Below are 72,089 nucleotides of genomic sequence, written 5' to 3'. Positions count from 1 at the left end.
CATGCGCGCACAGCAATCTGCCGTGACAATCTCGAAATATTTACTTAGTTCTTCACTGATGCAAACTTGAGATGAATTGGCATTATATCGTGCCAGAAGTAAGACGATAAATTCGCCAAGCGGGAGCAACAATAGTCAAGTGATGAACGCTAGACAATTTTTCTGCAGCTACCTCCTTTTGTTATTGCATCGGTTCCATGCTTCAGAGTAAGAAGGCTGATCTCATAAACGCTAAATTTCGAACACGACCCATTCCTTAGCGTGCATACTAAGGTTTCCGGCGCACATATATAACTTTTCGGATAGTTCACCGCCCTTAGTGTAATATTTGCTAAGTCAGGAACGACCTTGTATATAGTTCTTTCAAAGTTAATTTGATTTTCAATTTCTTATTGTTGTCTTGGTATCTGTCACGCGGTGGTATGGACTTGTCCATGTCGTAGTCCACCGCGGCGACTAGGTTTAAAGATCATCGCTCGTTGACCCGCATTATTCATCTGCTCTGCTAATGTGGATTGGTAAATCTATGCTCGGTCCGCTGCTTGTTTTTAATGCGTAGGGCAGAAGGTGGCCGGCCTCTTATACGTGCTACAAGTAGAACTAATACTAAGTTTAAACATGTCTCTGAATCTGCGTAGGAAAACATGGAGCGCACTCGTCACCTCCCTGCCGTGAACAAGCCCAAAACGCTTATTAGAATGACACTTTATTTGAACGAATTTCCAGAGATTTCAGGGAAAAGTTGGTTAAAATGAAAGTTCATTGAATGTGAATAAGCAAATGGCAGCTTACTTCCATTAGACAAAGAAAAGATTCGGTGCTTCCATTATGTATCAACCGTCTTAGTTTCACTGCAAATATTTGCAATTGAAGACTGCAGTAGTCCTGATGCAAGATCTTTTGAATTTTTTGGCGATCTCATCGTTGATGCTCACAGCCTAATACGTAAACATTTCATGGGAGAGCCACGCCTGTCAATTATGGACGTAATCACATGGGAGCGAGGCAAGTTCTCAAAATAACCATTGAGTGGAGAAGTGATCGATGAATTAACGCTTCGACGTATGTATATTCGCAGCAAACCAGCGCTGTCATGAGTTCTTTTTAGTGCTTTCTACCTTTGCACATGTTGTATTTGCCGTGGGCGGAGTTGGTAAAATACACCGGTCTTGTCCGCATTTTATAATAGTCCGGATTGTAGTCGCTGATGACCTCGCGCAATTTCTTTGCCCACATGCGCTTTAAGCAGTGTAGTACGTGCTACTTTCTTCAACGCCGACCTATTTCCACGTGATTCCGTATCGTGCCCTAAAATTTCAACCACCTACAGTGTGCTTGAAAACCGGTAACACAGAAAAGGCGGCGAATTCCACGGCCCTATTTTGAATCGTGGGTCCTCCAACCAAAATGTACTGAAGTAGTCAAAACTTTTCACGAAGCTCCAAACAGCCGAGGAGCGGCTGCTCTCCCTTATCGTGGCGCTGCTATCAGATGGGTGCCCCGCCGCATGCCGGCGGCGACTGCATGCGCTGTGAACGGGTCCGGCCTCTTTGTTATCGCTCTTCTTGATGACAAAGCAGTGAAAAAAATATTGGAGGAGCAGGTTCATCCTTGGAATTCCCTAATCTCTACTCAAAATGTTTTTACACACACACCGCTACGCTGCAGCCAAATGGCGCGGTAGAGGGCAGTTCGATGGAATGAAGCGTGATGCTGGCGCCAATGTTTAGTTGAACGTGCGGTTTATGCAATTTTCAGTCTCTTGGCGTGCAATAGCTTGCATTTACCTTGACATCGCTTCTTTCAGAGCTGGCGGGGCCATCATTATGCTTCTCTAGTTGTTTCGTTTGGTAGAAATTTACTGTACACGAATCAGGGTAAAAAATGCAATATTTGCTGGTGCTTCTGAACGGTTTTCGTAGCTGCGTTATTTACAGTTCCGCTATCAAAATTTGTATTAAGAAACGTGTTCAGCATCCTAACGCACGTGATGATGCGCGTATGTTGCTATTTTAGCACGTATTTTTGACACTTTTCTGAAGCATTTCTAACATTTGTACGTAGTATGAATTGTCAGGAGTGCGTCTTTAGCACCTGCACACTCATTCTTGTTCTCACGAGAATCAAAACAGTATATTTACATATCGCCAGAACATAAGTCGGCAACGAACGCATTTCACAACACAAGCTCATGTCGCAAATGCTTTAGATTAAGCGACAGGCTATTCAATCCGTCCCTTGATTTTAGGTTTCACGCTTCCCACACGGCGGATTGATATATTCGCCACCGCCATAGAGGCATATATATTCAATATCTGATGTTGCTTTCCACAAGCGCAAGAAAGCAACTCATTTGCCGCTTAGGCAGTCATGCGCATTCTCCATATACATGCATGGCGTCGCTGACAGCAATGAGCTCAGAGTTCTACGTAATCACTTTTGAACTGCTCGGCAGAAATATATACAATGCCAATGCAACGGCACGAAAAGGTCCTATATTTAAATGCCTATGCTCGTTCTGTTAAATGAATGATCTACCAGAGAACAGTTTGGAATAGGACATGCTCAGCTCAGTGAACACGTGTACCTTATGAAAGAAAGTTTAACTAAATGCCGTAATACACAAGTTGAGCATGCCCGTTTACAAACTGTTCGCTGACAGCCTAATGCTTACCTTACATGAGCAAGCATTGTCATCAACGAATGGCATCTTTTGCGAGGCGCTGCCACGCCATTGTATGAAGATTTCCCGCACTAAGCCAAAGTGACAAAGAAATGAAAGCACTTTGTATTTAGGAACGCGTGCTAATATATTGGGAATGGGTATGGTTGCGTAGGCATGAGATGAGCAGCTCCAGGCACAAGAGAAGCGCAACATGCTTGAATGCAGTCATCTCGACAGCCCGAAGGCAGCACTAACAGGAAACACATTCCAGCAAATACAGGTTGCTCCGCCGCAGCGGTGCTGTGTTTAAGATGCCCGACTACTGTGTCGGAGGTCCCGAGTTAGATCTCGGCTGCCGGCGGCAGCATTTCAATGGAGGAGAAACGGAAAGGCGTCTGTGTGCTATGCCATGTCAGTGCATGCTAAAGATCCCCAAGTGTTTGAAAATACTCCGTATTCCTACACTACGACTCCACCTTATTTCTAATTTACTCCCACTTTCTTCCCTCCACTTACGGTGCGGTTCAAGTGCCCACAGAAACAAGTCGAACAGATGCTAAGCATTTTCCTTCCTATAAACTAATTATTAATATTATTAGTACAGGTAAACACAAATATTGTCAATCTACCTCTTCGGGGGTGATGAGTATATCACTACGCATAACGAGAATTGCGTAATCCAAAAATAGTGGGATGGTTTGGAGAGCATGTTTCCTAATCAAAATAAAAATTGCGGATGTGACCGCGTGCAGTGAAACGCATTGGTTGAATGCTTTCTTTTCAGAGACTATGGGAAATTACGATTTTCATTCAGGTAACAGCAGAGAGGTTGCACAAGCGCTGAAAACCACTAAATACTTCACTGAATTATCAGCAATTCATTGCCAACTCCTGAAATTGCGAAAGTATTTACGAAGGCTTCACCTGCGTAAATTGGTGAGTTACCACACAGAAATTGATGCAAGACTTCAGATAACGAAGTGGCAATAATGCATCAACAAAACCGTTTCAGAAGCACAAGCATAAAACGCGTCATCTACTCTGATTTCTGTGCAGTAAACTGCCAGCAAATGGAACGATTAGAGAAGGAACAGTGATGGTTTCGCGAGCTGTGAAAGAGGTGATGTCAAGGCAAACACATGTTATCGTTAGCCAAGGAGAAGAAACGTACGGACAAGCGCAGCGGTTGTCTGCCGCACCACGGAGCCACAAAGAGTACCCGGCGATTTAGCCTGTCACCGGCCACCTGCTCCAGGCATGCTGATGCGGACGGCATATGCTACCACATTGATAGGAGCGACATATATATATATATATATATATATATATATATATATATATATATATATATATATATATATATGAAGGAAAGAAGCCAACAGTCGGCGAGGCCAAGGAAAGCGTAGGGGATGGTACTTTGTCTTTTTTTTATGTTTACTTCAATAATCACAGAAATGAGTAATGTAATCTGTTTAGGGGAAAGATAATTAAACACAAAGTAGAAGAAAAAACAATGTGCCGATGGTGGGAACCGAACCCACGACCTCCGAATATCGCGTCCGGTGCTCTTCCAACTGAGCTACATCGGCCGCTGTCCCCCCTGCTACTTGCTTGGGAATTTATGTTGTCTGTATACGAACTTTGAGAGTGTTCACCAGCGCCACCCTCAACCACCCTCGCTTTCCTTGGCCTCGCCGACTGTTGGCTTCTTTCCTTCACGTATTAAAACGAGCACCCTCATTTCTCCTTACATATATATATATATATATATATATATATATATATATATAAAGCCGTGCTTCATCCGAGTCGTGATAACGCGTTTGAATTGTCTAGGAGTAGTGTCTATCCCAAGTAGCACACATTACATGGCCCACCGGGGGCCCGTATGGGCAAGTTGGGCTTGGGCAACCACAATAACACCCACGAGGGCCCGCTGTAGGGATCAAGCGGGCAAGCCAAAATTGGGCTTGCCCCTGTTTTTTCCATTTGGGCATTATATAGGCGTGTAAAGGGCTAACTAAGTACATATTCCCACATCTGGCCCTCCAGGGTCCCGTTTGGGAAATTTTAGGGCCGATGCAAATTAAATTTGGGCTTTGTGTAGGAAACGCATGGGCTGATCTAATTGGGGCTGCCCACTCAAAAGCCGAATAGGTCCCGCATGGGCCGCGGCGGGGCTAAATACGGGTATTTTCGCACATTGCCTACATGGGACCCTTGAGGGGTACTTGAGGGAAGGTCAGACGAAAATCTGGAATTCATGCAGAAACTTCCTGGGCTGCCCCATATAGGTTTGCCCACCAAAAACCTAGATAATTTCCGCGTGGGCGGTAGCGGGGAAGGCAATTGCTCCTTCCCACTTCTGCCCGCATCGGTCTCTTTCGGGGCAATTTAGGGCAGACGCGATGCAAATGTGGGCCTAAAGCAAATAGAAGACGGGCTAGTCCGATTGGGGCTGCCCACGCAAAAACCGAATAGGTCCCGCATGGTTTGCGGCCGGGCTGAAAAGCGACCACACCGCCACGCTGCCCACACGGGTATTTCTTTGGGTACTTGCGGGAAAATGCAATATATATTCGTAGTCCATGCGGTAAAATCAAGATCAGCCCAATTGGGGCGGCCCATGAAATGCCGCAGTGGGCCCCAAATTGGCCGTAGGCGGGCTTACCGCTCTGAAACGTCTCCACCCTATTTTTAAGGCACCATTTTATTTATGTAAATCATGTTATACCGGCTACTAATTGCCTCTTCTGGAGGTTTCACATAACTGTCCTAAGCATATCTCTGATATGAATAAAGACTATTTATTTTTACTCTAACAACTACGTTAATTATGCAGTGTCGACAGAAAATATGCAACAGTATAACTGTTCTGCTTTACGAGTATGCACTGAACGACCTCCAAATGTTTCCTGCGGCATTACTATTCTACGCGCACCACCGAAATAAATATTCAGACCAATATGTTGGGGTTGATGTGGGCCAGCCCACATTATTGTAGTGTTGGGAATAAATTTCTCTCATGTTACTGAGTGTCGCATACAAGCAAAAAAATAGCGCATAATGTTTCGCAGTTGATGATTACTGGAATTTGGGCAGCCCCGGAAATGCCAGATTCAACCCATCAGGGCAGCACGTGGGCCAGCTCAACACGGACTGGCTTTCGCAAATCCCGCGTATATATAATTCAGGTATTGGAGGGATTAATCGACTTAAAAATTAAAACCTTGATCAATGGGATGACATTGCCTGCACAAATGTGGGACCCATTAATCATTCTGATGTGCTGCCCACATTCGTCTACCTGGGCTGAATGCGGGCAGCCCTATTTGGGCTGCCCACACGGATACAGATTGGGACCGATCGCGGCAAAATTGGGCAGCCCACGCGGGGCCCCTCTGGGTACGTGTTGCAAATCCCGCACGGGGCCCGTATGGGCTGCCCTCACGGGCCCAACGCGGGCCCCCACTTCATAGCCCACTTTGTGCTACTTGGGATGTTTCCGAATCTAACGGTCCCGAGCTCCATTTCCGCCGTAAATATGTTTTCCTAGTGCACAAATCGGGAGAATTCGGCCATGAAATGGTACGTTGTGATGCCACGCAAACGACCGACGAAGTATTGCCTGGTCAAGTCACCCGAAGAGGTATTACCGTCATTTAGGTGTCAAGAAAGCCACCGTTGCTTATTTTTGTGCCTAGACATATAAGTACTTTCGGCCTAATACGTTTTAGTCACCTACAGCTCGACATGCCATGAATAACATTTCTTATTTTGAATCGTACCTGTCGAAAAATTAAACGAAAGGTATTAATTTCTTTCAAGACAATTTTAATATTATTATGTTGATTATAATATTGTTAATAGAGATTATTAGGTTGTGGTTCCATGCCTTTGGCTGAAACATGCCTTCGCGTAAAGAATTGCGTAAATGTTAACGAATGCTAAGCTCCGATGCTGTAAAGTAAGTCTCACTTTATTTCCCCTCCTTCCAAAACAAGAACGTAATACCAACGTCAGCAGTACACGTCACACTCTTTGTGCACGTAGCAGTTTACGCACGTGTTGAGCCCTTATCTAGAGACGGGGGTGACAATAACACATTGTCCTATTGCATGTGCTATAAAGCTGTGACGTAGAAAAAAAAGTGAGAGGCAAGACGAGCAAGAGTAACGCTGTGCTCTGTTCTGGAAGAAAGACCTTACGTCAACAAATTAGGCGTCATACAGCGTCATTTGATGCAACAATAAAACTCTCCCACTGTTAACACTGAGATGCCAAGAGCACACAAAAATACTCAGTTCTATTGACCGCTTCCCCAAAGAAATCAAGCGTTTATTCATTTCGAGTTTCTAGCTCATCTTATTTCTCTCTGGGTTTACCCACATTGCGAGAGAATGACAGTTCGGTGTCAGAACATATTTTACATCATGTTCGTTTAAATTGAAACATTTTTCTGTCATGCGAAGCAGTCTAAAAGTAACTGCAATCTTTTGAAAACAGCGTAGTTAATGGAGCAAAATGTTATACACAACATTTTTTGCCGGTTTTTTATTTGGTTTATAAATGTATAGTGTGCGTCATGAATAGTTTTAAACAATACTATTTTACGATTGCACTCAAGATTTATGTGAAAGGAATGGCACTAATATAGCCAAATATCATTTCTCTCATTTTGCTAGAACATAAAAAAACTTTTGCGCTTTGCGGAACAAGTATTTTGTAAAATATTTTCTTATGCTGCTAAAAAATTAGGCGGTGTTACAAAACATTAAATTTTTCCACTATTGAAATTGCTTTAGCTGCGCATAATAGGGCGCCTTCTCATTCATGTAGTGCAAACACCATTCCTGTAGTGCTAGTTACTCGATGCAGCTTCATTAAATTTCCTTTCCTCTCTGTAAAGGTGTGAGGCTGCATTGTGATGTCAACGATAGAGCAATTCTTTCGCTGTCGCATAACACTTTCGTATTTCTGTGCGTGGCAATACTCTGAATATAAAAGTTAAGTAATTGGGCACACGCAATTATTCTTGACATGGCGGCACTTTCACGCAGTCGGATATCTAAATCGCTTCTAATTTCGTACATTTAAACGGCGTCGAATAAGGCATAAGCAAAATGTTGAATATTAAAGTGGGAAGAAAAATTGAATGGGGACACAGCGCTCAATTTGTCTGTGCATCCTTGCAACTGACCCCCTTCTTATTCCATCCCTACCTCCTTTGACCATTTACTGCTTCTTCAACTTAGTGAACTTTACAAAGCCTCCCAAAAGTGAAGTTTTATTGTATTCTCTACTTACCGCGGCATTTCCTTTGCAGCCAGTCATAGAAATATAGCCTGTTCCACCATTGTCCGCAACCAGTGTACAGCATACCCCAGCGTAGTATTCCGTAACGGTTTGGGTACCACTGAAAGCGATATTGGTAGCACCCATTTGCGCGCAGGAGCCAGGTCATGCAGTTCACTCGTTCAGGTTTCGGTTTCTTTCCAGGAACTGCGTGTAAAATACCACATGCTCTTCGCAAATCATTTTTAGAACCATATTGATCCACAACGTGGCGCGCAAGAATTGCTCACAATTACATAATGAAGTAATAAAGAGTGTTTGCTGTCGTATATCTTTAATGAAGGGCAAGGACGATTATATCCTTGCAGCTGCTACGTGATTGCATTTTTTATTGCACGGCTGCATGCTTTGCTGATTGCAACATTTCACACATTGATTATCAGCCCTGGCATTCGTCAGTTTATGTTTTAAGCCCGAAGAGATATCCCCACCGCAACTGCATCGCTTTGAAGAAGGCAAATTGGGACACCAACTGCGTACTCTGCAGTTTGGGTAAAACTTTAAATTTACCGCTAGTGCGCAGTCAGCTTTATGTGCAACATCACTTCACCACCTTCTGTAGGAAAAGGTGCTTCTTTAATTAAAACAAGGATTGATCACCATTAAATTAGCAATGACAAAACTCGGCTTCCAGAGCGTAAGAAATCTTTAGGAATCCTTGGCGCTAAATACATAGTTGAATGGTTAGCCGCTTTCGCGATCTTGGCGACATTGCCATTAAAATGTCATGATGTTAATTTTGGTCTGCGTGCTAATATTCCAATTTGGTTTAAATGATAGCTGCATATTGTATGATTAGCACTATTGTAGAGTAACGTCCTACGTTTACTGAACTAGTGAGTAGGGCAGTAAATAAACGATGTCAGATAGCAGAGGGCGAACAAACACAAAGTGAGGAACTATTGTATAACCTTCGGTCACACGGTCGAGCAAAGGCGTGGTTCAGTTGCAGATTATTGCTACATCTCATGATATCTCACTCTCATATCAACAACGCTTATGCATGACGTTGCATTGGTAGTTCATAAAAAGAGCCGTTCAGCCACTCCTCGCGTGAAAGTTGTCATGTACCTCTTGCCATCTCTCGAAAATATAAATTTCATGACCTGAAAAGAGAACGCCAATCGGCTGCCTAACTCTCGCAAAATACCTAAAACAGTTGAGAGGAAAAACAGAACAAATTAAGTAGAAATAAAGCTGCTGCAGCGAACGATTTCCTTTCATTAGTGGCCGAGTGCTCTTCTAGTGCTGCGTGTGGTGCACTACGAGGGCAAATGCTGAGCTGAGATGCGCACTTGGAGCCTGTATGCGGTATACGTTTGAATCTCGCGAGTGTAGCGTGCAATGTTAATGATTGGATAGAAAAATATGAAAGTGCGGTGGAAGACTTCTTGCGAACTTTCTACAGCCAGCCTGGTTAATGTACCATGAAATATGGCATACCGAACAGATCTTCGTTACCTAGAAAACTGAGGTTCACTACAGTACAACTGTGCATGATCTCGCAGTGATGGTGTATCAGCCACTAATTTTAAACAAAATTCTAAACAGTCCTAACCTTATCGGGGTTGCTTCCACAGAACATGAACTTATCTACGTCATATGTTCGTCGTCTGATTCTGCGCGCATATCTTTCTCGTTCAATCAGTAACCTATTATACATATTAATTAAGCGAGAGCCTTACTGGCCTCTTCACTCTAGAAGAAGCGTATTCAAAGGAGAAAATGTGGTAAAGAAATACGACCCCACGCCCTCATCACCTAGCAGGAAACGGTAAAGTCGGAGAGGTGAATGAAGAAGGCGCAAATTAAGATATGGGAGAGAAGAGGGCGCCATCAGAGGAGTTTGAACAGTGATGCCATCGCCTTACCAGTCACGTGGTACGGGCACCAAAGGACGAAGCGAGATGAGAGGGCATACGCGGTAGAGCATCGCGCGAGGAAGCTTTCGCATTCAGGCATAAAGATGAGCCTAACTTTATTGAATTTTGTGGATTCAACAAATACGCTTCTTTTAACTAGCATACACGGAAAATATATATGTTTCACAATATTATGCCGCAATTGTGAATTAAGCAAGCCAACTGCAAATTATAGTTCTAAAAACTATTAAAGACGACATACATGTGGAAAATGAAATTTGTTAGATTTAATAAATGCTTAGTACTAAGTCTATTTTTGACGATTGTTACTTACTTGAAGGACAAGTGATTTTGCAGTCTTCTTCGCTGTCAAAGCTGTTGGGGTGTTGGTAGCAGACGAAGTTTTCTTCGCACTCATTGGACCCTTCTTTGTAGCTCCATTTCCGTAGGATAGTTGAACAGCCTTCTATTTCGGGGGGCTTAAGGCACCGTACATTTCTTCCCTGCGGCACTAAATACATCATTTTTAGCAGATTTCTTCGGATACGTTATTAGTCTGGCTGCAACTATTGCAAGGTAATAAATGGATTTGTAGTTTTGCTCAAAGCCTGGCGTTGTGCAGACGTGGAGGATGTCAGAAAGGTGCAGTGCACTCAGAATGGATGAGTATGGGATAGTGAGGATTCGCATTTGTTTACATTGCAAATGGGGTGGAAGAAATTTACAACCAAAACGTCTGCCAACGTGTTTTAGATAAGAGAGATAAGCAGGTGTAATATTCAAAACAAAAGAAGTAGCAGTCCAAGCACAGGAGCTGCCAACCTTCATTTGCAAAGGTAATTACAACAGCGTTAAATTATACAAAAGTGAAAGCGGTCTGAATAAAAGAACAAAGCTTGCTTATTGTCTCGCGCGCATTTTAATTACGCTGCATAATATTTACAGCTAGCCAAGATTCGGACTAGAGGAAAGCTTAAATCTGTCTTCCTTTCTCGTTTACATTGTAATCCCGAAATGTTACAGGATGATAATATTGCGACGAATGCAGCAGATCTTTGCTGACCTAGAAACCTAGAATCCTCAATGAGACCTGACGTAAGCAATGATCGAATTAGAAATACTGGACAAAGACTAAAATTTCCCTGGCATTTGTTTTCGGAGTGCTTCATAAAAAGTGTGAACTGCCCTTATGAAAGAAAACAGGGTACTATTCATCGCGCAATAAATCTGCCGGTAATGTTAACTTCAAACGAAGGCGTTTCTGCTTACACTGGAAACAAAAACATATTTTGTGCTCCACGCGGCATGGGTAAATCAATATGAAAGTAAAACCAGTTCTGTAACATTTACATCAACATACATCATGCAATGCGCACTCATAGGGACTGACTATATTGCACATCGCAGTGACCTGACAACACTTTCTGATATGAAGTCTGCGCTGATTGTTGGTCAAGAGCGAATATTTTCGCTTGCTCCTACCATCAGTAAGCGGCCATTAATTGTAAACCAAATATTTAGTGTAACAATCATAAGTGTCCAGAGAGGGTCAAGGATGTTGATCTTCTAAAAAAAAAAGCGCAAAAGGCGCAAGAAACAATTCCTTCATATGATAAACGGTCGGCACAGTTGCACATTATTTAACAGCTACGTAAAAGCGTAACAGCTACGTAACTGCAATACCATACTGTGGAAAAGCTTGCACCAATAAAAAACGCTCTCTGACCCGGATACCGAAGATAGGTTTTGAAGAGGCTTGAAAGAGAAGCTACCTTCAACTTGTTACATCTGTATTCTCTTGACATCTTTTCATCATAGTGATCGAGAACAGCTATGCTGGTAAAATAAATGCTTCACTTGCCTGTTGTATGTACCCAGGAAATTACTTGAAAAACAACTAGGTTCCGTATTACTTGGCCTGCACGCATTGAAGCAAAGATATGTTGACAAACGCAAAGCTATTAGCAAAAAGCAGGAGAGAATTGCCTCGGGCACTTATACAGTAAAGCGTGCACGTGTTTTAACACCATGGATTCAGTTAGCATATATAACATGCATTCTAAAAACCTTCATCCCACAATAAAAAGTCGGTGAATTATTTGCTAGCAGCTGTTGTCTACAGAAAGATTTTTTTTTTCTGTTGCGCAGTAGCGTGCTCCTACGTCAGCTTCTATTGTATGCGATGTAGTCGGCAGCTGGAATAACGGCTAGCAGTAAGCTTGGAGCATCCGTGGCTTCTCTAAAGCCTTTGTAGCCTACAGCGGCCTTAGGCAGGGTATGAGCATCGTGTGTTGGCCTTGGGAAAATCTTGACGCCGTAACTATGAAACTGTGGTACGACGTTCCTTAGTGGAGCAGCAGTAAGCAGCCGAGAGAAACGAAACGCAAACGCGGCACATCTACCGTTATATACTCTAGGGGTATACGTTTCTACAAATTGCAGCACCGTCTCGAAGAGTAGGGCTAGAATCTATGCGACCACATACTGGTGGTAAAATATTTTTCGAGTTTGTTTTTGCTGCTCTCAGGAAGTTCAGAGCGTTCATATTTTCTATTGCAAGCCACACACCTAACAAACGCCTATTTGCGGATTTGCTAGAAGCGATAGAACGTCCAGAGTTTGGGCAGAGCCGGTTATTATCGTGTCCCGTTCTAAATAAGCGAGCAATACCATCGCTGTGTACAGAATGGCAGGTGTACACCTTATAACGCTCAACTGTTCTCGTCTATCAGCAAGCCACATCACATGTCCGATGGTTTTGGCTGATGATTTCAATAATCGTCAATGTGCCGCCTTTATACAACACGCTTCGAAGTACAGCTGGACGCAATACAAAAAGAGCCTGAGATATTGTTTATGGAGAACGACATTGAAAAAAATGCATCGATAGTGCGAGCGTTTTATTGAAGAAGTCGGCAAGCAGCGCTACAAAAAATACCCAGTGCAGGCTTATGAACATTTCTATACTGGAGAAAAACACGTCTAAATGGTTCTTATATCAACAATTATCAATAGGACACTATCCACCAAAAATGCATTCAGCAGTACCGTTGTCACTACGCTCTAAATAAACGAAAAAACTGAAGGAATGTGTCACGGCCCTGCCGACACTACCTAAATGGGAGAAAGCGTGCCAATAAAATAATGCCAGTATCCGAACTACCGAACTTTGAAGCTGTTACTATGTGCTGTGACCGTCTTAGCCAAAAGTAACTAGGTTGCGGGTTTCTTTTCTCAGTTGTGTAGTAGAAAATTTGTACCACTTCTGAAGCTGTAAATCCGTGCAATGTAAAGGCAAGCTCCTGTTCTCACTTATTAACAAGTTGTGATCCTCTGAAATGTCATGTCGGTTTTAGTATACAAGCGAGAAGCGAAAGATGCAGCCTGGTTACTTTTGGCAAACACAGTACATGTGTATCTTCTGACTCTGTTTCAGCGCCCGCTCTGTTGGCTAGCTCCCGTATAACTATATTCTAAAGAAGTTGCGAAAAACAATAAGCGAAGCCCGTTTTACAAATTACCTGGATTTCTTTTTCAACCTCTTTATTCAAGAAACATTGAAACTACTTTACAAATATGTTCATACAGAATGTTTCTCACATCCGTTGTTTGGTTTGCCACTCTCGGTGTCTAGGTTCGAAATACAAGTATAGTTGAAACTTATTTCTTAGGTGGAATCGCTTTCTTTATAGACATATATAATTTGATTGATACACACGGAGGCATTGATATTGTAATGCGTGCCTTCATTAATTAACTCTAATTCCACGTATGACAGAAGGGGCACCAAAATTCTCTTTTGAATTGGATGCCGGTTGCTCATCGCCCGCAGTGGTAATGTCACCCCAATTCTTCTTGACCAGTCTTAGGCTTCCGGACAACTGCTACTGGACTCTTTGCGCCATGGATGAGGTATGTAAGGAGTTGCATCGCTAACGAAAGCAGTGATTGTCAGGATAAACTTATTGTTACAACTTCGAGCCCTCCAACAGGATTCCAGTGATGTAGCCTTGAGTATGAATCTTCTACAGAGCATCAAGCGGTCTTCAACGCATATTGTTCACGGTGAAGTGAAAGCGCTGTCTAGCTGTCAGTGAAAGGCACTATCAGTATAAATCGGTAGTTCATACTACACCAAGCGGCGGGCGTTGACTGAGGCATATTCCGCTTTAGGAATCTGAGAACCAGAGATGTTCCAGTCAAATTTATGTAAAAAATATTGAAAGCTGAAAATAAGCACGTGTACTGTTTTTCGGGGCAAACTAACCAATATTTTGGAGGCCTTTGTCTGCTCTATCTAATGAGTCAAAGAAGCGCAATACCAAGACAATAGGATTACAAGATTTTCGGAGCAGAGATCAGTCGATGCTCAAGCTTGATCGTTTTGTTCTAAGCGTCGAAATGGGTATTTAGGCATACGCAAGAGCTTGGGAGCGGGGGCTGTTCTCTTATAGGAAGGGAACTATCATGAAGAGTCATAGCGCACGCCAGCTGCTCTTTATGAATATATTTATTACAATTTTTACAGCTGTTTGTTAGCCGGATTCTTAGATTACCTGACATTTCTGCGCGTACATCTCTGGCAGGCGTCTGAAATTTGTGATCGACCATCACGTGGTTTACTTGCCTTTTCGTTTAAAGGACTCGTCTGTCTGCTTCATTGATGAAGCTTACGTGTCACATATTATCGTTTTCGACATATGCGGTCGCTAGCACCTGGACGCAGCATGCTGATCAAAAGCACCCGTCGTCTTTTCTCTGTAGGAACATGGTAATGATGCCTTCCTGGCACGAATAAAACGCCAGCGGCGTAGCACTTGCGCACCTGCGGTTACAAAACACATTCTTTTACATTGACGTATCACCTGAATCTTCAAGCGCCAAATAGGGCCTGAAGACAACCCCAGTGTCATCACTAGCGCACAACACGCAGATTGTAGTGTAAGCTTGCGCAGTTGCGCATGGAAGAGCATGACAGGCAGTCTTCTATACGCTGCAGAATACAAGCAATCGATTGCAATTACAATTAATTATTTCCAATTTAACAGACTGCGACTGTTATTTACAGCCACATAAAATTATTTGTCACTACTGAACAGAAACTGATTAAAAGTGAGTTAATTTGATTTGAGCTTTATTGCCATAACCCAAACACGCTCAAACTCCAATAAACTAGAGCGGCTTGGATCAACTCTTTTACACACCGTTAATTTTGAACAGAAGTTGTTTTCATTGCTGTCGTAATTGATTTCCCAACGTTTTGTCTTGAACAGATGTACTGCTACGCTGAACACTATCTACATGAAAGCACTAGAGGGTATAGGAGAGTGCTATACCGCACAAACAGCTCGTGCATACGCTCTTATTTGCGCAGTTCTTCCATTCCAGTTGCTACGTCCACTTTTACCAGCCGGGGTGCGTCAGGGGGTAGGGCACTGTACAGAAGTACCCATAAACAGAGCCTCGAATATAATATTCTAGGCACTATAACCCAAGGAAACAGGATCGAATCTCGGTAGCGGCCGCGTCATCCCGATGGAGGCGAAACACTAAACGCCCGTGCTCTGTGTGATGTCAGTGCATATCAAAGCACTCCAGCTTCCCAAAATGTTCGTAAACCTTCACTTCAGCGTCTCTAATACCCTGAGTTGATTTGGGACATTAGACCGTATGAGCCAAATCAAACGTAGCTTAATGAGCACCGCGCTTCTTTGTGGGCGCTGTCAGAAGTACTGCAGTTAAGGGCGAATGGTAAAAATATCGTGCCAGTGTTCTCTTTAGAGTATAAAAAGGCAATTTCAATTCTTCGGCTACAGTTTCATCGAGCTCCTAACGCCGTTTGTCACCAGACTACCAGTTGACCCTAAATATAGGAATGTAGCAGATGCCAGCACAAACTACGCCATAAACTAAGACCTCGGATAGCGGAAACATGAGAGGCCACAATCCTCCCCATCGTGTCGCAGAACAATTTCGCGTAATCACAACGTGAATGAAGCTTCACTCTTCTGGCGTTTTCTTCATAGAAGTAATTGATAACTGAAATTAATTACAAAAATTATTAAATTGCCAGAATGGTTCTGTTTTAAAAGCAATCAGTTGATTACTAAATTACTCAGAAAAGTGAATAAATACATGTAATCGATTACAAACAAGCAATTACATAAAACTGTGGTGACTGGCGACTGGGTGTGGGCTAAAGTTTGTATTAATCTCTTGAGACTAAGCGAACTTATGCGACTTTATTTTTGACCACGCAATTTACTTCAGCAACTTGGCTGACGGCAATATAAAATCGCCTCTTTTGGAGTGCCAGGCTACCTGAAACAGAGCGCACGACAAGTGATGCGTGTCGAGTTACTAAATCAGTGTTATGCATGCTACTCAAATAGTCGTGTTTTTTTTTTTTCATGCTCTTTTTTTTCCCTATTTTGTTTCGTTACTCAGTATTGTGTCCATGCTTCTGCAACAGGAAGGAAGATAGCGCGATATTTTTAATACTTTTATATAAAAGCTGAAGCACACCGGCATAACGACTCATCGTTTCGGGGCATTAGATGAGAACGTGCTAATCTCAAATCATATTTATCAGAGCCATTTTCATATCACCCAATATTGTTTCGGTAGCCCCCACTTTGCACAGTAACTCGGAAACTGATCCACAATGTGAAGCAGAGATCGGGCGGGAGCAGACGTTGCGGAGTATTACGACATACAAAAGGAAAAAGACGCAACACACACAAATACGCTGCACTCACAAATGATTTTATTCTGAATAGGGTTCGGGTATATAAAGCTTCATTGTGTATGCGTGCTACAGGAGGAAGAAACAACCATGTACCAATGTAGTAAAAGAAAACATCTTATTTCCAATAAACGGTCAAATCTGTATGTCTTAATAAGAACTTACGCATTGCTAAAAAGATAGTTCATTTTTGTTTTTGTTATAGGCCTCCAGGAGTTCTCTCGCTGTTCTATTCTTGCTCCTGCCTACAGTTCTTGCTATGTCTGAACGCGGTGCACAATTTATGTAAAACAGACAGTGCTCTTCCAAGTGCGCGCTATCTTTGTCACTTAAATTCATATCGTGCTCCCCGAGTCGGTCATTGATACACCGGCCAGTCTGAACAATATAAACGTTTCAGCATGTACGTGGCAGGTCGTACACCACTCCTAAAGCACATTGCAGTCAGGGTATGGTGTGATTTTTCCCACTCCCGCTTCTTCTTCTTTCCTTTCTGGAGATACGAGGGCACAGTTTTGAAAGCTTCACCAGAGCTAAAGAACGAGCCGCACTCCGAACCATATTACGTACCTTTTTCAAGACATGGATACTTTCTATAGGTAGGGGCAACTTCGGGTTGCAAGGTTCTGTCCTTCAATTTCCAATTCTGGCTCGTTGTGCATGCTATTACTTTTTGAAGAGGTTTTTAGCACCAGTAGTCAAGACCAAAAAGGGATAGCTTGTAGTCATAATTCTGGTTAATGGCTTCTCAGAACTGCATTTCATTCGCGCAAGATTTCTCAAGCGCTCATTCCAGCAGACACTTTATCTGCCTCTTTTCTACGAATCAATTTGGGCAGAGATCATGTGCGTTGTCTGTAATCCACTGCTGTTCAAAACCAACTAATGCGTTATGATTAAGCTCATCTTTATACAAACATGATAAAACGATAAAACGATTTACAATCACTCACATGAGCTTGGCAGGGTAGTTAGAGATTTTTAGGGCGAGATTCAGGCACTTCAAAAATTTTAAATTCAAAGCAGAAACACCTTGATGAAATGGATTGTACAAAATATCGTGTATTATGCACAGCGTTTCAGATACTTAGCAATATATCCCGATCGTGAATTTCTCGGTGCTTGGTGATAAGGGAACGCAGTATAGACAGCGAAGCAGGGAACGCCCATGTACATTTCTCAAGGTGTTGATGTGTGCGCTGCGCATCTTGCTGTTTCCCTTTGTAAGAAGTAGCTCTAGTGAAGGATGTCCTATCGGATAAATCTTTGAGCGATTGTCTTTTGTATTCTCTTCTGTTGCTGCTCTTAGCTCCTGCAAATACATTAAGTTAAAAACACGATAACAGGCAGCCACTCTGTTTGCGCATACCGTCTTCAGTGGGTATTTTTCTATTATGGGATAGTAATAACTTCCTGTTACAAATCAACTCAATCATGACGAGTTATCCTAACCTTTGTACCGACACCATCTCCATTTACAGTTCTTGATCATTTCACCCTCGCTCTGCCACGCGATCTGCTAGCCGCCTTGTCTACCTCAATCAGAAGCACAACTGCGTCGAAATAGGGAGTGGTTTAGGATTTCTAATTCGCATTAGAAAAGATTTTTCTTCCCCTAAGAAGGATTTGTGGCAGCCGCATTATCTTGATTTGTAGCCGTGTAGTTGGGCATGTGTGCATAGTTATAGGTAGACGCGAACCTAATAACAAAGTCAACGAGACAATATGGATGGCTCTCCAGAATACGATTTTGTAGGTATATATTACAAGCGATTTCTCGCTCATGCTATCACATTTATCGCACATGCGTGCTACAACATTTACGCCTTGGCCTCCAAAGGAAGAGGCTCCTCTTTCTCTGTATCATACCATAAATGAACTTTGTCTATCTGCACTAATAATGGTCTTCCGCTGGTGTGAACCTTCCTCTCCTAATACCACTTCCATCGAGAAAAAGCATCTGCACGTGTTTGTGAACTGGTTTAAGAAAGCGGGGAATCCGGAGAACAGATTATTTACATTAGAAATCGGTGCTTTCTACTTAAATAGCCTGTCATTGGAGGTGTCTATCAATCTTTATAATTGCATTCAAGGTTTGGTGGTTACCTCAGAAACCGCTGAAACAGGTGAAACGTCACCTCTCTGCAATAGTGGGCGTTCCCTTCCGTTTCTGAAGTCCCTAAAGCACAGAAAAAACATCTGCACGAGATATGACACTGCCACCAAAGGCCCGGTTAAATTTGCAAAAACATTTACATGGTCATTGGGTAACCCCGCAAGTCGAACTTTATAGCGCCGTTCATGCAACGTCCCCATGGCTCACACAAGTAAAATTGGAGGTGATGAAATACTATCTCCTGTGTGACCAAATATTGCTGCCGCCTCATTCAACCCAGAATGATGGGGCAAAAGGTGCGATATTAATGGAGTCACGATGTTTACCAAACCGCTGAGAGATGGAGCAGCGAGCACCCAGCCAAAAGCACTATACCTAGTATCGGTTTTTACTGAACAACGCTTTTATTTTGGGCACCATGCATGTGCAGTATTTCAACACGTAAAAGCAATTAGTCGCTGTTACTTCGGGATCCAATGCAGGATTCTTCACGGAGCTCGGATGCAGGCGGTGGCGGAGGTGGTGCCTCGCATTATACATAACAAAAGACCATATGACACTCCATTCAGTGCCTGGAATCCTGGCTGTGCCCCGTCTCGCAATTTTAAAGCGAAGGTCTTTATTGGCTCATACTCGCGGTAATTAACCAGTCCGAGTCCGAGAGGTGTCGTACTTCTTCGCGAGATTCCATTGGATACCGCAAGATTGTGATGCCATAATCTGGGACGTCTTCGGTCAGTCCACGGTGAGGATTGAAGATAGCAACAAATAAATAAATTGTGTATCGACAGGGAATCGAACCACCATTCCTTTAATCCCCAGCCAAGCGTTAACCAACTGTGCCACAATGGCGACCGTGAACCGCACATCATAGTACTCCTTGTCTATACCGTGAGGATGACAGTAGATATGACAATAATGCTGCAATTAGTGCTGATATTAGCATTGATAAAAACGGTGCATTTAGTTGATAATGATAATGAGATAATACATCGTGCGCAACAGCAAAGTTCAGGCTTTCACATTTCTGCTGTGTACATTCCACAGGGCTATCGGAATTTTTGACTTACCTGCTTCTTCAACAGGCACCGCATCGGCAGACACTCGACTCTCGCGCGATAAATTTAAAAATTCGGAAGGCTTTAGGTAACAGAGCTGAAATACAGACGATAAATGATTCAATCCTGTTCACTAATTTTATCCCTCAGTTTGTTGAAAACGCACCAAGCTCGCTTGATGGGCCGTCCCTTGAGCAGTGTTAAATGAACTAGGCAGCGCATTCACAGTGACTCTTTAAGAGGAGACTGGCCATCGCTAACTCCATATTTTTTTTGCTGGCATTGCTAACTGCTATCCTCCTCCCTCCACAGATGGTCATTTTATTGTACACTTAGTGGCTTAGTATTCCTCTGTTAACGATAAACAGCAGATTTTGGAAAACAATCAGGACTTGCAGAAATTTTAACTTCAGTGCTTAACAACCTGAGGACTGCCACTTTGGTGGGAGGGGGGGGGGGGGGGAGGTTGTGGTGGTGAGCAACAAGATAGGTTTTGTTGAAGAAAAATCCTTTATGTGGCAATCTAAAAAATACTGGCGTTCAGCCATACTTGGCGCGCAGATATGGGCAGTAGTAAATACTCCCATTTACTGAAGCATTTGGAAGCATTGCTTAATGAAACAAGACTCGCTGTGCAAAGGAAACATATGCAGGCGTCGCTTGCGACTGTGGCGCGATCCAACCATCAGCCGTTGACTTTATGTGACGCCTGTTTGTGGCGATGAGGCTGTTTCAGACGTCCTTCTCTGTCCACCAAGAAACAACAATTGTAATTTTTCGTTACGTGTGGCACACCATCGACTGCTTAAAATGCCTAGAAATAATTTAGTGCCTTCTCCCTTGAATTTGAAGCCATACGGTACCGATTAACGCTGTTACCGATGCCACACCTGGTCTAGAGAATCCTGAATGAATTTAAGACAAGCGTCTATTTCAACCAGAGGTAAAAATTGAATAGCCCTATGATAGTATGCTTGTCCATGTCCCTCGGTCTACGTAGAACGTACAACACAGATATGCGATAGCCTTTGGTTCTGACTTGTCGCTATCTACCACACGTTATTCGATTAACATTCGATGTGGATCAAACCATTTCAATGAGAGCTACGTTATTCTTGCGAGCATTTTTCTCATTAAATTTTCCAGCTCTACTCTCTTACAGCCATTCTCTCTCAAATTCCTGCAATACAAAGGTGCACATCAGCACATTCTCAAATCCACTTACAATCAGTACGCTCGGTGAAGCGACTTTTCGTGCTGTTCTGAAGATTTCAGAACTTCAGCGACGTTTACGCCTGAGAAAATGAGGCCTTTGTTCCCTTTGGGTCCCGTTTACTCGTATGCGATGAAAAGGGTTTATGCTCCTAGTTAATGATAGGCTAGTATCTGCCGCAATTATCAAATATGCGAAATTTTAACAACGAATATTGAGTAGTAGACCCAGCACTATTCAGTTTACATAAAATATATTACGAAATAGCATTCTCCAGGTAATGGGTCTGCTAAACACTACGCCGAGTAGCAAAAGTGCCGCACAGTTCTTATGGCCGCGAGTGTCATAGTGTCAGGGCTGTCACATGGCTTGTTTGTAAGCAGTGGAAACACTGAAGAAGGGCTGTGCGGTGGAACCAACTGCAAGAATAGCTAGCCATAATGTTTTCCTGACATTGTGGTAATTCATTGAGTTCATCAAAATGCTGTCTGTGGCACAGAACATCTGGGGACTTTCTGCAACTTTTCAAGCAAGACATTGGTTAGCGCTGTTAATAGGTAATATACCTGATAGCAGCTGCGAAAGAATATGAGGACATAAATGTGGAGGAGGCAACGAGTGCTAGCTAGCAAAAAAGTTTATTGCTGTAAAAAAAAAAAAAAAAACACTCGCAGCATTGCTTTAGCGTGCATAGGCCAGAAAGCAACCGGAGCTATATGGCCTTTCAGACTTTTTTGTCGCATTTCACTCTCCTTTCCACGCTTTGTTTTTTTGCCATTCTGAAAAACGAAAGAACAAATCGTTACGTGCGGGCTATGCAAAGCAAACGAATGTGACACCGCTTTACGCGTTTTTCACCGTACATTTTTTCTTCGTTTACAACCACTCGTGGACATGACAAAATAAAAACACATGGCTATCGAAAAATCACCCCTACACTAAATTCTGTACAAATTACAGTTGAGCAGTCTTTTGTACAATATTCGCTTCATATTGAACAACTTTGCATATTTTAGCTGAATGGCGGTCGATAAACATTAATAAAACATTAATCATATATGCAGCAGAATAATACGCCGTGCTCAGCCGCCTTTGCAAGCCAGAAATAATTCAGAATTGGTGAACGTTTCTTGATATAGAGAGAAATAACGGCATTTCGGGCTCAGGCAACTGAAGTCTGGTATTTCCTTTGTTGGACAGATCGCTTGGTACAAACATACATTTTAAGGCTTAATCTCGCCCTTACAAGTTAGTGCACGTGCTTAAAGAAATCCATCAAGATTATATTCACACAAAGTTAATTGCTGACGAACATTCCGTAAGGAGCGTTGACGTGCCGGCTAGTTGGTAATACAATTTGGAATAACAGCGCGAAGGACGAGGACGAAGAATAGAAGGACACAAACACATTTTTCAACGTTATCAGTTTTGAGAACCCAATTTATTGTATGTTCAAAACTTCAACTAAATTGATATATCCTCATACCTCAATCTGGAGGTTTGCAACGTTTTCTTTTAAACCTTCCCTTGAAGGAACAATGCATACCTAACTCCTCGGTGCAAGCGAAAGAGAAAGATTTAAAGAATGATCTATCTCCTAATGAGAAGATAGAATAATTGCTTCAGCATTTGCATTCAGCATCTTATAATATCCCGTACATGTCTCACAACTAAATTTTATCTCAAGCAAAGCTTAACTTTGCGAGCCGACCTTACTTTTTTGTGTTTTCTTTTTCATATCCTTTGCCACAAAATAACTGATGCACATTAGGAAATATGACAGAAAACATTTTTATATATATTACGGGTAAATTATCTCCGTCCTTTGCGTGAGCACTCCCCAACTTTACAGCTTTACAAATTTAAGGATGGCATGAGCGTGTTGTGCAAAATACATTTCACTGAGCCGTTTTTAATTGTTTTCAAAAACTGTTCAGGCTAACTCGGAGGCATTCTATATTTTATGAACTGACGTTATTAATGAGTTTATTATTCTAATCAGTGATGACAGGAGGCAAGGCTTCTGTAGTTAGTATGCAGAGGAATAATCAACAAGGGCAGCAGCAAGATTAATGCCACTTGCGTAGCGTCTCCGCTTCAAACTAAATGGAGCGAAGACCGAGCAAGTACCTGCGAGAAAATAATACCGCTCCTTCCGTCTCTTAGCTCCTCCTTCTCTAACTTCCTTACTTTCCCTTCTTAGAGTAAGGTGTCAACCGAGAAGTGTACGTCGTCAAATTATTCGTCATTACTTGCTAATAGAAGTTTGTATTTTATAATAAAGTCATGGTCTAAAAATAAACACCAGATGCCGATATCCTCCTCCTGAGTATAGAACACGAAATGACGCTATACATAATCTACTTTAGAGATGTATCAAAGTGTAAACCATTCAAAAACTAGTAATGTGCGACATTATCTAAATGAGCTCGAAAATGAGCTGACACTTGTATTATGTATAGCGTCGCTCTGTCCCCATAAACACCTACAGGGTCAGGGTTAAACCGGCGCTAAAGGCCAATACTTATTCTGATTAGAGGAATTGTTTAACATCATCTCATAACAATATCTTTTTTTTCCAAACGAATCTGAAGTGTGCGTGACATCAGTACGTAATATTTGTCCAAGCTCAAAATGTGGGCATTCTCAGTAAAAGTCATTTTGCCCTCATTGGGCGATAAGATTCGTAATAGAATAAAAGTAACGTAGAGAATGTGCCTGAAATGCAAAGTGCGAAAGAAATGACGTAGAATAAGGTACTAAATGTATAGGAGCGCTAATTCTATCCTCTCGCAATTAGGCTGCGTTTCACTGTTGTGCCCGTCCAGACATAAATTAAACGGAGCACGCTATTTGCTTGTAGATTTTTCACACTTTGTATAATTTAAACCAGCAGTCGCGGTATGGTTGGTTGGTTGGTTTGTGGGGTTTAACGTCCCAAAGCGACTCAGGCTATGAGAGACGCCGTAGTGGAGGACTCCGGATTTTTCGACCACCTGGGGTTCTTTAACGTGCACTGACATCGCACAGCACACGGGCGCCTCGCGGTATGAGCGAGCCGGTAGCGGACGCCAGTGCCCTTTCACTTAGATAAATGTTGATTTGTTGTCTGCAGTGCAGAAGGCGTGATTTTATTTTAAATAGAAGACGATGCTCCGTTTACTTATGTCCTCACCTGTACGTAGCAAGTTTAAAACAGAAAGCACTAAACAAAATTCAGGCCCAGTTCTGCTTGCTGTACGGCTGACGGATTGTTCCTCAAAATTGAGGCGTTCGGAATGCAAGAATAAATCTTAACACCCTATATGATCACTTTCTTTCAGGAAAGCTTCCCACTCTTTGAGCTCTTTCAAGAAACTTTCTTCGCCTTGTGTTCCCGGCCGCACCTCTGAAGATCTGGCTTTTTGGGGCGTATACAGACTACGGTTGTCATTATTGTTTGCGTAAGCAAATCGAGCGCGATCATTCCAACGAAAAGAAGCAGTCACTGCGTTGGAGCGAATTTGAATTGTGGTAAGGGATGGTGTATAGCGTGACAGCTCTGATAAATCGCATCTGTAATTTGCTGCCTTGACAGGCTACGTATACGACCTTGGCACCGTGGACTATTTTCTGGTTCTAGCCGGAAAGTCGCGTGTTGGGTCTAGAGACTGAAGAGCTCCTCGCGGACGAAAGCTTTACTGATTGATTGATTTATAAGAAGGGAAAAGCACTACTCCCTTCAGTAGGTTTGTCGAACCCCATGCCCGCTTCACATGCAAAAAGGCTGGTGTGACCCTGACCTAAGAGTAGGTGTCCACGATGTTATATTGTCCACAAAACATTATACTGCTCCTTCCTTTTCCCAGATCTATTAAATAATTATTTAACAGGAAGAGAAAGGCGCAGTATCTGTTGCAAAGGGTGCAGGAGGGACCGGTGAGGGTGTGGTGGTAGCGAGACGTACTATAAGGGGACGGGAGTTAGCGCGTCTGTAGTCATCGCCAGAGCGTCTGGTGATAGCTATCTAGAGATGGGTGAGGTTGGGGGTAGAGAGGTCACTCGGCCCGATATGCCTCTGTTAGCTCACTGAAGGAGTGCATCTACATCCTGTTCCAATGCCTGGCGGATCCTCCCCCGCAGGGTCTGGAGCACCTCACCACCTTTGAGGACTGGGAGACCCTGCTGCACTCTGAGGACATTGTTCGGCGGAAGATTGCCACAGACTGGGCTGCCGACGTCATGAACCAAAGGAACATGACCGTTTGCGTGTATTATGGCCGCGGGGGGCCCAGGCTTATGCATGTCCAAAATTTCTTTGTTTTAATAAAGTTATTACAATACTGCAGTATCTGTCACACATTTATGTGTGGACTCCTCAACCGCACCATACGAGAAGGAAGGAACGTGGAAGGAACAAGACAAAGATGAGCCATATTGGAAGGCTGCGGAGTAATTTCGACTACCTGGAGATCTTTAACCTGCACTGTGGTCGCACAGCCCACGGAAGCCTTTTCGTTTCGCCCTCATCGAAATGCAGCCGCCGGCTGTCGGGTTCGAACCCGGGTACTCCGGCCCAGTAGATCGGTACCTTAACCACTGCACTATCGCAGCGAGGCCAAACCATTAATTAGAGATAAAATATGAAGACTTGACCTTGACCGGATTAAGTGCTGGTGTCCAACATTCTTTGGTATCCATCCAGATGTATACAGCGCCTTTCCCGAAAACACTAGCTTAAAAAGAGAGCCTGCCCTGTGTAGTGAAATGTCAGCCTAAGTTAAAAGCCCTTAGGTGGCCGAAATTACTCCGTACCCCACCACTAACCGAACCTCTTAGATTTGTTACGCTTTCACTCCCGCCTTCCTTCCTTTCCTCAGAGCACAGATGAAATGTTCGCGAGAAGACTGACTGATAATAATTGCGAGAGCACTGCAGCATCTGCACTGGAGAAATGCGAAAGCCTCAGCTTTGGTGCTGCACATGGTACATCGCGCACCCATTGTATAGATTTTGCTAGCAAGGCAAGGGACGGTGCTGCGCAGTGGAAATTTTCTTTGAGCCATAATGTTTGATGAAATGTACATGGAGAAAGAGTTGTCGTACAACGGATTTTATAGGCTTGAAAGCCTTTTGGAATATTGTGGCACCCAGTGGGGGAACCATGGCGATAAGGCACTGGTGGTCATGGCCAGGAGTATTTACACTTCATAGGAACAATCTCTTGCTTATTTTTCCTGCGTGTGAATGCTTTTTAAGGATTCTGTTGAGAGACGTCTGTCTCCAGACAATATCGGTCAAGCCCTTCCCTCCTTCCTTGATGAGAAAGTAGAAAAAGCTTGAAACTGTGTAGCGCGGCAGCATACGATGATCTGTTTTCCTTGCTCATATGAGTTAACCTGCATTGGTTTGCGAGCTATAAAAGGGGCGAATTCTGTAATGTCGCTACTGATGCGAAGGTTTTGTTTTTTTTGGCATGCATGTACTTTAGTTGCGTAATATCTGGGTTGATGGTAATCTTTTTGCCTTGGCGCGACACGTGCAAATCTGAATGCTATCTGTAAACAAACAATCCACCAAATACAATAAGTTTCAAGTAATAGTACTGTTTTACACATTTCGGTTATTAAAATGTTCACGACACCAATTTTGTAACACACTGTTTATTGCATCTTATTTCCGGTGTGCCAGGCAACTAAACCTCGAAGTTTCATCTGTATCGGAGTTGCAGATATTTCTAAAAGTAGCATTTTGGTTTTTTCGTGAACAGCTTGCTGATCTGGCAACCAGCGCATTTGGTGACGAAATATGCCTCCGCCGCGTCGTCTGCTCCATGTTCTGCGTACGAACAGCATAAACCGCGGGTACGCGAAGCCGCGGTAATGTTGTCCAAACAGCAGTCAAGCCGCTTACCGAGGTTCCTGCAAACTTAGGTTTTCTTCCATTTCTGTTAACGCTTTTAACCTAGGGAATAGCGGCATCTGTGAGCGGGATTCAGGTGCGCGTTGGCGCACTAGCTGACCCGCTCGAACGTCTGCAAAGCAACACATAACATGAGCCATGCATATAACGCCTTCCGACGGCGCTTTTCTACAAACTTCGGCTACCGCCCGACAGCGCAGCTGCGTAACGTGTTGGGCGCGGCGCACTCATCGAGGAACCGAATACCCCGACCGTCCTGTCTTAGCAGCATCTTTTACGCTGCTCGTTGACGAGCCCAAGTTAGGCCCTAGCCGCATCACGTAAGTAGAAGATAAGCTCAAGAAGCTTACACCACCACATGCCGCAAGCTTACAGCAACGGCGGCAGCAAGCGCGGAGGATGACGGTGCTCTGGCTGTCTGCTTCTCTCTAATCATCGCTAGGCCTAAAATACTTTGTATCGAAGCTACAGCGGACGGCACTTTGTAATAGATCAGCGAGACGTTTTAGTAAATAGACCACTCGATCATGAAACTTCTTTACTGTCAACTCCACGTTTTTGTAGTCAAGAAAATGAATATTTTCGGCGACGTCTTAGCAGCGCATCTAGCGTACGAACACTGGCACCGCGCATGCATCACCGGCTGTGAGCAAAACCTCCCGCCTTATGAGTCAGCATTTCACAAGAAGCATTCATTTTTAAAATTCCTTTTTCGAGGGCCTATTATTATTACAAGAAAAACAAATTTTAGCATGCTTTTCTGAGGCTGACGCAGGGACATGCCATGTATATCACTGGCGCCGACGACTTGAGCGTAAGGAACTGCTGGCGTTGCGTGTTCACAGCGGTAGAGATAGTACGGTGCGGGCGGTCGCACCGAAAATCGATGCTTGGGCAAGAACTAAATCGCGTTTCACTGCAGTCTGTGTTATGTTTTCAGAAAGATGCTGAATAACTTCATTGGGAGTCACGTTAGCAAGCGCGAACAATACAGTGTATCTGAAGCTTATCTGCGCTGGCACAGCAGCAGACGATGTGGTGGCCGCCATCGCTCTGTGACGTCACCGAGTGTTTAAACATGGCGACCGTCGTCGGTGGGAGGAGCATCATGGTGTCAACTTCAGCCTCTTATTTCGAAATAAGGAATGCGTCTAGGGCGCCGAAAGTTTGGAATTCGAACAAAAATGTCCAGTGTTATATGCCAGACTACAAAACTGTAGTATATTGTTTGACCGTGGCATGACCCTTTTAATTGTTGTTGAGGCTCCCGCACGTTCGTTTCCTTGAAGATTTTCCTTCACTTTTATGCCCTGGGAAGTGTAGTCTGTCGGCGCATATGTGGGCACAATTTATCTTGTAAATAGTTACACAGACGAAAAAAAGATATGGATAACAGCACAGGATTTTTATGTACCTTCATTTTCTCCAGGCTTGACCGTTCTGGCGAATCCGCTTGTTATCATGTCGCGCATTAACGGGCGATCGTCGTTGGTCTTCAACAAAGCGTACAAATTCTTATAAAATATATAGCAGAAGAAAGCTGTGCTAGCGCACAAAGCACTCGATTGACTATTTGAATCAACCGCAATTTTTGGCAACGTAAAGCAGTTCTGGGATGGCGAAAACCCGGCCGATTTGGTTACACAGGATCTGTTTGGCCGAAATGGCGGATCAACTGATTCCTTGTGTTGGACGTAGCTGCCGTGTAGGAGGTGCGCTAAAATTTAGAATCGCAAATAGGAATAGCTGTGGTTTTACAAGAAAGAGGTTCTAACGACAAATACTTGTTTTTAAGCTAGATACCAGGAAATTAACAGTAATGTCGGCAAAGCAGTCTGAGTATACGATTATCGTCGCAGTAGAGATAGCCTAAAACATTTGGTCAGACTCAAATAAACCACTCGCAATTTTCCGCCCAACTTGCACACAACGTTACGATAATAGGTGAATAGTGTAAATAAAGCATGTGTAATGGTGGTGCTTGGAATATAGGGAGTGTTAACCAGTACAACTATCTGAGATTACGTACGTAATTAACTGAGAATGCCTTACTACGGTTGTTACCAATTTATAGTTGAGAACTCTCTTATGTCCTCCCTGAGTAGCCAAGCAGACAATTGCCCTTTATCAATAATGCATCCTGTTATATATGTTTTTCTTGAATTGGGTTTGTTCTATTGTTTTATGTACTTTAAATGTTTTCTGACATATTCCAATTCGGTTTAATATGTCTCTAATCACATATTCTTTGAATTTTGGAGCACCTTATTATTACTGTTATCCTAGTGACACAAATAAGAAAACGTTCATCCGTAGGCAGACTGCATCGCAGATTCTACTAAGAGGCATCTCTTAAATCGGAGCTGTGAGAAAAACGACAGATGAGATCATATGCCTTTTGCTTGAACAAATATGTTCGCACTTAGCAAATATTTGAGGTGGAGGTGCATCATTCGTTTCACTTACCTGCACATTTTCCGCTGTATATATCGTACGCAAATACTGTGGACTCCATCTGATAGCATCCTGTCAGCCACAAGATTATTGTCATTCTTCCTTTCGAACCGATGGTCTTCATCATGGTTGACTTCGTGCACCGATGTGAATTTCTGACCCAATAAAGGCAGCCACGCTTTATTGGCTTACGAATAGGCTTGTTGATATGAACTGCGGAGATGTGAAGCAACATTTGAGCGCGTGCTTAAACATTTCCGTTCAAATGAACTTTACAGATTTTTACAAATAAATATATAAATTATTCGCACCAATGCGAATAATCTTTTTTGTAATAGAAGCGACATTTGGGCGAGTTGGTACGGTGACATGATATACAAACAGCGCTACAGACTAGGACGAAGATCAAAAAGCAAACAGGACGGGCTGCTTGATCTTAGTCCCAGTCTGTAAAAACTACGCATGTTGTTTTCAAAACATGCGTAGTTTTTTGTACACGTTACGTGAGAAATACAAGGCCCAATCAGCTCTATGAAAGCGAAGCTTGTCATGGTGTTTTCCGTTCACATAAAAATAGAGCAAGCTACCTATATTAAACAAATTTACTGTTTTGTTCTTGTGAATGACACGCCACATTCCTAATAAATATTTCGTTGTCAGCATAGTTTAGGTTAGTATATTATTATCACATCACATCACTTTAGTTTCCTTAAAGACCCCTTGCGGGGTGGTACATAAGGGGTGGGTTTTTATGAAGTACAGGTGTTCAAAGCAGTCATGAATATTTTAGAGCAGTGTCGCGAATAACGCAGATTGAATTTGGTCATTTTTCACTAAAAATATAAACATAAATCAAGTCAAATGTATGCTATCTCGCTCTTAGGATTGTCCAAATAAACAAGATATCCATTGAAACTTCCGGGCAGCGAGTCTAGAATTCGTCCAAAGGTAGCACGGGGTTTATAACCGCGAAATGAGATCACTTTAAATTGACAGAGGACGTCAGGAGAGGCTGGGCTGTGATAAAAGATTGGCGTCATTGTTTTCGACGTTGCGAGCGATACTGGCATGACTATGAGAGATGATAGGTGGCAGCCGACTCGATCGACCATTGCTTGGTCATAGATGTTTCCAAAGCCACGTGCACACCTGGTTTGGAAGAGGCTGCAAAAGGGGGTTTCTAGTTTAGGAAGGTTGAAGTCTTCATGGCTGTCTGTATATACATTTCAGGAGAAAAAACGTTTCTTCACAGAGAGTTTGGGCAGACAAGGTAATTAAGCGCAATTCAGAGATTAGAGAGGAAGACGATAAATTACAAGACCATATCAACACTAGCCACACGAGTTGAGCCAGGTTCAGACTGCAGTCGCATCCTTCTTAGGTGTCATATTTGTCGCAGCGCGCATAGCTGCTTGAACTTCCGTGTACTTAGCTTGCGACCGAGTATGTTCACACTATGCCGTTCGGCGAGATACGTTCTTTACGACCGGCCAATCACCGCAGTGGGGCAATTGGATATCGCATTTTTCAATATGGTGACGGTTACCAAGCAGCTGCTAGTGGAGGTTGAGGATCTTCAAGCTTACAATGAGCTCATCATCATCTGTGCGCTCAATCTACGCAACCGGACGGATAACAGAAGTAAATCTTGTTCGACAGCACATGCCTGTTTGCATAGTCCGACTGTGGTCTTGCACGCAAGCTTCCATCATCTCGCTTCCGCAATATGCTCTTGGTAATCGTCTGATGTTAACACCCCGCAACACTCGGCGAAAAGCAGGCAGCATCTCTTTTTTTCGACAAACCCCGCTCGCACATAGCTCCAGCGTGCAGTCCGCTTGCATCCCTGCTTCCGATATCGAGTTTTTAGGCGTCTTGTAGTGATTTTGGACACGGTTTGGGTTGGTGACTCTATTGACCCCAAACAATGAGGCGGGGCGCGTGGAAATGTCCGCGAAACGCGACTTTTGCCCCCTTCAAAAGACGCCATTTCCTTTATCTCATTTTGGGTGAGCTTCTTTTAAACATCGATGAGTCTGCGCCAGTTCTGTGCTACGTCCCGACCGCAACCTCGCCAGGCATGAGCCTTTCACTGCAGGCCAACTTTTCCCTCACTTGTCAAGTAAGCCGATGGGCTGCGAGAATGCACCGGGACGGACCAGGCACCCCCGCCGTCATAACCTCACTTTTTTAAACTAGGCAAGCATTTGATTGTTGCAAGTTTGCTCGCACATTAAACATTTAAAAGCGCTTACTGCTTTGACTCAGCATACTGGCAATTTGTAGCCAGGCATCGTTTTGCACTTGTCTCGGTGCGATTTCAGCCATTGGTCGTAGAGAACCGGCCTCTGCCTATATTTTTTTTTATCAGATGCTGATAATTCCACAGAGAAGAAGGTTCGGCACTGCACCTCATCAAGCTGCAGGCAGACAAAATTATCGACACAACGCGCAGATTAGTCTTTCCTTCCCGAACAGCAACGGACTGGAACTATCTTCCCGGAACTACTGCCTCCATCATCGATCATCAGCGCTTTTTTTCCGCACCAGCTAAAACTGTATATGATTAGAATTGAAACACCCTGTACATAATCGCGGTATACTACCACTCCCCTCTTCAATGCCCTCTGTCTTTGAGGGTAACAAAAGTGAAATGAAATGAAATGAAAACCGCAATAACACCGGCGAGCCAAGGCACTGCGGCAGTGTAGGAGCGCTGGATGATTTCGCCTGCTAGTTGCTTTGCGCGCGGAATCTGGGAGGACCAGATGTCCCATGCCTGGAAAGGGAAAACCGAAACAGCTGTGGACATTGGTCGTACAGTAACAGGCGTATATGTTCTAGTCATAAAAGTCGCGTTTCAGCTGACATTTGCGCCCACGCTGGCTGCAGACGTTCCGCATCTTATGCTCAATGCGACAGCAGCCTGAACAGACACGTTATCAAGATACTTTGTTGGGCGAGTTGGTAAACATCTATTAGGAGAGATAAGAATGCCTTCCTGAACATACAGTGCGAAGCAGTTTAGGACAATAGCCAATTAAGGAACACAAGAGCTCTGTTTAATTCAATCAAAGATATCAAAGGAAGCTTCTGTGCTAAGCTGGGCGTTATAAAGGACAAACGAGGCAAGGACCTCACTGAAGCCTCAGAGGCAAAGAAGAGGTGGCAGGAATACACAGAAGAACTGCACAAGAAGGACCCGAATGTGCAAACCCAACATAAGACGGTTGTGATTACTGATCTCGAGCCGGGCATCCTGAAGAGTGAAGTTGAATGGGCCTTAGCCAGCCTTGCTAAGAACAAAGCTAGCGGAATTGATGGCATTCCAGCTGAGCTGCTTCAAAACCTCAACCATGACGCTGTTAACATTCTGCATACATTATGTCAGAAGATTTGGACAACCCTGCAGTGGCCACAGGTTTGGAGGAGGTCATTTTACATCCCCATTCCAAAGAAAGGCAGTGCCAAAGATTGTTCCAACTACCGCACGATCGCGCTTATTTCGCATGCTTGCAAGGTGATGTTGAAAATCCTCCACGGTAGGCTGCAGAAGTATGTGGACCTGGAGCTTCCGGACGTGCAAGCTGGGATTCGCAAGGGCAGAGGAACTAGAGACCAAATTTCCAACCTTCGCTGGATCATGGAAAAAGCAAGAGAGTTCCAGAAACCCACCTACTTCTGCTTTATTGACTATGCGAAAGCGTTTGACTGCGTAGATCACAGCAGATTGTGGCAAGCTCTCCAAGAGATGGGAGTTCCAATTCACCTCATCTGTCTCCTAAGGAACCTGTATGAAGGGCAAGAGGCCACAGTCAGAACTGGGCATGGTCTTACTGATTGGTTTCCGTTTGAGAAAGGAGTGAGGCAAGGCTGCATATTGTCGCCCTGCCTATTTAACCTATATGCAGAGTGCATCATGAGGAAGGCTGGTCTGGACGAGTCTTCAGCTGGAGTGAAGATTGCTGGAAAACGTATCAACAACCTTAGATATGCGGATGATACCACTTTAATGGCAGAAAGTGAATTGGAACTCAAGAGACTTCTGATGCGCGTACAAGAAGAGAGTGAGAAGTTTGGGCTTAAACTGAACATTAAAAAGACAAAGATCATGGCGGCTTGCCCTATCCAGTCCTGGAGCATCAATGGACAAGAAGTGGAAGCTGTGACAGGTTTTCTGTTCTTGGGCTCCAAGATTACCTCAGAAGGAGACTGCAGCCATGAAATTAGGAGACGCCTGCTTCTGGGAAAGAGAGCAAGGGTTAGCCTTGACCGCCTAGTAAAGAGCAGAGACATTAGTCTGCCAACCAAGATCCGTATAACTCGTGCTATGGTTTTACCAGTTGTGATGTATGGATGCGAGAGTTGGACCGTGAAAAAGGCTGACCGCCGAAGAATTGACGCGTTTGAATTGTGGTGCTGGCGAAGACTCTTGAGAGTTCCTTGGACTGCCAGAAGATCAAATCAGTCGATATTGTCAACCATAAACCCTGACTGTTCATTGGAGGGTCAAATTCTAAAGTTAAAGCTCAGCTACTTTGGTCATTTGATGAGAAGAGAGGAGTCGCTGAAGAAAGATTTGATGTTGGGAAAAGTTGAGGGTCGCCGGAGAAGGGGTAGGCAGCGAACGCGATGGTTAGATGGCATCCTCGAGGCACTGCAGATGAAGTTATGTGATGTTAGGAAGATAGTGAGAGACCGGAAAGCGTGGCGTGACATGTTCCATAGGGTCATGAAGAGTCGGACACGACTGAACGACTGAACTGAACTGATTATTAATTTAAACAGCGCGGACAAGAAGACACAGGAGAAGATAAAAGGAAGCCACAGTAGAAACACTGACTCACAAATATGCCGAAGCCTTTACTTCAAGGCCCAGGTAAAAACAAATATGACGAAAACAAAACAATCACGTGAAACAACACCTGGGTTCACCTGCTGCACAAGACGTCACTCAAAAAAGACATCTCTCTGCTTGAAAGAGCAAGGGAAGTCTTGCTGACACACGTATTGTCCGTTGAAATAAAATATGATTGAACTATCTCTCTCGTCAGCTTTTCGTTGTGGCGATAGAAAATTCTAACCTGGTCAAACATAGGAGTACACTTCTTCTCCTAAAATGATCAGCTACCAACTAGCCCAAAAAGAACCTAGGATTGCCTGACATTACTGTTGACATGAGCTACCTACTCTGGCTTATCCTTCCATATGTCAGGTGATATCAGAATCAGCATACCAGGATCCTTACAATCACGTTACCTGTAGGCTACGCAAACACGTTCACACGGCTTGGTTATATCGGGGCTTTAAATATGGGCTGGTAGCTTACGCTATAATCACCATACCTTATAGGCGGCTCATAAGTGTGTTCATAATTTTTAGTATGTTCACTGTTTAGTCGTCGCTTGGCGTAAGTGAATGGTGAGTGTACTCATCAGAAGCCTTTTCGGAGTTACACCTCTAGCAGAACAGAGTTGTGGGGCATCGAGTGAGAGCGAGCGCGCATCCTGTGGGTCAAAAGAGCGTCCCCTAATGGATTACCATGCACTAGTTGGATCTCATGGAACTCACCAATAAAAATGTTCGTATCGCCTCGGAGTTTACACTGGTAACTCACCGGCTTTTATTACCAACAAACCTTCACCGTCCAAAAACAGTGTTTCCGTCAAAACACCATCACGAAGTCAGATTTAAAGCGTGGTGGGAGAACAGTCAAGGTAGAATCGATATATACATCCGCGAGACCTGTCGCAGAGCTATCGTATCGCGCCATATTTTCCTCGTGCCATTTTGTTTCTATTTTGAAATTTCGGTTTCTAAATACATCATGTCTTAATTTTGGCAACTTTGTTCCTTTCGGGCGGTGCTGGGTCATTTCTTTCTAATTTATACATTACTGGTCAAATGCTTGCCTGAATTGCTTGTTCCGCCTCTAAGCTTAACCGCCACTTATATCCCTACAGTTCGGTCACCTTAATCGTCTACAGTGTGTCTAATAGTTTCGGTACTGGGCTAGGTGATCAAACAAAGAAATGAGAACGTCAGCTATATTTTTAAATGTATTACAAATTACATGCCCACGGTGCTTGATAACTTAGCTTGGCATTCGGCTCTCGTCAATGGCCTGAGACTTCTTAACAAAGCAGACTCTGTTCTAAAATTAGCATACAACAAAATGTCCATCCCATCTTGTAACGTTAGCTCATTTTAATGCATTTCAGGTGCACTAAATTTCTTTTCAATCTTCAATAAAGCATCGGCAGAGACACCTGAAAGAGTTCACGTGTGAATGTGAGTGCATTACAATTTGCTTAGCCCTAGATACAGAGCGAATGTTTCTAATGCCTTAAGGTTCTGCTTTTTGTATTTGAATGTTTGTTGCACACAAGACCGACCACATTCTGACCCTTTTGCTGCGAACCGACGAACGTTTCCGAAGTTCGCAAAGCCTGGTAGAAGCATGTAGAAGTAATTTCAGGTTTCTTCTTTCACCCAAAGCTGTTGTGCATCAAACAACTCTCATCGCAAATCACTAAATAGGCGAAGCTTTCGCGCTCCTTCCTTGCATTGCCTAGATTATTTATCATTACAATCATTATCATCAGCCACTGATAACTACTGCAGAGCACAGACCTCTTCCGTACTCCTCTAAACCTCATCCACCCACTTACTTTTGTTCGCACATCTAACTTTCTGCCGCCTCATGCGATGATTTCGTTCGCTTGGAATCCATTTTTTGTCCTGGCAGGCCTATTTCGTCCTCGAGATTTCTGCTAGGGAATCATTACTCTAGTTATTTCTCCGACCCACTCTGCACACTTCCTATCACTTGAAGTTACCCATATTGGTTTTGTGCCGTATGTCTGTGTTGCCTTAACTTAAATAGAACCCTTTTCGTTAGGTTTCACATTTCAGCACCGTAGGTGAGCGCCGATCTTATGCAATGCTTAGGTACTCTTCTCTTGAATGATACGGTAAGCTTTCATAATCTGCGAGTGCTTGCCAAATAAGCTTCATCCCAACCTTATTCTCCTAATTATTTCGATGCCTTGGTCAGTATCGCCGGTCATGACCAGTGCTAAGCAAGCATTATCGGAACCTATTCCAAATTCCTGCAACTTTTCTACACTCTTCAACATTATAATAGACTCTTGCATATTAAATTTAGGCCTACTATTCTACTTTTCTTATCTAGGTCATCAGTCACAATCTTTAAGCAAGCTTTGAGTTGCACTGGGGGCAGCGTGTCTCCTGGCCTATTACCTTTCTTTACGTAAATTTCATTACTTTTGATGACCAACTGTAGTTTCTGTACAGCCACTATAAATACCTTTAAGCACTTTCACATGTGGCCCAACTAAGCTCCGATTTTTTCATGCGTCACACTATTTTTATCCCGTCTTTTGGTTTAAATGATTTCATGATTTCGCGTTTGCTAATCAAATCTTTCGTCTGATTAGGTAATTTACCAGTATCCTCTCTAGTTATCCTACCGCTTGATTCTATCGCGCACTCATTAATGATATTTTCCAACTTCTCGTTCAGTGCTTGTACACTAAGGTGAGCATCCACATTTAAAGCCAAATGTGTATCGCGTAGTGAGATATAGAACTGTCCATCCTCTCCTCCAACCTTTATTTCCTTGGTTGACTAGCTTCTTTCTTACTAATCTCTTTCTTTACCTCTTCAGATCTAGACTGATTCATGACCTTACCACTGTGTGGTCACTCCATCGCACCTTTGTGACCGCCCCCAAATAATGCACAATGTCACGGTTTAGTCTCCCCGTTAGGGGCTTTTCAGTTGTTGAACAAGATATTCATGATTCGTAAGCTGCTCCGTTTTGCAAACCCATTCGATTCTTTGAGCCACTTCCACGGTCACTAACTGCATGGCCTCCATACTGCTTTTCGCCTAATTTAGCACTGAAGTCACTCATTGGTACAGTATTTTGAGTCTTTATATTTCCCCACTGTCGACTCTACATCTTCGCAGAAGCTTCCGATTATTATTGCTGCGCCGTAATTACGGATGCGAAACCCAAGTCACACGATATACCTACCACAACGCGTTCCCTAGGTTACCCTTTTAGCCAGCTGGTAACAACTACCGTTTGTTGCTCATGCAGTGGGTGCCTGCCTGGAATTCAGAGGACATGGGTTGGAATCTCAATGTCGGCAGAATTAGTTCATTGTAATATTTCTATATTCAGCCGTCACACTGTCCGCCTCCTACGCATGTACCGTATTGACAACGCCAATAAAGAGAAAGCATTTTGTGTAATTTGCCAAGTAACGCTTTCTGACAAGCAAAACACGGAGAAACATCGATGCCTATAAGAGTCATTGATATCAATAGCAGCTTGCAGGCTAATGAAAATTCGGGTTTTTCATGGACTGACACAGTGTGCGTAGTGTGATGGCTAAACACAACGGTAACAACTGCTTCTAAAATTGAGCGAAACTGAAATATCCACTCACCCGGAAGACACGATCTATTGCATTCACTTTCTGATTTAAAGCAGTTCGGGTGGTTTGAGCATACAAAGTCCATTTCGCATTTATTATCTCTCTGGTGGAAGCTCCATCCGCGCAGAATAATGGTGCAGTTCTCCACAGTGGGCTCACTGAAGCAACCTGATTTTGCAGAGGCACCTGGTTTGAAAATTGTGCCTGAAACGTCGAAACGTAAATTTTCGATTTTTTTCGCAAGGTATACAAAATGTTTCATGTGAAAAATAGTTGTCCGCTTGTTTTTATTATATAACGCTATTTCTGATTTTTTTTTGTTCTCATTTTTAGTATATGCCGAAACATCTTTAGAATCGAGTGCTGCTCTGTTTATATACAACTCTGTTAAGGAGATTTCATCATTTTCTATGCTAGTTTTCGGCACAAATCTGTAAGTGTACCTTCAAATGCGCCATCTGTTCAAGTAAATGTGATTCATGTATAATAGTAAAATGATAAACTTTATGCTCCACAAGGTAATATATGAAAAACAATTATTGTACAGCATACGAGCCTGATTATGTATTTAAGTCAAAAGTGTTTTATGGAGTCGTTTTTGCTAAGCCATAACCTAAATTCATATTTCTTTCAGATGCCAGTTACGCCTTCACCAATGTTGCGGATAGGCTGAATGTTTTTCTAGACGTAATGCATTTGGTTGCCATGGGCTTGGATTTATGTAAAGGAACAGGAATGTCGTGAAATATTTTAGAATGCTTTGCAGTGAATTGCGTAACAAAAAATTAAAGGATCACTTGCTTTAATGTCAATCACGCGTGCCCATAGTCCCAGCTGTTACTCTTCAATACTTCTGTTCTTAGGATGGCTCGCAGATTGAGTGCAGGTAGGCAGAGGGGAACAGTGCTTTCTGATGTCTTCTATTTTTAAGCAAATAAATGTTATCTACATAACAGATCTGTCCGAATAATAGCCAGAGCGCCCTAATTGCAGCCAGTGCCAAATTTCTGAGCTAACAATAAAAGATGACAGCGTGTCCTGGACACCCCTGAATTCATATAGGAATTGGTGAAGAAAGTATAAAAAGCATAAAACGTTCAATTTAGCATAGAACGTATCGACAAATTGATGCATTGCGTTAAAACTGTTCTTACTTTACTTCATTGTTACAATCATTATCGTCCTTACACGTGCTTGATCTTTTTATTGGCTCTCTAAGGCGCCAGGCGTGGTTAGGCAGTGTGCACTAATTTGGTCTTCGGTACAGAGAGCGTGTTTTTTCTACTCTTTTGAGCTATGAAGAATTGTGAAAATTACTAGGTTTACACAAATGACGCTTGAATGGGTGTTAGGAAACACTCCCTAATACAGAGTAGTCCAACTGGGGGTCCCTCTATTTCTTCAGCAGCGTTGTCTCTAATACTGCAGGGGCACCCTTTAATTGTGCGGTGCGAATGCAGATCGCAAGTGGGTAGCTAGAAAAATATCATATTTATTAACGAGCCACCAAGCGCATCCTCAAGTTGTGTATACTAAATCTTCAGATACTTCTAAATACGCAGCGCTGTATGTAAGTAGCTCGGGGATATGCTACTCCAGGATTCCCCGACAACGCACTCAAGATAATTCATTAACGTCAGGGCCATTTCTGGAATGCACAAATCACACAACGGTTTAATTTATTGCTGATAAAACAAGAATGCCAAAATAATTAAATAGCACTGGGGAGCTCAATTCCGTAAGCGCACGAAAACACCTTATTATCGTTGGTGTTAATTGAGAAAAGAAAGTCTTTATGAAACGCACTGGTGGCGAGATATAGCGCCAATGAGCGCATTTTGCAATCGCGTGAACTAAATATCAAAACAAAGAGCATCTGATAGTGTAATGCACCTGAAGAGAACGTTTACTATTAAAGGGCTCGGTACTTACCGCTTACGTAATAAAATGAAGCCATCTGAGCCATAAGAATCAGCCCGAAGATGTATAATCTACACATTTTTTTTTCGACCTGCCTACAATTCCTCTAGTATAAATTTGTTTTGTCACAGTCACTACCCTTTGCGCACTCTTGCTTCTACAACACAAGCAGGACAGCACTACAACGGTTCTATGAAACGCCCGTTCGCGGTTATTTGTTTGCATTGTTGCTGCAAGATTTTTTTGACTGAATTTCAAAGGTCTGGCGTAATGTAGCACCTGGGGGCCCCTTTCATAAAATGGCGAGTGCTCCTTTTTTTTCCCCCTAATACCGATTGTCTGGCATTGTCGATTTTTCGCAATAAAATGCTTACTTGGAAAGCGTAACCCTTTATTGCGGAAAGATACCAAAGAATATAGTTGCTGCACCCCCAGCTCCACGTCGCTGGAATTGTTATCAAGGCTATCGACCACAACATTTCAATTATTGTTTCCAACTCCTACCATCTTCTTTTACGTCAAAGAGCATAAAAGATGAACTGGCAAACGGGTAAGCAAGTGCATTCAAGGTTGTTTTATTCTCTCTCTTTAGGGTTGGCCATGTCTGTCTTTGAAAATAAGGCTGGTGACGTTCCTTGCCCATTGTGGTCCCTGACATTAAAGTTTAATTATTGCCACCACAAAATGGCTAGAAAAGAAGAGCAAGGATGTGCTAGAAAGCTCCTGTAATCAGCAAGGTATCGCTAATAAATAAACAGAGTTAGGGTAAATGAGCGACAGTTTAAGACAAATGTGTTTATTCAGAAGCCAAAGGTTTTAATTTCTTAACAAAGGAAGACGCTGCTGTTTTTTCTAAATCAAGCAATACCCCCTCAGAGTTGCACAAAAATTAAGAAATCCATGATTTACTTTCATTACGCTGAGAGAAGTTACATACATAAGGCTCAGCGTTGAGTTATAAGGCACCAACGTATGTCTTCAATCCAACTTTAGTGGTTTAATGGTGGAGTCGGTCATGTTTTCGGCAACCACTTACACAGGGAGGGTTAAGAATACACGCAACTGTTTTCACTGGTGAATCTCTACAGAGAAAAACGGAAGTTCAGAACTGGTGAAGGAAGAGAAAAAAAAGGCAACAAGATCTTCAGAAGATGCTCTGTATACTAAAGCTTCAGCATTTCGCGCAGATGCTAAGCCAAAAAGCTCCCGGTACACGGTCTGGCATTATCGTATAGTCGGTTATTGCTATGACGAACTTGCGACATTTTCTCCCCTTAGCCAACAGTCGTAAATTACAGTATGTTTGTGTTTGTGTTTCATCTATAATTATACACCACTTTAAAGGTGCAGCTCTTGGCAACCCCTTTAATTGGCCACAGCAATCAGAAATCATTTGATTTTTTTTTAAATAGCATCGAGGAAAACACCTAAATGCAAATTTGCTACAAGTATTTGTAAAACGTCCAACACCTGGTGGTTTATTCCAAGTTCCCGGAAGCAAACACGTGAGTTTAGAAGTTACCCTTGAGCTGCGAAACACGTTTGGCCGGGCAAGAAACACGTTAATCTGCATGATTCTTAGCATAATGGCGGATAGGTGAAGACGTTATAAGCGAGCATATGATTGACATATTGCCTGCTAGAGTAAGCAGGTAGACCGAAGAGATCCGGCATGAAAAAATGATTGCGCCCTTTGATGATAGGTCGAACCGAGATTAGTCGCTAGCTTGCTGACCTGACATGCGACCAAGCATTAAGACAGAAGTTCTTATACATAAAAATACTAGGTAACAAAATCAAGGTACGTGCGCTAAAATACGTTTACCAGTCATAGGTGACGCGCCGTTCAAATACATGAGTTTTGTTCCATTTATGAATGAGCTGAAATTACTTGCACCGACAGTAGAGCATCTTCATGCATTACGCTGCATGCAGCAGTGTGCGTAGCAAAGTACGCAATTGTTTGCCAGCCAACTGAGTTTTCGCGCTGCACTCAAAAGGGGTATTATCCAGAAATTTCAATACGTCACAACTGCTGTCTATAATGTCTAGAGACCAAGCAGAAGGCCAGTGCCTAGCCATATCCACTCAATGTAGTCTACAACACATAGCAAACGACGAATTCAACTTGTAATGAACAGTTGCAGTTCAAAGCGTGAACGTTGATAGCCTGTTATGTCCTCACTCATGCAAAAGCCTAGCTTATTGAGCTGCTGAGTAGTTTTCCCAACGCCAGCATACGCTATCGTTCAATCTGTATTTGAGCTATGCATATGGTGATTGCATAGTGCTCTCTTTAGAACGCTCTCCTTATGTTCCATAGCATCGTTTGCTTCGAACATATTTAGCCCGGATGAACTGAGAGCCTGTTTTTGCACTGGCTCTGTCCTCTTTAAGGCATATCGCTTAAATCTACAAGGTTGAAAGAATTGTCTGTCAATATTATGCTGCACTTCAGATACTTTTGAGAGATACAAATTTCGGCATGATGGTGACGGTCGCTCTCAAAGCCATTCCTGTTTTCTTTCTATGCTCCGGATTCAAGGGCACTCCGAAACTTTTAATCCGAAGAGGAATGTATTTTAGCCATATTGTACACATTGTAACACCTTGAATCTTGAACCTGAGAAGATCCCTTCTCCACATTGACTTTGAAATATGAGTTTCCTGGTGGAGACGCAGCCCTACTCCACATCAAAGATGCACATCTTCAATTGTTTTAGATGGTATACATCCAGGCCTGCGTTAAATATATATAATCTTTGCGCTGAGTTGAGTTCAGTTTATAAAGTTTTGCTATCGATAGCATCGCTTCATGAATGTTTCAAGTGGGCATGTGTTCTGGTTTTATTGCGCTTACAGCAGATTCGAACAAAAATCTTTTGAGTCAGTACATTGAACAGATAAGTACATATTAAGGATAAATTTTCACGATCTCGGTGGCCTGAATTCGTAATTGCAAGTACAACCTAGACTACGCATTTCAATATGCGAGAGAGTAATTTTGGTTTTTGAAAGTTAACCATACAGCGGATGAAGGCAGTGTCTTATGAAAGTAAAACTAAGCACATGCTGCTTAATTGATACAAAATGCATCTTTCTCGGAGTTCCACAAATATGCTACATGTGATACCAGCTGAAGCACATTCAGCGAACATTTGTGCGGTAATACGACGCAGTAAACAAAACAGGCAGCAAAGGGAGCGGACCGAAGGCATTGCGCAATGCGACGCGCGTCTCCAGGACAATAAAATCTCACCTTCACTGCTCAGTTAAAATAAGTGCAGCGAGACGCCGTTCGAGCACACGTGTATCCGTAAAACAAGCCATCACTTTAGCGACGGGTATGGGAAGCCGAGCTGGCCGAGCCGCCGAGCGTTGACGCAGCATTGTTGCATCACCCTAAAATGCGCACACGCAGCGGCAGTTAGAGGATGCGTAGTCTTGACCTTGCTCTAAAGCTCTATGATGACCAGCAGAAGGAAATACTGTCTGTTTAACAGAGATAACCCACTTTGCACGCCGACGCTTGCAGAAACCAGTACGAAATGTTGAACGTTGAGCTGAGGCCGATGATGCACCAACCCCTCGGGTAAGAAAGCTTCGGTCTGAGCAATATCTGAACTCCGTGCAGGTACGCAGCGGATACTAAATGACCGAGAGAGGCCGCTAAAACAGTTAAAACATTATTAGAAATACGACACGTTTTTTCTTTGCAAGAAACAAAAACTGCATTCATTCCTGCTGTGTGAATATCATATTTACGGTCTAGTTCTTTGGAGTAATATTATTTCTTGTACTTTATTATTTTGCCGCGCCATTCGCAGGGTCCCTTTGGATATTCCATCATTATCATCGAGTTGATGCCACTGGCAATAGCCGCTGCACTCGTCTTCTTCCAAGTAGCACGACCTGGGGCACTGAACTTGGCGAAGCGGCCCTGCCTAGGTTTGTAGTGCACTGCTCTTCAGACCTCGGCCAAACGCGCGAAAAGTCATGCGGTCTGATGACCGGAGAAGACCTGTGCGACGGCTTCAGCTGGGACGGCGGAGAGAGCGCGCACGCCGATCACGTCGGTGAGTGACGTGGCTAGTCACAGAGTCAAGCCAGCGCAGCTCCAGAACGGCTAAAGGTTTTCTTCAATCTCGATTGCTAGGCCACGGTGGTCTTGGCCCAACGTGGCTTAGTGATGCTTTCGCTTCAAAATTGTAGTTTTGTTAGCTTTAACGCTAGGTTTGAAGTCCAGGTTTTATAGGTAATCTAAGCGCAGTACATTTTGGTAAAGCTGTGATCGAAAAAGCGGGAACATCTCTTTAAAACGAGAGAGTTGAAAAAGGTGGCATGGAGGGAACTGGTCAGCTGCATGTGTGACGTCATGAGATCAGAAAACGTGGCAAAATAGGCTGATCTCCCAAACCCCCCCAAAAGTAGTTGATCGTTTACGCCAAGTCAAACACTCGTGGTCCTTTGAATCCAGATTCCATGCATTACTTTCTAAATCACCACGGTAAGTTCATACCGGTTGCTTCTTACATGACGTTTACAACTGTCTGCTATGAATACATACTTAGAACCGTATGTGTGAGATTATACATACACAAAATAAATAATTATTGCCTAGAGGGACTTCGAAGTGCATGTGTGCACATGATGATGCACAAGAGAAACCGCGAACTGGAGGCAACCATACTTTCACGTGTTAACGTCCTAATCTGACGAATGTTTCCTCCAAGGGTTTGCTCTTTAGGGGCATGTTTTGAATTTTACAGCAGGGATATATTCTTTTCACAAAATCGTAGATAAATAAATGGAATATCTTGTAATATATGACAGGAGACCGGCATTGCTCAGTGACTGTTGTTTGCAAGCGAATGATTGGCTTAACATATTCCTAAAATCCTCCGTCCAAGATACAAAATCGGGACTCATTTTTATATAATCCGACATATTGTCCTGAGCCCCGTCCAACTTAGCTTATACCGGAAAATAATCCGCTGCTGTCAGTAATTTTTCAATTTTGTCAGCGTTAATTAAGACTCCAAATTCGTTAACATTAGCCTTTCATGCCTTTAGAAAGCGGTAATCCAGCTACGTAGGCAAGACACATAATGAGCGCAGTGTCCTTAGTAGGCCTTGCACAGTTTCACTCTATATTGTAATTCTGCAGGATGCATGCCTCTTTCTTCACTGAGATCCTCAATAATGAGTTTAATCTGGAGGGTAGCTCTGTGAGTGTGGAGTTCAGCAGCAGATCAAAATTTTCTGAAGTGAATTGTACTCGTTGCTACCGGACTGCAATGGCATCGAGGTCCAAATCGTTGATGTGCTTTATGATGCCTTGCAATAGGTATACCACCTGGCCGTCTTATTCAAGACAAAAAAAAAAATACTAACCAGTATACCAGCATATCGCACCAACGCCCTTAGGTTCAGTGACGAAAACGAGACCTGATATCTAGATGTCAAATTCAAACCCCAGCCAGGATCGCAGCACGTGTCGTCGCCTTCAACCGGACTCAAAGGCTTACACAACACAAGGGCACGAGCAGCGGCCATAAAAGGACTATAGAAGGTAGCATGATTATTGCTTCCGTGGACACAAAAACGTACTACCTCTCGGTGGTCAAAGTTCCATTCATCGTTCAGCTCAGGAAAATAAAGACGACTTAGAAGGGCACGCAAATGCACGCCGATAATAACGTGAATGAAAGCACCTATCTGCTTCGTAGTCTATAGCTGTGTTCCTTTAACGTTATGCTGGGCAGGGACCACTTTATGTTCAATCAGTTGAATCAGGCGATCATCAATTTTTGTCCAAAGCTCACCATACTTTCAACGGATAAAATTACTTCCGGGACTACTTTTGCCTTGATGTCACGGATGAACCAGCAACCGTTATTCATTGCCCAAGTTTGCTGCAACCTGTATTTATTAGGGAACCGTTATTCCTCAAACCAACACTGAGGGGGGTATAAAGCTGCTTTTCGAACTATGAATTGATATCGAAACAGGCACCGCTCACTGTCATAACGCTGCCAAACCGAAATACTCAATGCAAAATTTGACTTTAAATACCGACAACTGAAAAAGGCACGATAATATATATAGGCTAAGTCATGGGTGTATATAACGACCTTCCAAACAAAGACCACGCACCTTATTTTGAAATAAACCCAGCGTTGCCCAGCACATGCAGTAACACGTCGGCAGCTGTTTTTTTATTTAAATGTACGGTTTTATTCTATTCATATTGAGGCAATGTTGAATTAGCAAACACTCCACTAAACCTGACGAACATAACGAAGCGCCTCCACCCCCCCCCCCCCTCCTGAAAACTGGTTTACGCCCACGGCCATGACATTATCGCTTCTTATCGGCAACGTATAAATGGTCCATTGACAGTAAGCTGGCAGGCCTCGATCGGCAAGCTTTTCTTTGGTAGCCAACGAATTTCTACTCTTCGCTACAACCTTTGATAAACACTTGAGGATGCAGAAGTATAAACTTGACGTCAGGGGAATCATGAAGGTTCATGCAAAAGAGAAGAATGCAATATTATATAACGCTGGCCACAGTACTGACCTCTAAGGTGCAGCGCGAAATGAAACAAAGGATCAGCGGGAACCACAAGTAAAGTCAAAATGTCCTTCAGGTAAGCACTTTATAAAACTGCGTACACTAAGAGGGAAATCCGTCAAGTACAGTATTACGGAAAGGTGTAGAGCCCAGTTAACCTGCTTCTGAGCCATTTCGTGCGGCTTGTAATGCATTTCGAGTATCCTTAATCTCATGTTGCTAAGAAGTTTTTGTCCAACCCTCTCCAATGGGAAGGACCTCCGGTAATACTAAATCACGCCACTACATGGCGCTAATGCAGACCTCAGGGATTCTACAATTTTTATAAAGTTCACGATGGCAGCATTACTTGAGTTATTATATACTTCTTCGAGATAGATGTCGAGGACTGGATTTACGATATCACTGCGGGTTGATGACAGGACTCGCGAGACCAACCGAGCCAACTGATATTAAGTATATCTATGGCTGGATGCAAGCCAATTTGGACGCGGTGGTAGCATTCACAGTGCCCCAGCCGGCACGACAGTGATGTGTCTAACATTATCTTTGTCAGATTCTACACCTCGGAGCTATTGTATCAAGCACGCTCTCGAATTTCCTAAAACAAGCTTTGTTTCATTGGAGCTTTTGTGCGAATACTACAGAGTGAAGAATGAATTCGAATTTTTTGGTTCGCCATTGCCTCACAAAGTCTAGCATTGCGATCGTGTTTTAAATATTACGTCAGCCATATATTTGAGGGTGGAATGCAATTGCCCTCCTGAGACTTTTGAAGCTTTAGAGCAGAAAAGCTTGCATCAGCTTTGCCGTGGACAGTGTGCCTCTGTGCGGCAGGCATACCTCGGTCGCGCCCCGTTAAATGAGGATACATTCTAAGAATAGTGTCTTCAATTCTGCTCCTGTAAAAATCTAGAAAGCCCATCAGTTTCTCGGGTGAGGCGTTAAGATAGTTTTTTTTTATCCACTTGTAATGGACATCGATGTGAGGACAGATCCAAGTAGGTCCGTCCAAATCTTTTGGTACGGTCCTCTTGTTGGTGGGATTGGCTTGAGAGGTCCTCTTCGCCTTACTACGTAGCGCACGACGCCGGCAGCTAGTCGAAGGCAGTGAGAGTTTGATTGTCGCATAGAGTGTAAGCGACCTGATGTCGGTTTGAGGTGAGCGGCCTGCATTTTATTTTCGAAGGCTTAAGGGACAATGCCATTTTGAGCTGTTTGTATGACCCGAAATTTGTTCACGACGATCCCACTCTGTACCCAGAAACATGTTAACCCGCGTTTGAACATTGTCGGACGGAAGAAATTTTGCCTTTTTAGTGCAGCGTGAGGTGTATATGGTCGCGATCCGAAAGTTGCAGTTGCGCTGCAGGTTAGCTAATTGATTGATGTCTTTTCAAAAAGTAACCATGTAAAAGGGTTTTTACATATGCATTAATGAAGTATTCCTTGCAGAGTGGGGCTTGGTTTACTCGTAATTTCAATGACTGTAATGATCAAAAAACAAATAACTGCTCTACAATTCTGTGCTCAACATTTGTGAAAAATAAAGCACAAAATGACTACCTGTTTCCCTAAGGTAACACGCTAGACGGCAAAGCGAAAACAAGTACATACTGCTCGTTAATGGATCTGGTGACTGGGTACCCTGCAATTTAAGTAGTGGACTGAGAGAGAGAAAAGGAAACCTTCATTGCTTCACGCAGCTTGTTGTAATGTGCATAGGTGCAAGCAATGCAAAAGCTGTATCCCCGTTCAGATGCTGAAAAGTGCTCATTTGAAAAAGATATGTACTCTGTAAGACTATGTTCAAAGGCTGGTGAACATCCTTATTTTTACATGCTTCCAGCGGGAAAACATTTAATAATCTTCTATTAGGCAATACCAATGCTGCTCTGAGCATATGATCTGTGCCAAAGTATAGAACATTGCTTTTTAATGGCCCCTCTGGAAGTCAAGATACTGATAATTAATTTTGAATTCCGCACTTCCGGCTGCTTCTTGCATTGCTAAGCGCACGTCCTTAACGTTTGCAATTTTCCAAGCTGATACTCCCTATAATACCCGCGCACGAAGGCTTTCCCTTAACTCTTGTCTTTTGAGGAGCAGATTTGAAGTAAATGATTTAAATATAGGCTCCTAATCAAAATGAGAATTAGAGATCTCGTTTATTAGGCATCAAAAACAATTTCCGTACTGCAAATGCAGCACAAATTACCGCTAACACAGGGTAACAATTCCTAAAATGGCGAGGAAATGCTAGTAAAATCGCGATCGGTTGCAACGTATTATACAACTACCCTTCTAATCTGAGCGGTCACTACGTAAAACTCTCGTACACAGCCAGAGCTGCGACAAAGAAAAACTGCGATAAAAAAGGCGTTCTCTGGCCACTTTTTGTAAATTTTCGCCTCACGTTTTGCACTTAAATTGTAGCAAACACATGCTATAGTATTTCATTGCAATCAATAGCGACTCTAACTCGTCGTTTTTTGCCGCAAGGTTCAAACACGCGGGAATTGCAAACAGCTGAGAGTTGAACGCACAGACCAGGAAACAGAGGAGTCGAGTATACGTATTCCCCACGAATTTCTACTCATTGCAATATTGTGTTGTCAAACAAATACAAGCTCTCTGGGACGAAGATCGGCCAGTTGGGTTGGAACTAAAACTGACACTGTGCGTTCGGCTGCAGCAGCATCCTTAGACCATTGCGATAAAAATGAAAGCGCACGCAATTTGTTAGAATCTCGGAGAAATGGACGAGCAAGAAGAATTAGTAAACTTAGTACTCAAGGCAAGGGATTTTGTTTATATGTATATTTATTTATCCAAACGTAATCACAACTGGTGTAAAAAAATTTCGTCAACATCCATTTCAAACATATACTTCTCTAAATGCTGAGGAATGTGCCGCTACACAATTCATGTTTGCATTGCTCGAAATAAAAACAACACTTAACAAGGCTTCAGTTATTCTTGTTTAGGATTTTTCTTTTTGGTTACTTCTGCAAAGAAAAAAAGAACATTCACTGTTATACTGAGTTCAAGCAATGAGAACACTCGTAAATCTAAACGCCTTATTTATAAATTTGTCCTACATTCTAAGAGATTGTACAACCAGTGAGGGGCCAGGATCAGTTTCACTCTGATACTGTTTTATTAGTGCAATACGTGCTCAATAGAATAAAAACACGTATGACCAGCTTTTTTTTAACTTAGAGAGTACGTCGGGTAAACTTCTTTGTAATTAAGATTCTATATAGTTGCTCCTTAAATGGTTTTTCAGCTGCTATTTTTTTCCTCAACTTTATTTCATTCACAAATGCGGACATTGTTCTGTTTAAATACATAAACATTTGAACGAATCTAATATCCATGGACATCTAGAATAGAAACAATCTGAAATCAAACTTCGCACATTCACGTTTCTCGCAAGACTCATGAGTGGGTCAGTGAAATGAGCTGAATTAATAATATTGTAGTGGAAATCAAGAAACAAAATGGAGATGGGCAGAACATGCAGTGCGATGGAATGATTACCGATTGTTACTTAAGGTAAAAAATTGTATTCCAAGGGAATGAAAGCATAGCAGAAGGCGGCAGAAATTTAGGTGGGCGGACAGACTTGGACGTTTCCAGGGGTCTAGTGGGTGCAGCTAGCATAGGACCGAGTTGGAGAAATATGGGAGGGGTCTCAACCCTGCAGTGGGTATAGCCCGGCTGAGGACGATGATGATGCTACATAATTGAACTCCGGAATATGATTCACTCCATTTCGTATGGAGTTTTAGTGCGTAGCACTACTAGCCGCAATCATGGATTTCACCGATGTCTGTCCGAAGCCGTTCACTCTCTCTCTCTACGTGAACTTGAAGTTGAGAAAGAGAATGTGGTTACGCTCGCGTCTCGCGGCTCAGCATTGAGAAGGTGGAGTGGCCCCAGAGCTGTTGTAGAAGCCGCTCTCTCTCTCTCTCTCTCTGTCCATCCATCTCTCCCTGAACTTGAAGAGGAGGAAAGGGAAGTTGCGACGCCCGCATCACGCGACTTAACACTCAGGGGCGGAGCGACCGCATGGAGTAAGACAGTGAGAGAGGGGCGTGTCAGTTGGTGATATGGCGGCCATCGCTGGGTAGCGTTGCACAAGCATGTGTGCGTTTGCTTCGCGTCGCAATGAATGAAGCCGAGCTTCCCTCCTGGCACGGCTGTGCAGCGCCCCCCATTCACTGATGGGACAACTGACGGCTGTATACAAGGACTTCATCGGAGATGCCCCAGGGTATTCCATCCTCCCTCCTTCACCAACACGTCCTCCTTTACAGGTCACCCTTGACCTGGAGGGGGTCAGCAAGTGCAGCTCCCCAGTTGCTGCCCTGGGCCAGGCTGCCGCAGCCCTGATTGAAGAGTGCAAAGGGAGCACCCTCCTCTTCACCGACGGCTCGGTCCTGCCTTCCACGGGCCAGGCTGCAGCGGCTATGACGGCCCCACAGGTGGGGGTGTCCAGCTCTTGCAGGCTCTCCTTTCCAGGTAGCTCTACTGCAGCCGAGCTGGCAGGCCTCCACCTGGCAGCGGACTTCCTGGAGACTGGTCACCCCCAGGCTTCTACACCATCCTGTGCGACTCGAGGCCGGCACTGCAGCTCCTGCGCAAGCCGTCCTGCTTCCAGCTATTGGCTTGCCACCTACGAGCGCGCCTCCAGGCCCTGGAGGATGCCGGCTTCGTCATCTCACTGCACTGGATCCCGGGCCATGCGGGCATCCAGGGCAACGATGAGGCCGACGCACTTGCTAAAGCGGCCCACTCCGACCAGGTAAGTATGACTAATCATGTATCTGCCTTTGACTTTTCCAGGCTCCCCCTCAAGAAGGCCGTGAGGGCCCTGCACCCCGATCGGCGGATCACCGAGGGGAGGACATTCCACCGCCTGTCCGACAAGCTCGCCCGCAGGGAGCGAGCTCTCCTCCTACGCCTCCGCACCGGAGGTTCTTGGACGCCCACGGAGCGGTATGTCCGTGGCCGGGCCCCCTCCCCAGCATGCCCCTCCTGCGGTGATGCAGGAACGCTGGGGCACCTCCTCTGTGTGTGCGCGGCACACGCCCACCACCGTCGCAAGATGGAGGCAGGCTACCAGGCCCTCGGACTTCTTGCTGCCACCGAGGACCACCTGCTCTTCCCAGCCAGGAGCCCCCTGGCAGCCCTCCGGCTCCTGCTGGCATTCCTGGAGGAGTCCGGCCTGGCTGCACGACTGTAGCCCACCACCGGGCCTGCTGACCTGCTAGCCACAGCGCTGGCGACGGAGCCAATGACAAGGACTACGACGAGAGCGACTCCACGACGATGACCCCCGCCCCTCCCCTCCCAACATCCCATCTCCCCTTCCCCCCGGACACCAAGAGTGCCGCCGCGAATTAAGGCCGGCATAACCCGTGTCCGGTATCCCCCCCCCCTCGAGAATAACCCAAAGACCCCCAACCAACCAAGCCGGGCCATCCGGCACTGCGATGCAGGTTCCCCGTGCTCGACGTACTGAAGTACAACGGTTACGAAGGCAGAACCGGAAAGCCAAACGCCCATAAATCGACAGTTAGGTTTGCGGGCTTCTCCCAGAAACGAACTGTTCACCGCGGGTCCACTTTCACGGGGGAGATTTCAAACAGGCGGCCAAAGTCAAGTTGCAGCTTGACGTGAGTTTATTTATGACGGTCGCGCATGCGGAAGTGGTATAGCAACACATGGAAACTGGCGATGCCGTCGGTTCTGTCCGTTCCGATTATCGGAAAAGTCGCACCTCGACCTTACCACGAAGGAGGCAGACCAGAGCACTTAGCTTAAGCGCAGAGTTTGTGAGTTCGGAGCTATCTGCTCTGGCTCTCGGTTTGAGGGGAAAGAGCGCTGAGGCCACAAATCGCGGCGAAACACCGTCTGGGGGAATGTGCGGCAGAGGCAGGCTGCTGTCGGTATCTTCTCGGGAAGACTCCTGGGCATACGCCCCTTTGGAAACTGCCGCCCGTGTGCAACTGACCAAGGGCAGCGATCGGAATGTTTGTGCCTTAGGTTTGTGTGTTGGGTGTTTTGGAAGAGCAACCGTCGGCGCTGTTTGTCTTTGCGACTGCTGGTCACCTCTTGCGTGAGCTGAGGGAAGATATTGGAGAGAGTGTAAATCGCAGATGTGTGTGGTAATGCATGACAGGAATAACGGGGATAAGCAGTGCTACCCACTTACTTCGTACTTGAGTAACTATTCAAATCGACCATATCTTTCTTGTGCTGTACTATTTGTTTCACAGTTCGCCCAAACTAACATTCTATGGGGTTGTGTTCCTCTTTAATTCGCATTATGCGATGTTTTTTCTTTAAATATAAATAGCCGTAAAACCAGCCCTGAGCATAGCTGGGAGGTAACCTTTGATGTTCGGGTATAGCAACACTCACACTGTGCAGTTACCGTCCCCTTGGTCACTTCTCGCTTTCAGTGTATGTTTTGATTTACTTTGCGTTGAGAAAATGTCTCAGCCGCAAACGCAATTTAACTATTCCTAACAGATCGGAAATCATCGGTGTACAATACTGCATGCAGTTATGGGCGTATTGAACGAGAAGCGCAAATACAAATGCCATCAGATTGGGCCCTGGTGTGAACATTAACTTGTAGTTTACTCACCAGACAATTCAGCGCAACGCAAGATGTGGCTATCCAGCCCTAAATTATCCGGCCAGCCGTTGCCTGCTTTTATATCTAATTTAAATGATAGAACGCCTATCACATAGAAGCAACAGTGGCACCCAAACTACCCTCCTTTTTTCTTAGTTGTGTATTTAATCTGTAGAGTTAAAGGTTCTGGTCAGCGTAGAACTATGCGTCGCATTTGACGTTTCGAGAGTTTTGACATCACAGGGAAGTGAAAGAAGTCAAAACATGTTCTAATATGACTTTATAAGACGGCACCTAATCTCAAGTGCCTATATCAGAGGAAGAAGCCTGAAACAGCTAACTGCTTTCAAGTGTTCCTTGCTTCGAACAAGTTAGCAAGAAATGTTTCCGGGTACTTCAAATAAACACGTGGACAAAAACACGTATCCTTGAAAATATCTTACCGTGGCATTTTCTTTCCTTGATATCATAAAAGTATACATGTTTCCGCCACTTCCCGCAGCCAGTGTAGAGCATGCCGAAGCTCAGTTCTCCTCGGCGGTTATAATATGTTGTGAACTTATACTTGTAGCAATCATTGCCATAAAGAACCCAGTACTTGCAGTCTTTCTTTCGAGGTTTTGGCTTCTGTCCGGATGCTGCATGAAGAATAGAGCACACTCTCCTAAATATTTTATGCCTATAATAGTACCGCGCGTAAACAAGCTCCAAAAGCCTCAGAAAATAAAAGGCGGCAGGTTTTATACTAACTTTGTGTGTAAGGTATGGCCTCCATTTTGTGTCCCCCGTCAACATAGCTTAAATATTAACTGAGAACGTTGCATTACACTACGCAATATGCACGAGGGGTGATGGGTCAACAGGAAATGTGTCTGGGCTTTTAGTTCTTTTATATTTGCCTTTCCTGCAATCTCACGCAGTTTGTAGCCCAACTCGCCACAAATCACATAATATAGTTAACCTGTATACGGGTAGATGTACCTATGCAAAGTAAGAATGACGCGTATCACCAGAACATTAAGGGCAGAAACAGGGCAACAACATTATGTTTAATGACAGGGAGAAGATAACGCTTCTTATGTGCGAAAGATAAGTTTAGCACAGTCAAATGGTACTAACTATAACTTTTGAATCTCTGCCCTAAGCACACTTAAAAGACCAGAAAGAAACGGCTTTGTGTAAGAAGCTGCCAAGCATTATTCTCCGGCCATACAAATGGCGGATATGCTTTGTAGCATTATAAAGCTGTTGTCACTCTTCATTTATATGGGCTGTGTGCAAGTAAGGAAGTTACTCGTTCATTATTCGTTGCATGCATCCCAGCTTCATCGTCTCAAGGTCACATTCATACGCCACGCGTGGATATCATACTCATCAGCATTGAAGGGGCGCTTGAGGCACTAAAACACAGAATTGAGTCCTCAGCATCAGTCCTTTGTCAAAAGTACTTGCGCTTTTTAGTTCCAATAATTAATATTCTCTCAACACTTGTGCAGCGGGGATACCAAATACACTACGGGCATTTGGCCCAGAGGACACTACAGGCAACGTACCGGTACAATCGTACCGTCTTGCTAAGTGAGAAGGAATCTGTCTAACTTAGGGTTCAAGATGGTAGTAGACCATGTTATCAATTGCCACCTATGAACACCAAACAAAACCACTAAACATTTGTACCACCATACTAAGATGGGACGTCACTGCAGGTTTCCTTCGAGCGCACGACCGCCGTGCCTGCAGATATACACTCTATGCTTTCGTTCAGTGACATATATGCCAGCCGAATGGGTACCGAGATTGGTCCCCTTAGAGCCACTATTGCGGTCGAAATTGTGGTTTACCCTCCCTTTGCAACATTATGCTTATGCGCAGTGCTTCGTTCTGCGTACTTATCCGCGCTTGCGATTATTACATCTGATGCGCGCTATTCGTTGCACAGAACCACGTGAATTATTCAATTATCGTGGCGGGAAGCTGACTGTGTACTCGCCGCGCGCATCGCTTCCTGCCGAGTCCTCACACCCATCCACTTGGGCTACCTAACGCTTCGTGAAAAAATTGCCCCGACAGCGCTGCGAGGTGTATTAGGTTAGCTTCAATACAACGTAATGTGCGGCCGTAGGCAGCATCGCGAGCACTGGAAGATTTTCTGACCACAGGGTAGGTTGGCATAAGCCCTATATTTTAGTGCAAATATATTGTTCGCATCTATGAACGACACTTATGAGGACTTAGCCACGTCACGTAATAGTCCTGTTCTCTGAATTATATATTCAAGGGCACTGAAAAGCGATACCTTATCATTGCAGGTGCATAACCTACACTAGAAACATTGCATACTTCCTCCCCTTCTGGGCGTAATTGTAGGCTCTTCTTGCCGTACGCAAATGTAGAAAATAGGAAGGTAGTAGATTAAGGTACCATTCTTCATTTGCAGTCGAAGGTAACGGGCTAGTTGTTGCTGCTCGTCACCATACATTTGTGACCAGCCGATCGTTCAACCTTGCAGTATTGTTGGCACCATAAAGTTACTATACAGTTCTGTAGTTTGCCTAAGGACGCAGTCTATCACTGGGGGGTCATTCGAAGCCATCTACGTTGCTGCTGGAGCAAACTACGCGACTCTGCGCTCGGAAATAGGTTTTGATACAGAGCTTCATTTCCATTTTCCTTTATTGTACCCTCAGGACTTTCGCAGTTACATCTGGTTCACGAGCAGCTCGCTCCAGTCGTCTTTCGGTACCACAGTAACCGTGTCCATACTAGCACACGTCTAAACGCATCCTGCTGGTCCTTTCCGAAGGCACAATAAAAGGTGCATCTTGCCGTGCTGCCGTGGCGTGACATACGACCTGTCTACTTTCGCGTCAAGCATATCAGCGCCACAAGACTTGGTCATGCCTCAGTTTAGAAGGTTACTAACTGAAACAATCATATTGTTACGGACGACATCAAGGAAGAAGAAGCGGGCAGTGGCGCGGACAGGAGCGCTCGCGCTAGGCCCGGCAACATTTTCATTAAACGTCATCTCACAGTCATCGACCATCTCTCTGCCCTGTGTTCTCCTGTTTTCATCGGCTTGCCGTATCGTAACATTTGGTCGGAGGTGCTGGTACTTCATCATCACCCCCTCCCCCCCCCCACCCCCATCCTGGTCCGGAGCATCAGCGCCCTGCGACTTCTTGCGCCATCGGCGAAAGGTTAGGAGGCACTGCATGGCTGTTCCCCAGCCTGCCGGACCCAGCAAGACCTTGCCATTCCTCCGCCCCGTCCCCCCCGCCCCGACCACAAGACACGACGGAGAGACTGACCCGAGACGCCACACATAACCACAAGACACAAGGAGAGACCCGAATGACCTAATGTGATCCCACTGACCTGATGTGCCGACCAAGGACCCTACAACCCAAGACACCGCTACACTTCAAGACATTCTCCCCTGCCTATGCCATGCGGTGCGTGCCTTGGCCTCCGCCATCGAGTCGTGGCAACGTGTGGCCCGAGAGTGTCAAGGTTCCTCGCGAATCATCGTGCCGCAAGCCATTGTATTCTTCCTTCTTCCTCTTCTTTTTCAAGCATCTAGACACGCCCATCATTATGCCATGGAATCATCAACATCGTGCATTTCCTCGTCCACGACCGGGACGATCGCTCGGTGGCCCCGGGTCCTGTTACGGATGACGTATCAAGGAAGAAGAAGCGGGCAGTGGCGCGGACAGGAGCGCTCGCGCTAGGTCCGGCAACATTTTCATTAAACATCATCTCACTGTCATCGACCATCTCTCTGTCTTGTGTTCTCCTGTTTTCATCGCCTTGCCGTATCGTAACAATATATTTACATTGCAGACTGTTATTGCGGACAGGTGACCTAAATTAGCAGGCAGAATGCCGCTTGCCTGTAGAGATCACGCCAGTATCGGCGGAATGCAATGCCACATAAATACGAGGTGCTACTGGCGGCGGACACAAGGGGTAGCTATCCGGCAGTAGCGAGGACATGCCGAGCGAGCGCTTTTCTTTCTGCTACAGTATCCTTGAACTCAAGGGTTGGGATCTTTTTCCCTCGGCGCCTGTGACCAGCCATGGATAATATAGGATGTTACTTTTATATCCCACGTCAAGAACCGCTCTCTTGGACAAGTTATTAATCCTCTATTATGCGTATGCTTTTCCTCAATAAAAAACAGAAGCCCGCCTACAAAACCGACCATATGGCTTAAATAACCACTGAAGCTTAACCGAAATGCAAATACCACGTTATCTGCTTGCTGTCCACACTCATGATTTGCTTCTTCACTGATCGTGATAACTCAAAATAGACAGTTTTGTTGCACATGTTCACCTCCCCAGGAGCACCTGTTTACTGTCAGATTCCGAACCTTTAGCGGTATGTTGAAATAAGCCATTCTTTAACCACACGAAACAAAAATTAGGCGGGCGCTTAACTTTGCCTTATGAATAGATGCGGTATCGTTCGCACTCTATGCCTCAATTCTTTCTACTGTGATCACAATCGCGTCTTGCCTAATAACAACGATGTTGATATTTCACCTCGGCATCTTTGGCATTATGAAACAAATGAGCTTCAGCAGTGAAATAATGTAATTAGCAGCTTGCTCACGTTTCAGCCTGCTTCCTCAGCACAGTCACGGTGCTTTGCTTCCGCTTTAAAGTTCGTATATCGGCATCCTGCCTCAACTTCGTCTGTCTAGCTGCTTCATACCAAAAGTTGGTTTGGTTTTGGGATTTAACGTCCCAAAGCGACTCAGGCTATGAGAGACGCCGTAGTGGAGGACTCCGGAAATTTCGACCACCTGGGGTTCTTTAACGTGCACTGACATCGCACAGCACACGGGCGCCTTGCTTTTCGCCTCCATCGAAAAGCGGCCGCCGAGGCCGGGATTCGATCCCGCGTCCTTGGGAACAGTAGTCGAGCCCCCTAACCACTGCGCCACCCCGGCGGCTGTACCAAAAGTTCTTCTCCGAACTCTCGGCATTCTAGAAATTCTCCATGGGTGTAAAGCAGCCATATCATGAGAAGTCGTATCCTTGAACGAAACCATGAACTTTTACACATATTCTCAGCCATACATTTCCTACACATTAATAGCAGGAACAAGCCTAGCCTCCTCTATAGCATGATTGCGACGGCATTGCAGGCCTAACCATATAGTAGGCTGCCTCGTGGCTTAAATGAAAGACTAGACTAGTAAGTTCAGGTCTTCAACAAAATTCGCAGAGTATATGAGCAGCACTTCAGAAGACAGACGTATTAGGCGATGTGCAGGACTGAATTCTTAATTCGTTCCTACTGCTTATGCAGATTAGTACCTTTAACAACATTAACAAATATTTTCATACTTGGTTCAGGCAAGAAAAAAACAAATTATGCCCTTACCGGGAAGTGCTGTTTTGTAATCTGCTACAGTCGCGGCTACGCACCTTGCCAATAGACGATATCGATCTGCGGTGCTTCTCAAGACGGACATCGGAGCGCACAGATATATGGTTCTATCTCCTTCATAAACTGACTCATTCAGAACACTGAAATATTATATATGCACTGAAATTAAGCTCTTGTGTCAAGCGGCCCCTTATGAAAAGGCCTGTCCAGTACTCCAGCGCTGCTCCTTGTAGACGGGCCGTGCGTAGCAAGTAAGACTAACTTAGTACGCCTCGCGGTACAGTTCGATTGCACCTCCCATTTAGTGTTACGTAGTCTGAGTGGGTGTGTGGAACGTCAAGGTTATTACGCCGCTTCACGTCGAAAGAGATGTTTTTTTCACGGCGATTATTTAATGAGTGTAGAGCTCCTCCGTAATGAGGCGCGCTCATCGCATCTCAGGACTTGCAAGCGCAGATTTCCACGCAGAACGAAGCACTTATATGAAGCAATATGTCATGCGATTCGAGCGCTCCTTTGCGGAAATCCACGTCATCGAACGAAAACATAGTTTTTATTCTTCTTGCGAAACAGCGCTCGCAGCCAGGACGTCTACGTAAGCATATTGAATGGAGGCGGCCGATCGATGGCCGCGCGCGTGGAATATACTGTAGGCTATGACCAGCGTAACGGGAATCAACGGAGCTGATCTTATTGCTTGGTTTAAGGGAACCATGATTACGAAAAAGAAAATGACCTAGCGAAAATCAGTGTAATGTTTAACCTGTGATATGGCCTCTTGTACTGATGTTATATTGGCCGCCAGTGATTTAACGCAAAAGGGCTAAGGGCGGGAGGTAAAATGTCTAAGTGGTTTCAACAAGTTGTAACCAGATTTGTGCCCGAGAATTTCCTGTCATGACGTGCTGACTTTTATGTGGTGTGTCCTGCGAGAAGCAGATTTATAATATCCATGCGGTTGATGACAGAAAGCGAAGATTCTCCCTTACTCTGTGTAGCGTGCTCCGTAACTGTGTAATGAACAGCGCATACCTAACAGGCATAAAAGTAAATTCGATTACTTTTCTACACAACACTCTGTTTAAGAAATTAAACATTTCAATCGCAATGAATTTTTGTAAAAAAGACACTTACTCGGTGGGCATATTTTTGTGCAATCTTGTTTAGTCTGAAATCCATTTGGATGGTCAGTGCAGACGAAGTTTGCTTCACATTCATTGTGTTTCGCAATAAAGCTCCACTTCCACAAAGCTATAGTGCAGTTTTCCATATCTGGAGGCTCGAGACATCTGCGGTTTCTCTTCTGTGCACCTGTTGGGAGTTAATTTAGGCAATCAAGCCAATGCTTGTAAAATGCGACAAAAATAATTAGCAGTTCTGGCGTAGTTAGCAAACCGAAAAATTTGTGAGGGGCTCATTGATTGCGCTTCAACTTAGCGAGGACACGACCGATGGATTCGAGATGCTGCACCTTTTAGAGGCTTGCTCGAGAATGGCGCATATGACAACATGACAATTATTTCATTTCAGTAATTTTTGCAAAGTTCATTTTTTACGATTATGAATATTTTAGATAACAGACGGCAGTAATAATTCTTAAATTTTTTCGTTCTTAAGAATATAGATAACAACCTATTTTAAGTCGGCGGCCGCGTCTTTTCATGTAGGTATTTAGGACACCTTCACTGCTGAGGCATTGCAAAGTGTTTGGCTGTGTTTTTCATGACGAAATCAACAGTTCCGCGAAATCAAAGATAAATATTCAGCGGACTTTGCAGTCATCTGACTCTGGCGATGGGCTTTGACAGGACGGATTAATCGATGCGTAAATGCGGCGGATGTTAAGCAAGTTCTACCTGACGTTCTGAAAATAGTTAATGAGCGAACATCCTCCTAGGTATTACTACCCACTGTCAAAGTATATATGTTGTGTTTTTTATCACAGCCGTCATAATGATTGCTAGATCTCCTGACAGAAAATCTTAAGAGGCGATAAAAAAGCTTTAGAGCTAGCAGTCTTGTACTATGTATACTCTTGCACCCTACACCTGAAAACTGGTGCAAAATTTCTAAATGCGAAATTTTATAGAATTTGCATGCACCTATCAATTTAATTATATGATGTTTTATGGCACAAAATCGATGGTACGCCAAACGTCTATAAATTATCTGTCTCCTAGCAGTGACAATAAAATAAAAATCCGCCACTCAGATGACATACTTGGCATCAGTATTATAGTCAAGAAGTGCAGCGTTACTACGGCGTTCAAAGCTTGAATCGAATGCAAAGCATGAATCATTGCACAGCATCATGAATCAAACCTTAGGGGTATTGTACCTCACCCAAAACAAATAATATAGCGCACGCTACCTTGTACAATTAACCGACAGGCAATTTCAGCTCCATGTATTCAGTAATCAACGCTTCTCACTTCGTTACGCAAAAACTCTTCTATTTTGTTTTCTTTTTTAAGATATATGAATATTCATGCCTGTTCTAGCTCTGAAAGCAAGCATCCGTAAAATCAGATTGTCTCACTTACCCGCAGCACAAACAGATGAAAAAAATTGAACAATAGCTAGCAGCTGCACTGTATGCGCAGCGCCCCATGCCCCTAATATCGCAACCATTTGGGAGTAGTAATATACCGATCAAGAGAATCGTCTAGCGGTTTTGCTAAGATATCATCCGCGTGTTTTTAGCATGCGCATAAAAACGCTTCAGCATCATGTGCTTTGGAAAACTTTTTCCAATGAAGCATTGTCTATTATGTTGTTTCTCCTAGCAGCTGTGTTTAGAAGTAGCCAACATTTTCGAGTAGGACGCATTCCTTTTCTTAGAAGTTCCATTGTATAGAGCGTGCTCGTCCTAAGCACAAAACACGGTCAGACGTGCAGCTGGACGCTGTCAGCCTTGCGTAAGTTATCCCTTTGTAGGCCGCAGCGACTATAGGAAGTGTACGAGCGCTTTGGGGTTTCGTCTTCAAAATGTGCTTTGCTGAAATGGTAGCAAGAGAGGTAAACAACAATAAATAAAACCGAAGCTCGAGGCAAATATGAAACACTGGCCGAAACAGAAACCGCATTTCCTTCTGTAAACATGTTTAGCAATCTTCTGGCAACTAAAGTTGCAAGGATTGGGCTGATCGAAGTCGGCAAACTCATATTTCGTCGTAGGAACGCGAAGGCGCGAAAGGACAGTGTGTAAAGTCGTATTCCTGCAGACAAAAAGCCCAGCGTGCCAGATGACCAGATGAGTCCCACAGGCTCAAAAGCCCACACAGGGCATGATAGTCCTTCACAACAGTAAAATGGCGTCCATAGAGGTAACACCGAAATCGCTGCACGGCGCAAACTACAACCAGGTAATCCTGCTCTATAACTATATAGTTAGGCTGAGGTTTGCGGATGGAACGGTTAGCATACGCGGTTGCATGCTCGCCAGTTTCCGAACGTTGTACAAGCAGAGTACCAATACTAATCCCACTTCCGTCTGTGTGGACTTCCGTCTAAGCAGAGGAGCTGAAGTACCGGATAATTGTATATGACGTAAGTAGAAACATCAGTTGGTCAAAAGACGCGTCACGACATAAATTTTTTTATTTAATAGTACTGACGCTCTCAACCGAGAGCTTAGAAGAAGGGATAGACAGACATTTCATGTACATGTGTACTGTATCTAGCCCGGCGCTAATGACGCCGCCGATGTCTGTATCGCAGATGAAACGTGCGGCGAGATAACAAACCCTCTCCCACTTTACTGTATAAATGCGCGGCTACTGAATAAACGCAAACTCCTTTCTGGCCACCTAGCTCGGAGCGTCTAGCCATAACTTGTTTATGGCACACAACTAAACAACATGCATATCAGTCCAAAAATGCTGACAAAAACACACAAAATTCTGAATAAAGCGAACAGCATGATCACAACTACGAAAAAGAAAACAGAAACTGACAATAGTGTGGATGAATATATGGAGATCACATATTATTCCCACGAATTGTCAATGCAGTGTAAAAAAGAATTGAGAAGAAAATCGAGAAAAGTAACAGTCGGTATTGGTACTGTACTATTAATTCTAGGCGCTATACGAGCCGCAATATTGAATTTGTGTTTTATTGAAGCGTTCAGTATATTCTATTTTCTTATAGCCAGAGGAAAGCAAGAGTATCAGAATATGTTGGTAAATAAGCGAATACTCTGCTAGCGCATGATAGTGTTGGGGCCGTATTATTCCAGACCGCAAATATGACATATAGTGGGTGATCAATTTTTACTGACGGGGCTGAACTCGCAAAATCAGATTTTAGTCGAGTTTGTTTTCCGCCAGTTGATCCCGTGTTATCTGGACAAGCTGAGAGAAGGGACGGTGAGTCAGTAAGTCGGTATTTAGTGTGAACCTTCAAGCTTGGTTGTATAAGTTGTTGTAAAAAACGTTAAGCGTTTGCGCATTTTTATACTTCGCCTCACAAATGGGTTATAGGAAAAAAGACTAATATTCATTGCAGCGGTCCTTAGGTGTCTTACGGAGAAAATGAATATTATGTATGTGTGCTCCCTGATTAGAGCTTGATGTCACGGTAATTCCTCAGTATTTTGTAAAAGGGCGTACCATTAACATTTTGGGTGAAGTGAGATATTTGCTTTTTTCTTGTAATCTTCATTGCTACTGACATAGTGGCATTAATGGACATTTTCGAGCGGGTGTGTCACGGATCTCCGGAGAACGCTCAGGCTGAAAGCATGAATTAAACGCCAGCCATACCCACACGGACGCACATTCAAATACACACACAAACAGACGCTTACACGACAACAAAATTAACAAAAAACTAACACAACCTACAAAGACTAATGATAGGCGCGATGCTTCACACTAAGAGATAGCGCTCTAGTTTCAAGCTTACAGTTCGAAGCGGGCGTCGAGTTTCGTGGGTCCAGGCAATGGTGTCGGCGTCGAGGTGGCGTTCGGCTTGCAAGAAGCTGGTCTTGGCCGCAACGGATGACCTCCCGTTGAAGCGTGGGCAGAAGCAACGTTGGAGTTCGTGGCGGCGTTGAGGTGAACCTCCTGTTGCGATGCAGGTGGACGATGGTACGAGTTTGGGAGGTGCCCCATGGACGTAGCAAGTGGCTGAGTAGTCGCTCAATCTCCGGAAGCAGTTTGAGAACAGCAGGGAGTCTGCGGTACAGTGCCGTAGAACATGAGGACACCGGTACAGCAGACGGCGTTGCTCACTCCCAGCCAAGGCGTCCCTCACCTCCCGGAGCCTCCGCTTCTCTGGCTTCCATCCGCTTGCCTCTCCATATCGCGCCTTTTTAAAATCTCCCCGTTGATACACGTCCGCCTTATCGTCGCCTTCATCATCTTCTGTTCACCAATCAGCGCTTGCCATGTCACCGACTACTTCTTCATCTTCTTAATCGTTCGTTGGTCTACGAAATCCTTTTTGCCGTCGTCTTCTTTGCTTTTGCAAAAACCTCAGTGTTTGGCCTCTTACATGTGACAGGGTGCCAATCAGTTATCATGTTAAAGAATTCTGAAAGATTGAGATGCTCGTTCTCGATATTAATTTCTTCGTAATTTAAACTATGATACGCGAAGAGTTCAGTTTTGCACCTTATGTTATACTCTAGTTATTTGATATATATCAACAACGTTAATTGCCGGAGAACTGAGCTTGTCGAACTCCAGACGGGACAGGGATGAGATCAGACGACAACTTTGGACTTAGAGAACTGTAAACATGTTTAAAAAGTTGTTATCCGGTAAGAAACGGCTCCCTTTACGATAACATCCTCTAATTTTGCAGTTAATTTGCAATAACTCACGAAATCAAAACCTTTACATAAATGAACGAAAATAACGTCAATTTGAAAAGGTTCGTTATTGCAAAGGGTAAGGTCAGTAACTAACACATAAGTGATGCTACAGTGGAGCAATTGCCGGTAGAATAAGCAAGGAATCCCACCTGTAGCATACAACACAACTCAACTCAGCTCAGCTCAACTACTTTTGTCAATTAAGTGATTGTCTGTAAGCCAGTTCTGAGACCGCATGAATGAGGAGATAATATACTTTCACGTTCTTTGAAGTTGGGTATGCATATATAATTCATCTGCTCTTAAATTTTGTTTGAAGTGCGATTCGATGATATGGGCCTGAAAGAAGCAATATTTATTTTACTTCTTGTCTTGCGAATGAGTTTCATTTCAGTCTTTTTTTATTAATTCTTGCGGTAGTCTTCCATTCGGCAGTCACTTTGCGAAAATCAGCCAAAGGTATTTGCTGCGCTAATATGAATATATTCTATTTTGAATTTAGTCAGGGTCGTTACATTTTCGAGGGGTCAATTTGAAGCAAAATAACAAGGATTCCTGAATCAGTTATTTTTGATAGATCACGCACAGAGGGGCGAAGTATTTGAAGAGGAAGAGGTGGTGCCACTGTCTTTCTCGAAGGCTCATTGACATAAAGTTGTTATTGGTGTGTCCTTCGCTGTTGTAGGTATTGGCAATTGGAGCTTTCACTTCTTGTGCTAGGTTGTTGCCGGCTGGGCACTGCGTGTTTCTTTTTACAATCTTTGTGGGCTATTGTTTAGGAAGTTGGGAAGTGCTACACTGCAATAGTATTGCTTTGAGTGCGCTAGCGTCTACCTAATTTTTATTGCAGCAGACTAACTTTGATGTCGAATAGTGTTTTGGGTTGTTTTTGCTTGCCTTGCCAAGACGGTTTACAAGGCAGTTAACATGGAAAACTCTTCACGTGATCCAGATATTCTTCTGATTTTTGTCGTTGATTGGTATGTGAACATATATATTGTGGGATTCTCTACGGAGCTGCTGCTCCGCTCTCAGAGCAAACAGCGCTCCGCTAGCTCAGACCACAGTGGTGGCCCCCAAGAACAACACGAACACCGAGGACCAAAGGGTAAACCGGTTTAATGGTTTTCCTCAGTCGCGCACGCGCGATCAACCAATTCAGTTCACCTGGTTCCAGTCTCTCCTTTCCGGACGCGTCCGCACTGCTGGCCCGTCCGGTCCGCTCTGTCAGAGGTTGCACACCACCACACACACACCACACACGAACTCCCTCTCCTCGAAAACCACACCCAGCCAACACATCGCGCTCTTCCCCTGCCACAGCAGTCGAAGGAGAAAGGAGGAAGGAGGCTGTCACGTGATGTAGAGAGGAGATGCCACACCTCACCCTCGCCGCCGCGTCGTAGCCAGGAGGGGAAGTAGTGGCGATATGTTCCTTCCCACACCCCTCCTACCTCAATCGAGGCGTCCGCCCGGGGGTGCAGGCGCGCTTCGCTTCCACGTCCTTTAGTGCCGTTGGTCTGGCTTCTCGGCAGTTCCCTGCCGCTGGACACTAGGTTGTGCCCCGGAGAGGCAGGCTCTGCATCTGGGATCTTAGTCGCTGCTGCCAGGGTGAAGGCGCGAAGTTCGAAAGCTGGAATCGAGGTGCACCGCTTGCTTGAAGCAGCGTCGACGCCCTGGGATTGTCAACCAGGGCAGAAGGCAGGGCTCGTTCATCTTCTCCAGCCAGGGCTGAACAGACGTACTCGGGTCCGGGAAAGCCCAGACTGCGGCGGGAGAGGTCAGAGTGCACTGGTATCTCCTCGCCCTCCCGTTCGTTATTCGGTCGAGCTCGAATGCGAGCTGCTCCAAGAATTTTTGCACGGATCCTGCTTCCCTGATTGACGACCTGCGGGGAGTCGGCACGGTCGTAGGCGATCAGCGCACTGCGGGCGTGCCGGCGGCCCGCGACCGGATGGCGGGCCAGCGGACTTCGTCCCCGTGACGGCAGCGGCGGGGATTTGTGCGGCCTGCACGCGGAGCCAGCCCGACGCGGGGGCGGCCATCCCTGCTTTTGCCGCCTGTCCTGCGGCATGGACCTGCTGAGGGATCAGCCGTGCAGCTTCAAAGGGAAAAACGGCGCCCAGGTGGGGGTCATGATTAAGGGAGGAAGGGTGTGGGAATTCAACATTTCCCTCGCCCGCACGACGCGGCGAACACCCTCTCTTTCTCTCGGGAAGCCCTCATCTTTCCCCTCTTGGCCTCCTTCCCCTGGCGCTGTGGCGGAGAGGGTGGGGCTGAGAGAACGGCCCCTCCTTCCTCCTCCCCTCTCATCTCGGTGGACAGCAGCTTCACCCTGGGAGACGACGCCGCTACGCCGTAGCGCGCGGATGCTGCTATGACACCGACGAAGAACATTGGGCGTTCCCAATAAACAACTTGGCCCGCTGGCTATGTTTGCCTCGGTGTGACGTTCTTCACGGCGACTGCTGTGGTCAGAGCTAGCGGTGTGGCCTCGCTTCTCAGAGCGGAGCCGCCGCCCCGTGAGAATCCCCACAATATATATAGTTGCACAGCCTTGCACAAAGCTATCTTTGTGAGGTCATAATGCATTTCCATCAGTAGACGCATGAAATGTTTTTTCTTGGAAAGAATATAATTCCTGAGCTCACGACGCAAGTACGCAGTCGTCATCTGTTTTTTTTTTTATTTAGTGAAACTGCTGCAGGCGGGCTAGTAATACAGCTGCTAAGTGGGAATGTGAAATAAGTATAATGTGTTCAAATGAACCTTCGATATAGTTCAAAGTGTTTGATGTATTGGATAAAGTTGTCTGAGAACTACCAGTTCAGTGATATGTTTGTTTTACCTCGAATGCAAATAGGATCAGTAAAGCATCTTCTATGCGCGCTTCAGAATGTTCTTACATGTGATATCCTGTGGCCCAGTCTAAGTTGGAAAAGTTAACGCCGCCTTCAAGAATTCTCCGGGACATATACCCATGACACTGCATCAATTCCTCAATGACTGAGAGACATATGGTGTCAGTAGATAGACTGCGATAAATGCAACCGGGAACAGTCGATATTGTCACGTGGTGGTGACAAGATCGATGACACAAATGAAGAGTCGGTGATTTCACTGAAGAAAAACTTTATTGGGCTGACTTGCGCCCACAAAAAAACTAAGCAACTCGGCGGCGTCGATAGCAACAAACGTGCTCGTCAATCGTCGAACAAAGAATGCCCGTCACACTCGTCAATGCTCAATTTAAAGGCTGCTCAGGACAATCTAGATAACGTCGAAAACTGCCACTGGTACAATCTGGAACACTGTAGAAACATACGCACGTGATCGGACTCTTCGAGACAGATCTCGACGCATCGTTCACGGCAAAGAAAATGATAACGCGTCGTATCGCGACAACGATCATGAACAAACACGCCGCTTTACAAGCAAACGAAGCTTGGCTAAGCGAAGGAGAGGAAGGCACGAGAGATTTTTGAAGCCTGGCAACCTGCTACGTAAGGTGCAGAAAAATGTGTTAGCGAGGCACCAATTCACATGTACCAGAAAAAACTTGACGTTTTGTGTTGATAAGATAGGGCACTTCAATTTTTGGCGTTAAGAGTGGTTGCGCATGCGTTATGCTCTTGAAAGAAATATGTTTCGTTCACTAAATCAGTTGTTAGTCTACACTCTTCCTGTCTGCATTTTTTCTGTGTCCTGTCTGGTTCGCCGTTTTATGTCTTCAGAACACCTTACCAACTAGCATCTCATCACACAATTCTATATTCTATCTTCTCTGTGCACCAGAACAAGAAACGTTTTAGAATACGACATTTATAACTGCATATTCCACTGAACTTCAATGCATTAATATTGATCGTTATTCCGTTGCAAATAAATTTGTTTTGTCACATTTTGCAAAAGTTCCACTTTTCTTAAACAAAAACCTGAAAAAACATTTTTTTTTTCAAGCCAATCAAACTTTCCTGAAATTTTACATCTCTAGGACTCGTGAATGCTGTTAGCTGATGAAGAACATATGCAGTTCGCGCTATGGAGTAGAGGATCTGACGTTGATGGCCGAACGGGGCGGAAAGGCTGAGAGGTCCCATGCACGCCTTGTTTCCCTGGCCACATTTACCGCGAATGCGGGGCATCGAAGTTCGTCGGACTTAACACATGAACCCGCAATCAAGGTTAAGGCACGGAAGCTGCAATACCTGCTGTAGGCATGGCCATCGGGCATCACCAGCTTGGGGTTTTCTTCGGGTCAGCAAGTGCAATGTTTCGGACACTAGAAATGCTTGCGGCCGTAATCGCAAAGTGCGATGAACATTGGAAGACTGCATTTGCAGTAGCTGTGGCAAGGGGAACAAGGCTTGAGACCTTCTTTGACTCCGCTCAAACCGCGGTCAACAGCGTGAGATCCCCCACGCCACATCACGGGCTGATTACGGTCTCCGTGGGCTAGCAGCACTCCCGATTACTGTCATTCACAGGGCTTGGTAAGCGGGTCATTATATTGATATCGGGCAGATTTTCAGATATGGCTGTATAACAGAGTGTATGCGGGAATATCAAAAGAAGAAATGAAGGATTTATTAATCGAGCGTGTACCAAAGTCGATGTAACCATACAAGGATCCGCAGGAGATTTCGCAAACGGTAGCCATTGCCACAACCGCTCCAATGCACTAAAAAATGGAGCTTAACCGCTCCTTCTTTAGCTCACCTCATGGTAGCCATTGTATTGGTTTATATATTTATTGCATGCCTTCATCGCATTCGTGGCAATACAACAAACGGGGGAGGGGGGCTAAACACTAAATCACTCGAAAATACAACTAAGTCTGGGATATTAATTTCAGCGGTAAATTTATTCATTTCACTCTTCCTTCTGACTGAACGTATATATTTTTACTATACTCTTAATGACGGTCTGTATACGAAAGCAGCAAAAGTGCTGCGCTGAAAACCAGGAAGTTCTAAATTGTTTTCTTCATGTAAATTATTGTTGTGGGCGTTTTGTGCGCAATATTCTTATGGCACCAGAACACGCCGCACGAGCTGCCACTTCCTACGATGCTGTCTGAGGAAATCTTCTCAAGGGCGTTTTTTTCCTTTTAAAAGCAATGCGCCAACTAGCTCAGCAATTAGTTTTACTTAATCTCAAGGGTGCTTTCTTATCCCAGTCATTTGTGTATCTTTCCATAAACGGTCTAGAACCCCCCGATTTATTTCAATCAAAACAACCTCGAGAACAATCGGTGTTCCCTCACTCATCATTGCAACGCAGGTATATTTAAGCCAGAATTTCCAACGCCGAATATTTCGTGATCAAGAACTACGTTTCTCCTTTCATAAAATCAGTGCAGGTCGGCGTGCATGAGAAATGCACAGAACAAGATCTGACGGCGCCCCCATCACGCCTCGACCTGAATGCGTGATGTGGGAGCACCCTATGAAAACACGCACACAGAACGCATATTGAAGTTAGTAGGGAAGGGGTTGGTATGAGAGCGCAGTGACGTGCCACCACAGTGTGCTAGGGACCGGCAAGAGCAGTTTTCAAAATTATTTTTTTCTAATCTCAAGCTCCACGCACAGGTCTTAAATTTGACATGGACACTCCCAAATATCACCGTCAAGACGATCTTCTATTAGCTTTTTACCAGGAATGTCGTTTGGGTGTTTCTGGAATGATACTTCTCAAACATGCGTGAGATCGCATTTCTCAATTGGTGGCGCCTTGAACCGGCAGGAAGACGCAGTCTAATTAATTCAGAAACATTAGCTGCCTTATAAATGTCCAAGCTACTGCCTGAGACTAACGCTCACATCATACAGCTGAAATGTTTTCCCTTTGAAGGTATCTGTAATGAGCATTTCGGCATTACTATCAATCACTGATGAAAATGTATGGTTATTACCCATGAAGAATTCACTTTAAATTCATAAGAAAATATCTGCAGTTTAAAGAAAAGCAAATGGTTGAATTGAGGCAGCAGGTAGCACTACATTTGACCTAAAGAGAGCTACCGTATCACCAGCTACAATTTTCTTTGCCCTTGCTTGGGGCTCAATGAGCAGTTTCTTTTTTTTTTTTTGCCAGTTTCCTATCAAGGCCGTCTGCACATTTTTATAAACACAAAGTTGTCCTTCATAGCCTGAGTCGCTATGAGACGTTACACCTCATAAAACAGACCACCCAAACAACAAAGTTGTCATTCTGCAGACCCATTTTAGAACCTCTTTAGAAAAACAGCACAAGTAAAGCTACCATCAATATCAATACCTCTTTATTGTCACTTGCAACGAATGGAATCAAGAACAGGTTGGTCTATGAGTTAGATGACTTGTGCGGCCATGCCTACCAACACTTAAAATGCTAAAATGCTGCCGTTAATGGAAAACACAAAATACTAATAATATTTTCTTTATTTACAAATATGGAGGAGAGATCTAGTAACAGTCGCATTTGAAGCAAGCTGCTTAAATGGACCACTCAGCCAGGGCAAGTAACTATGAAACAGGACATAGACATGTATAATAGCTGGCTTCATATAGAATATGCACAAAAATAAAAGCAGAAAAACGCGTAAGTATCCTGGAAAACACTCTTTAATTATTTAAAAACAGTTGACGAACAAAACATTGACGCTACGATTGTACGCGAGATCAATACAAAGGTATCTTATTTTTGAAATGAATTTAGACGTGTTGGTAATGTGCATGATATATTTTGTGCTGGCTCATGGAGTGACCACCGTTCCACAGTGAAGAGCATCCGGTAATTGTGAAAGCCTTGTAAAACATGTTGAGTATGTAAACCACCGCATTTATTCTCGATTCCTGATTAATCTAATTGGCCATTCTGCAAAAAACAATAGAATGAAGCAGCATACAATCAACATTTCAACAAACTCTGTTTCTTAACTACATACAACACTTCAATCGCTACAGCCTCTCAAGTTTCATTTCTCCGGGAAAATTACTCTCTTTGGGATGATTCCTAAAAATATGCATGACAGGGCTATCTAAAATTGAGATATAAAACGTGCTTAGAAGATTAGTTTTGCTTACGCTCACCTGACAGGAGCACGTTTGTTACATACAGAATATATACGTTACGACGGATGACAAATGAACAAATTTTAACAACCATGCTCCCAGTGTTTATAGAAACATGAGCTACGGTCATCATAAATATTTTGAGAAAGTGGCAAAGCCTGAAAAAGAAAACAACATATGCTGGCTTTAAATGTTCAATAAAAAAGACAGTAATTAGAGGACACATTCTAAACTTCTCGCTGTGTCACGTGCAGCGTGATGCATAAAACTAAGAAAAACATTAATAAAAGCTTCTCGTGTGAAAGGCTTAGGGAAGCGACATCAGTGATGGGCACAAAGGTAGCACTAATTAAGAAAACGCTCCTCACCTTCATCATGCTCAGTACCAAAGCATTTCACAATAAATACACATGATAAATAGGCGCATAATGGCCAAATTCTCATAATGATGCACTTCTTTTCGCTCTCGGTGTCCATTGTATCGGGGACCTAGGGATCATTTTCGACGATCGAATCCTTTCAATCATTTTTGCAGCTAACGATATACTTTAACACATTTACAGTGAGGGTGTCAAACATATTTGCTGTAATATGGCTAATATTTCCTATGCCGCCCCCGACTATACTCTTCAGGACACAGTCGGGAACACTTTCTAAATAAAGGAAAGCTCGTAAGTAGACATTCCGGTGTTCAAGGAAACGGCAAATAAAAGGCGACGCATGGACGCCTGCATCGGGCACCCGGCGTGGACCGTGCGGTCAGCTGTTATGTGCGTTAATCGCCTGGTGGCATCATGACTAGTCGTGACGACCTGACCCGA

General features: G+C 44.1%; 2 protein-coding genes across 2 annotated transcripts in view; both read right to left on the bottom strand.

Moving 5' to 3' along the window:
- The window catches only part of LOC146173975 (papilin-like), an 11,087-nt gene extending 417 nt beyond the window's left edge, over nt 1–10,670 (bottom strand). Inside the window, exons 1-2 of the mRNA XM_084583672.1 lie at nt 10,217–10,670; nt 7,973–8,167 (exon numbers count right to left, since the gene is read on the bottom strand). Of these exons, the coding sequence (XP_084439798.1) occupies nt 7,973–8,167; nt 10,217–10,406 (385 nt within the window). The 5' untranslated portion in view covers nt 10,407–10,670. The remainder of the gene's footprint in view (nt 1–7,972; nt 8,168–10,216) is intronic.
- A 38,576-nt stretch (nt 10,671–49,246) lies between these two features.
- On the bottom strand, nt 49,247–61,056 carry LOC146173974 (uncharacterized). The gene is made up of 4 exons (XM_084583670.1): nt 60,933–61,056; nt 59,524–59,700; nt 53,429–53,623; nt 49,247–49,341 (listed from the first exon to the last, which is right to left on the bottom strand). The coding sequence occupies exons 1-4, from the start codon at nt 61,018–61,020 to the stop codon at nt 49,307–49,309; spliced, it is 495 nt and encodes a 164-aa protein (XP_084439796.1). The 5' UTR covers nt 61,021–61,056; the 3' UTR covers nt 49,247–49,306.
- Between the last annotated feature and the right edge of the window lie 11,033 nt (nt 61,057–72,089).

This window comes from Amblyomma maculatum, chromosome 11 (assembly GCF_055883805.1).
Source record: "Amblyomma maculatum isolate TAMU_Amacu chromosome 11, ASM5588380v1, whole genome shotgun sequence".
Taxonomy (NCBI): Eukaryota; Metazoa; Arthropoda; class Arachnida; order Ixodida; family Ixodidae; genus Amblyomma; species Amblyomma maculatum.
The sequence above is the reverse complement of the archived record's forward strand: the minus strand, read 5'-3'. Positions and strand labels throughout refer to the sequence as shown.

Excerpts from the sequence above, each read along its gene's own strand:
- LOC146173974 (XM_084583670.1), bottom strand. The coding sequence starts at position 61,020 with ATGGTTGCGATATTAGGGGCATGGGGCGCTGCGCATACAGTGCAGCTG. Across the intron at positions 59,701-60,932 it reads TTCATCTGTTTGTGCTGCGG|GTGCACAGAAGAGAAACCGC; the intron begins GTAAGTGAGACA and ends AACTCCCAACAG. Across the intron at positions 53,624-59,523 it reads CACAAAAATATGCCCACCGA|CATCCGGACAGAAGCCAAAA; the intron begins GTAAGTGTCTTT and ends TTCTTCATGCAG.